Source organism: Gallinula chloropus, assembly GCF_964237585.1.
Source record: "Gallinula chloropus genome assembly, chromosome: 3".
NCBI lineage: Eukaryota > Metazoa > Chordata > Aves > Gruiformes > Rallidae > Gallinula > Gallinula chloropus.
Window position 1 is genome coordinate 40,232,884 of NC_140087.1, and position 56,233 is coordinate 40,289,116.

Genomic DNA, 56,233 nt, shown 5'->3' on the forward strand with positions numbered 1-56,233 from the left:
CAAGCTCCTCACCTCAGCTTTTTCCACAGTCAGTACAGAAGATTGGCCCCTCCAGAAAGTGATTCATCATGTTCTCATCCATAAGATTCCTCTGGAGATGATTATGTCTTTCATTTGCCTGTAGACAGACCCTTATGGACTAGCTTAAGTACATGCTCAGCTATTAAGTGTGTAGAGTCAAGTGAGATGCATCCCAGCCAAGCAGCTGAGGCATGCAAAGGGCATCTGAGTGCCACCACAAAACCAGGAATGCACGATATCCACAGCACCTCTGTGTGGGCTGAGGTATGTTCTCACACACCAAACTAATGTGCTGACCAGGGAAGGAGATGTTTGATGTCCTGGATATGTGGTCTCCACACCTGCCCAAGAAGAGTGGCCAGATATCACTTCAGGGATTGTCTCTTTTTTCAGAGTTAAGCTGTATACAGAAATGTGTGGGTTGACCTCTATGGATGCTTCCTGCTGTACAGGGATTCATGCAGTTTCTCTCCTTTGTGAACGCTCTGGATGTTTTCCCACAGTGAGCAGGGATAGCCTTTCCCTCCCCTCACCCTGCTGCTTCATGTTATGACACTGCAGGGAAACTTCACAGCTCTGAGATCTCAGCCTTGGTGTAAAATGCGACTGAAAGTACCCAGGGTTGATGAAGCCTATTGAATGCAGGTAGAAAAAAGAAGAATGAGAAGAAAATGCTTCTAAAATATCTCAGTTCTCATTAAAATGCGACGCTTTGCTAGTCACATGTTAACAATAGTGGGCTCATCCCTGAGGCTTTCTGGTCTGGAAGGGCAGAAACATACGGAGGTATGTATCATGTGCCTACCCCACTCAAGTGTTTTACAAGGAAAGGGACTTCAACCAGTTTTGCTCTTTACCACAAAATCACCTTTTGAAAGCAGTGAGAGGAGCATTTCTCCCCTAAGGCAGCTCTTTTTACTGTTACCATTTGGTGCTGTCTGGGGATACTCAGAGACCATTATAGGTGGGAAGAAAGCAAAACACAGGTCTTGTGATACTCTGTTACGGAGAGAAATCATCGGCATGCTGCTACTAGCTCAGGAGAGGGGCAGGCAAGATTTGAACCACTGACCTAGAAGGACTTTGTTCCCTAGACATGCTCCCAAGATTGTAACACTCCCTGACCAGCAGGTGAACACAGACAGTAAGAGGCTATGACACCAGGCCATGTACATTTTCATTTGGCACACTGATGCATCAGACACGTTGGGACATTGAAGCGATACAAGACAGCCCTGAGTAATAAAGTCCTGCTTGCACGATTGCATTGTGGCAGGAACAGTAGGTTTCCAGCCCAGTGGCTCTCTCCCAGCAGGGGCAGTAGAGCAGGTCTGTCTTTGGTTGGCAAAGCGAGTGCCTGCCAGGGTGTGAAGGTGCTGTCAGCCAAGAGATGGATGTCAGGTCTAATGCTATTAATTCCCAACAGGCCACCTCTGGGAACTGTTAGGTTCCTGCGGTCTGCAGAGAGCTCTTAAGGACCCCCATCACCAGGCAAGATTTCAAGGTGACAGTGTAACAGCGCAAGCAATGCGCAGGCCAAACTTGTATATTGAAGCTGAACACCCTTTTCTTCCAGGCACCATCATTAAACGCCTGTTCCTGAAACACCGGGAGTTTTATCTGTTACCTTCAGCCGTGGCTCCAAAGCAGAGTGTGAACACCAGCACAACTGCAGCTGCCCATGGGCATCGAGCTCCTGCACAGCCACACAGGTCATCCTACAACATCCACAGAGGGGTCCAGGCAGGTTCTGTGCTGAAGAAGTGCTGGCTCTGGCAGAGGGCGTGCATCCTCTGCCAAGAGCAGATCCTCAGGCACACTTACTGGGGAAAAGAATGAGAGCAGAGTAATTTCTGTTGTTTCTTCTTCTATCATCAGTGCTATTGGGTTAGACTTCCTTGGATCTGGAGTACTGTGCCCAATTCTGGGCTCCCCAGTTCAAGAAAGAGGGAACTATTGGAGAAAGTCCAACAGAGGGCTGAAAGGATGATTAGGGGGTTGGAGCATCTCTCTTCTGTGGAAAGGCTGAGAGAGCTGTTTAGCCTGTAGAAGATTGAGAGGAGATCTCATCAATGCTTACAAATGTCTAAAGGGTGGGTGTCAAGAAGATGGTGCCAGACTCTTCTCTGTGGTGCCCAGCAAGAGGACAAGGGGCAATGGCCACAAACTGGAACACAGGAAGTTCCACCTGAACATGAGGAAAAACTTCTTCACTGTGAGGGTGGCAGAGCACTGGGACAGACTGCCCAGTGAGGCTCTGGGCCTCAAAACCAACCCAAATGCTGTCCTGTGCAACCTGCTCAAGGTGATCCTGCTCTAGCAGGGGGTTGGACTAGATGATCTCCAGAGGTTCCTTCCAACCCCTGCCATTCTGTGAGTCTGCGAGTCTAGATCTTCTAGTTTTCATCAAGAAGGCAGAAACTCTGGTTTGGTTTTCTGTGGTTTTAAAAGTTTTACCTAAGGGAGACTCTCATTCTCTCTCTCTAGCTGTAACTTACAGAGTAGGAGGTGACATAAAGGGAAACAAAAACGCCTTATGTAGGAAACTCATTTCCACTTCTCCTTGGCCTCCTGCTTAGCATCATGTTGCAGTTCTGACTTTCAGCCCCCACTGTTCAGCATCTGGCATGTGCTTGTCTGAGACACACTTAGGTAGCTCCTTCCCCATCAACATCAGGTGGACCCTGGTCATTCAGGATTTAGAGTGGGTTATTCAAATGACAGCAACCTGATTAAGTCTTTCATAACCCTGTTGTCATTAAACCTCATGTTCTGTCATAAGTTTATCATCAGATGGTTTATCCATAGCCTTTGACCTGACTGATCCCATGTTCTCCAGTGCTTGTTGCCCGCTGGCTAAGCCCCTTCAGTGTCATCTGACCTTCGGAAAGGGACTGGTTTAGGCTAGATGATTTCATTTTGTGCTCTTTCTCCAGGGGTTTGGGATATCACTGGTTTTGTCCCTTTATAGTTTTCCTTTATCTAGGCAGAGACTTAAGGGTGGATGTTATTGTGTGGACTGAGGTAGCATCCGTGAATCTTAAGAGCTCTCCATCCTTCCTTCCTCCTCTGAATTTGTATGAAGTTATATAAAACATCTTTGTTCTGTCTCTGAGATTAGTCTCATTTCCCACTGCTTGGCACCCTCTGAACCTTGCATTGATTTGAATCCAAATGCCACAGCCACGGTCACATGAAACCGTGCTGCTTCTTATACTTCCCCTTTCTTTGGCTTAATGTGTTGCGTGGACTTTTGCCCGGTGGCTCGCAGCCTGGCAGGGTTTGCACATGCTCCTGCACACGACTTTGCTGACTGGGGACGTGTTATATTGCTCTAACAACAGCTGAGACCAGATGAAACTGGGCCCAGCCCAGGGCTGGGTTTTTTAAGGACTTTTCCTGCAGCTTCCAGCAACAAGGTAACACAAGCTTTCTCTGGCATTTCCAGAGGTTTCTACAGAGGGAGGGCCTCTTCATTTCTAGAGGTGGAAGTGAGGCAGTTAAAAATATCATGCAGGGCTTTAGGGGCTGTGCAGGGACTGCAAGCCAGGCCTGAGGACTGGACTGCCCCAAAAAATGGCATGGATAGCCTAGTGAAAAGTGCTGGAGAGCAAGGAGAAAAAGAGTACAGGAAACCAGGGGGAGGGGTTTAAAGAAGTGCCCTTTGAAAATCTTGCCCTGAGCTGATTAAAGAAAAAAATATCTTGGAGGAATTTCAGGATATCAAAATCTCATTCAAAGTAGGATCCTAAAATTACAGTGGATGTTCATTATCATTTTGCGGAGTTGTGAGAGGCTGGAGGCCACAGCTGCCTGCTTTCACTGTCATTCTGTGAGTCATTCTGTGTGTAATAGCCAAAGTTCCTGTTCCTAAAGCGCTGTCAGCCCCAAATGTGGTCTTAGGACCTGCTGCTTGGCCATCACTGCCATACCTGGCTATGAAATGCTGACATGGGCCAGGCATGCTGCGGGGCGTGGGTTGGAGGTCGGTGCTGAGCTGTCAGCCTGAGCAGGGGTGACCCCCCACAGGGCAGCATTCCCACTGTAGGTCCCCTTGCCGGGTCACCCCGATGCTTACAACATCCTGGGGGCAGCAGCTCTGCCTGTCCCCTCTCTGCCCAGCATCACCAGATGGGCTTCCTCTCTGCAGACCCATAATGAAATATGAAACACGTCTTCTTGTGTGCTTTGGTAAATAATCACAACATGATCCGTGCTGGCGGCTGGAATATTATCATTAGAAAACCATGGAAGTGCTTTACCCAAACTGGCATGTCTTTCTGAGCTGTTGGTTCAGGCTTTTGTCAGAGCTAAGCATACACCGCTGCATTCACTCCTTGCTTTGGAGGAGGGGCTGGTTTACAAACAAAAGAGGGCTTTGAAGATTATTTTTGAGCTTTTTTACTTTAGACTGGGTAACACTGGTGGCGATGGGACTGGAGCCAAACTGCAGCAGGTCTTCAAACCCCCTGAGTCAGAGGCAATCCCTACGGGAGCCCAGCTTTCCCTGGGAGAATGGCTGTAAGAGCACCCACTGATATTTTTTTTTTTGGTTGGTTTTTGGGTTTTTTTTTTAAGAGGGGTGGGGGAGGGAGGTGGTTTTCAGAGGATTTTATCAGTGTGTGTTTCAGCATCGTGACCGGCAGGCAATCTTAATTCTTTTCTCATTAGGAATATCCTGGGCTGAATTTACTGTTCCTTGGCTATATCCCTTAAGCTGCCAGTGAAAATGTTATTTCACGTTTTTACAATTAACATAGAAAATGTGGAAAAATAAAGCAAAGTAAAAAAATAAAATGAACCCCAAACCACAGCAAACATTCAAGCCCTTGCTTAAAAACCATCCAGTATAAACAAACCAGGACATTCTGATCTGCAAAAAGGCTGAGTTTTGCCACTTACTGAATCCCCAGAAGCTTCAATTACAAGCTCTCCCACTTTTCCTGTAGAAAACCCCACCACTGGGTATAAATTTACCTTCCCACCCCCCACCCATCCCCGCCTCTTTGCTTTGACTATGCTGATTCACCACGGCGCAGCTGGGTAATGACATTTCCCGATGTGGCCGGCGCTGCCCGGCTGGGAGCGGCGATGCGGAGGCACTCCGCACGGAGGCAGCTTCGGCTAAGGAGAGAGGGATCTGCCACGATCCCTGCTGTCCTACCACTGGCTGGATTACCGCCTCTCCTCACCCTGCTTCACCGCCTTTCCCCACCTTCAGACCTGTGAATAGTCCCACATCGGTGCTGGTGCCGGTAGAGGGTTCCGGTGTGGCCGGAGCTGGTTCTGGAGGAGGTGACGGGGCTGCGGTGCCGCCCCAGGGAGAGGGGCGCTGCCAGGGTTCTGGAAGCCTGGGCAGCCTTAACATAACGCTGCCTGGCTCCGTCTCGCTCTCGCTGCTTTCTGCCGTTCTTCCATCTCTCCACCGAGATCTGCACGTCGGAGGGGAGTCCCATGTGGCCGGCAGTTTTGCTGGGGTGGGTTGTGTGCCCCTCAAATTAGAGCGAACTTGAAAGCCGCATGCTTATCTCAGGTCACACGTGGGTCTGTCCTTTTTTAAACTACAGATTATATTTGGGGCAGTGAAAATTGCTGCTGTGGGGCCGAGCAAGCTGCAGTTTTGCCCCCATAGCTGGCTGGCTGTGTGAGACCCGCCTTTCAGGGACTACGCCTCTGGATAACACAAGAGTCGTTGAACCCCAGGCAGGGAAGAAGTTTGCCTGTTTCTCATTAATGGGCTGCATAAACTGTATGTGATTAAACTACTCCTTGGCTGAGGCAGGAGGCTGCCACGGATAGTCTCAGCAACACACGGAATCGCATGCAAAGCAGCGGAGTCCTGCTGCATGCAACGCTCTGCCCGCCCAAGGATGCGCAGGGTAGGAGGGTACCTTTGCCCATGCATGTCACAGTCCTGCCTGTGTGTGCATGTGTAGGCTGCACACAGACCATTCCTGAAATGCTTTTAGAAACTGCATCTTCCACTGGGAGGGAAAAAAAAAGGGTTACAAGAAGCAAAGTGATCTCTCCACTCAGGGCCCACAAACCCAACGCAACTATAAGCTGGAACAACATGTGCTCGTGTTAATATAAACTGATTTGGGTCAGAAAAGCTCCACAGATTAGGGATTATCAGTGCACAGACCTCCCTCAAAGGGACTGTTCCTTGAGAAGCAGAAAGAAGTGAGGATGGAGATGGTGATGCTCCCTCTTCCATCAAGAAGGGTTTGTAGCACTGCCAGGGCAGTGGCTTCTGGGACAGGCAGCACAGCCAGGGCACCTCTCTTCCTGCAAGGAGGGAGTGCCGTGCCACATGTGCCCTTTTGGGGAGGCCCCAGCTACCCGAATCAGCTCTCTGGCTGCCCACTCACCATCTGCATTTTGGCATCGTCCAGGCTGCATCCCTCAGACCCAGCACAGGGATGGCACACATGGTCCTTGGGGTTTGTAGCAACTGCATTGCCAATTATTCCATTGCTCCTCGCAGCAGAAGCAGGATAATCTCTTTCATCATCTGTACTTTGAATGCTATTATTGAAAAGCATTTTTGCAATCCTCTTTACACAAAAAATTGGGCAAGCTGAGTACATCCCCCCACGCTCACCAGCTGCTTTCACAGAAAGGTGGTTCCAGCCGAGAAGGGCAGAGGTCAGGTGTACAGAGAAAACATGGGAAAAATCACACACAAACCTATTCCTTATCAAAGTTTTATTAAAACAGCTTTAAAAAAAATTACTCTGCACTGCCTTTCCCCATCAGAGATAGCAAAAACAAACAAATAAAATCAGGCCCATGGCACCTTGCCACAGTTCTCACAGAATGGGAGGAAAATTGTTTCCTAATGTATAGAAACCTGATTGACCTGTGGCCAGAGCTTCCCTATTTATTTGCTCTGGAAAAGAGTCACCAAGTACTTTGTGTGCAGCTGAAGAAAGAACAGAGCCCAAAGGTCTGGCACAAGACAGAGGCACATTTCAGACCCCAGTTCAGCAACTCTGCCACCGGTTAGTACACCTACCCTGATTAAGAGAGAAAGAATCAGGAAGAGTGGCTCACTAATATTAAGAACCTACCCACAGTTTTCAGAACTTGTCCACATTTTATGTTGACTTTGAAGAGCAAGCAGCAGGCAACTAAAGGCACTGCACACAGGAGCACAGCACAGCGATGCCAGGGATGAGAGTCAGGTTTACTGGGTGTGACATTTCACTGGCAGAGCTCTGCTGAAAGAGCATTTCCAAGCTGTGCTGCAAAATGAGCCCAGCATCAGCTGGGCTCAGCGCAGACATCTCTGTTTCCATCACAAGTTGAGACAAGACCTTAGAGAGGAGCACAAGAGCCGTTATAGGGATCAAGCTAAATTTAGTGACAGATGGCTGTCCGGGGATTTCCTGAATAAGCAGTCACACCTGGGCCATCATGTCCTTAAGCCCCTGATGGCTGTGCCCTCTGTGGGCTCGTTTGATCTTGTTTTGTACCAGTTAAGACTTCTGGTCTCTGCAGCATCCCATGGCAGTGGGATATAGGTGAAAGGGCCCTTCCTTTCATTTACATTTGCTGTCTGATCATTTTACTGGGAAACTACTGATTCTGGCATCGTAACAAAATGGTGACAGGACTGCCAGTTCACCTTCATCATTTGATGTTTATACTCCCCATACCAGTTGTTGCTTTTCCAGACTGAAGCATCTTGGTCTCTGTAGGCACTTGGCTGCTCTACAGAGTTTTTCCTTGATGTCTCACAAACCGTGGTCCTTCCACCATCCTGACTGCCTGCCACACCTGGGGCTACCACCACACAATGAAGCAATATTCCCTGTCTTCTTTTTGACAGATCCTCCCACAGAGGCATCCTCTTTTTCCTTTCATTCCCATCCTTTTCCCAGTGCCTGTTTGCCCTCTCTGTCAGGTGCCTTGTCCAGACCCCGCCTTGGCTTCCCTTATCAAAGCAGAAGGGGGAAGGAGTGTTATGAATGTTGATGGAATAAAGAGGTTTATGGTTACCTACATCAACCCAGAGGTTGTATAGATGAACAGTTCATTGCCTACCTCTCACTCAGGGTATTTTTAGTCTTTAAAAAAGATACCCTCAAAATGTAGTAATGAATGATATATGACCACATACATGCTATTATGTTTTCAGCCTAGAGAAAAGAAGACTAAGGGGGAACCTTATTAATGTTTGTAAATATCCTAAGTCTGGATGCAGGGGGAAATGGCCAGCCCCTTTTCAGTGGTCTGTGGGGACAGGACAAGGGGCAATGGCTGCAAGTTGGAGCACAGGAAGTTCCGCACCAACATGTGGAAGAACTTTTTCACAGTGAGGGTGACAGAGCACTGGGACAGGCTGCCCAGGGAGGTGGTTGAGTCTCCTTCTCTGGAGATATTCAAGACTCGTCTGGACGGCTCCCTGTGCAATATGTGCTAGGGAGCTGCTTTGGCAGGGGGGTTGGACCCGATGATCTCTCGAGGTCCCTTCCAACCCCTGTGATTCTGTGATTTAGCCATATATTAATTCATAAACTATGTAGGTCAGACATGACAGCTCGGCCTGGGAAGAGCCCATGTGAAGACCCTTAGTCTGAGGCTCTGAGCATGGTAATTTATTGTCCCTTCTCCATGACTCCCACCATAACCTCGCAGGACATAAGAACATAACACAGGAGTGCATCCGGCCCCTTCGAGTTCCGATCCTAAAGTAAAATTTGAGAAGGATGGAAAAAAACCCTGAACCAAACAGAATAAAATATTTACTATTATCTCTGCACAAAGTGCTGAATTTTATACAGTCTTTCCCAGAATGACCTGGATCAATGAAAACATTTTCTGACAGCATGGAGACGTGATGTTGTTCAGCAAGAGAATAGTCTCCTGGCCGATCAATCGGAATTCTAGCTTAGACAGAATAATTTTCCCATTCAAGACTGAATTACTCGCTGCTGGCTGTAGAGTTAGTGTTCCTCTGCCAGGGGTAAAATTTCCCAAATCTATTTGATGGTATTTTAAAAAAGCAGCACCACCTCCCAGACATCTTCATGGGGCAGGGGAGCGCTTCCCTGTTAGCACTTCTCAATAGAGCAAACGATGAGGATGAGGAGCAGGGCTGTGAGGGAACCCATAACCACAGCACCAGTGTTTTTCCACCCCTCTTTGCTCCCTCTCAGCAGCGACCATGAATAACAAGCAGGAAAAACAGAGGCAGGTTTTGAAGAGAAATGAGGACAGTGGGGGGGAGGAGGGAGGGCCTCTCTTATGCAAGAGTGGGTATAAAAGGGGGAGCCGAATCTACCCCGGTACCGGGAAGAGTGGGGCAAAAGGAGAGCGCAAACCTCTTCACTGAAGAGCAGGTTTGAGATGTCTGTGTTTCTTTCTACCTTTACTGCCACTGTTGCAGGGTGAGATCTGGTAGGAAATGTGTGTGGGCCCTGGGCTTGCTTTGCATGGGGGATGCCTCTAGGAACAGCCCTGCTTTCACCTTCTTCAGTTCCTAGTTTCTGGAAAGCTTTTCATGCAAGTTTGGCCCCACGCAGGCTTTCTGGCACAGCTCTCTTTGGGGAACCAAACCCTTGGAAGCTGGAGCCAAAGAGCAGGATAGAGATTCTCTTCTTTCTGAAGTCGAAGCTCTATCTCTAAGTACGTGCTCATTCCTAAAACCATGGCAACCCAACCAAAAAGAAAAAGCCCGACCAAAGGGTCCATGTGTAGTAACTGAAACAGTGCTTGTGCACTCGCAGTTAAGAATGGCCAAGAAGGAAAAGGTTAACTGTAATGAAGTCCTACTAGGATAAAATGCATTTCAGGTGTAGTGGTGTCTGTTCTTCGTAGCCTGGAAGTTTCTTCTTTGTAAGAGGATCTGTGAGACTGTAAAAGACAAGATCTAAGAAGTGCACTAGTGCCTGATGCATCTTAATAGGGGAATATTAATTGAGTGAGCATAAGTGACCGGTGAATCAGGGAAGGTTTGTGTCTGAGCTTAGTAGCAGGGCAGGAATGTAAGCCGAAATCAAAGCTTCTCCCTCATTACATAAGCCAGCCAAATTCCCAGTGGTCTGAAGCAGGAGGAAGACTTTGGTGGAAGTGGGTCATTGAACATTTTCTGGTGAAGTGTGTTTTTCTGGAGAAAGCTGGGTATTTTAATTTCATTAGTTTATTGATTGAGTTGTGTGTGTGTGTATGTGAGGAAAGACTCCTGCACTTCCCAGAGACATTGACAGTTTTGGGGAGAAATTTGAACAATACCTTTCATATGAATGCCAAAAAAGAGCCCCAAAGTTTGAGAAGACACTGATTTGGGCTGGGCTGTCATACATCCCACCCATACCTCTACTGGTCTCTAAGGAACCAGCTTTCTCCCCCAACCTGCCTGTGGGAAGAACTCTTGGGGGAGAGGGGAAAGAAGGGGGGTGTCGCAGTCTGAAACCTAGCTTGTTCTATTTGGCATTTAGCTGCATAAAATGCATTTTTGATGGAGGAACTACTTCTGCTGCCTGGATCCGTGGCTGGGCTGCATGCATTTTACAGCCCTCCCGAGATGGTACAAATGCTCAGGAACCATTCTGTTGCCAGATGCTTCCTCAGCTGAGATGCTCAGGCAGCAGCAGGACAAAACACCTTAAATATTTCAAGCTGTTTGAGCCTTGTGTGTCACATTGGCCAGTGCTCAGAGCTGGTTTTAGACCTTGTTAAAGCTAAGGTAATCAAATCATTTAAATGACAAGCAGGGATGCAGAGACAGAAATTTCCCATCCCTTCAGGATTAGCCACTTGGCACACAGTGCTTTGGTCGGCAGGTCTTTGCTGTTTCTGTCTCCACCTTCAACTCTGCCAGCTCTGAAAACATCCCCTTCTCTCTCCTTGAATCCTGCATGTAACCAGACACCACAGTACCAAACACGCCTGACTGGACCCCTAAATTCAGGGCATGGATGTTAAATCAGCCCCACTGCTATTAAAGCCATGGGATTTTAATTACTAACTACAACAGGGACACTGATCAAGACCCGGCTTATGCCAACTGCACCATCGCAGGTTTGATTTGCTGTTTATTTGCTGAAAGAGGAAGAAGAGGCAAACTGGAAGACTATTTCAAAAGCAGCAGAAAGATCTCTGAATCCCCCTTTCCTTTGCACACACCTTCTGCCAAATAGAGCTTGGGAAGCTGAGGTTGGGAGGGGCAATGTTTCAGTGATGTGGCTCTGGCTTTCGTCCTCTCCTTTTCAACACATTTTGTTTTGAAATGTTTTGAAGAGGAAAACCAACAAACTTGATATTCTGGATAAGTCAAGAGGAGAAGAAAGGGTAAAAATTGCAATTTTTAGCAATGTTACTCTGCAGTAGCATGCATGTCCTACCCACGAGCTGCAAGGTAATGTGTCTGGGAAGAAGAAAGTCTGGTCCAGCTGTGCAACAAATAACGGGCACAAGGAAATCTGCATTTCTTTGGGTCCAGCCACAGTGAGCCAGGCTATTTTCAGCTCCTGTAAGCGGTTCTCCTGCATGGTCTCAGTAAATGTGTAACTGCAGGCTACGCAGGCGTGCTGGGCCAGGGTAAAGGTTGCATACCCATCCCTAGAACTTTCCATGCAGAGCTTTATATGCATCGAGCCGTGTGCAGGTTTCATCAGGTCCTGTCTAGCCTGAGGTGGCTTTTTTTGCCCCCCCCCTGGGCTGGGCTGTGATGTAAAGCAGCTTTGCGCAATGCCAGCACACACAGACATGCAGAAAGGGCTCTCCCTGGAAAGGGTGTAAGTCCACCGGCGATCCTGCCGCACCGCTCCGGCGGGAAGAGGTGTTGTAAGGAGCCTGCCCGGCGGGGGGACGGCGGCGGAGGGGCGGCACACAGCAGCACAGAGGCGAGTAAGCACCCTTACTGGGTTCATGTTGAATGCCAGTTTTTCAACTCAAGTTTTCGTGCTTTGCTGAGAGGCTCTGGGCTGACTTCTCCAGGGAAATGGCTTCCCACTGGTGGGCTCGGTGTAGCTGCCGGCAGTGAGAACTGCCCCTCTTGTTCCTGCCCATGAGAAAAGAGTTGGCGCCGTGGCTCTGGTGGCCATAGAGAGGTAACCACCTAACGGCACAGCCCGGCCAGGTGGGACAGAGTCATCCTCACTGCCACTATGGGAAGGGTGAAAAATACTTCACAAGAACTGTATGACGGCGAGAACAGGGTGGGAAGGGCAGTGACTCTAAGTCACGAGGTTTTGGGTTGTTTTCCTGAGTTGTCTGAATCTGGAAAATGCAGAGCTGGAGGTCTTCCCCTGAATGCCTCTAGAAAGCAAATGGTTTCAGCCCTGACCTGCAGACACCCACTAAGAAGATACTCAGACAGCCCAAGGAACCATCTCAACAGCAGAAACTCCACTTGTAAACCAAGCTGTGAGATAGGAGCCTACAGCCTGGGAATGTAGATGTGCGCATCAGCAGGCATATGTACTTAGCAAGGTTTGCCTAATTACCAAGCATCTGTTCATCATGGTTTATTTATTTGCAAGAGAGTGGTGGCACTGCAAACTGGAGTGTTATTTGGCAAGGGACACTTCAGGATCCCGCGGTGAAGTAAATGTGGTTATACATCATAAATCAGGCTGGGAAGGTCACAGGTCTTAAATGGCTGGATTTAATCCCAGACACTTACCCCTGCCCCGTGTAAAGTGTTGGTGAGACAGGCATTGCACAGTGTCCTCTCAAAAGCCTCGTGCTACCAGAATTACAAGACCTGATAGGCTGGTGCAACTCAAAAAAATCTTGGAGAAAGAAGGCTGAAAGCAGAGCTTGGCTACTGGCAAGGCTGTTAGCATTTTGCCCATCCAACTAGCTCTGCAGAGCTTGGAAAGGGCAAAAGAGGGTGAACAGAGCCACAATAAACAAGAGATGACTAGCAGAATAAACATACAGCTCAGCCTAACAGTGTTTTGGCCAACGATCAGTGTTACAGATACCTAACTTCCTATGCACTTGGGTTTTGAATACATAAATTCAAAGTCATATACTAGAAATCCAGGGAAGATAGAACAGAGCTGTCAGCTATAAAAATTCAGCTATAGGAGAAGTGGGAATTATAAAAACACAAAATTTGTCTCTGTGTTTGCACACGTGTGTGGGGATGTGTGTGTATGTGCAGCCATGACTTTCTTATTCCCAATGTGCACCAGCTCCTTTGTGCCAAAACACCAGTGATAGTCACATCCTACTTCTTCTCAGGAAAACCAAGAGCAGCAGGTGGTCTTTTACTGCAGAAGACTGCCTGTACAGCAGCGCAAAACTCAGCTTACCCCTTCTAACTCTGCATTCGGAGAAAGAAGGTGCTGTGAAAATGCTTTCAGGGTTAGCACGTTTGTGTAAGGAAGCCTTGAGTGTGTTTGCCTAGAAGCTACAGTGAAATGTTTGCACCAGGCTATGAAAACACAAAGTGCTCTGCTAGTGCCAAGCGTAATGCTGACTAGACATACCAAAGCGGGACTGGTCAGTGGTCGACCCTAGGAGACCTGGTTTCCAAACCCACTTCCCGCCTAACAGCAGGCAAATCACTTTGCCTGTCCATGTGTCAGCAAGATTTAGTGCAGTGGCTTGCAAAGACAGCTCTGAGCAGGTCCCAGGAGCCATATCCTTGTGTTGCTGTAACAGTCTGCCAGGACTCACACACTCTGCTCTGCAAGCCCAACCAGTCGGCACGCGCGACCATACTGCTCCCCATCTGAAGTCTTTAGGGCACTGCAGTGGGTAATGAAAGCAGATTGACGCTTAGTATTTCCCCACCTGCTGCCTTTGAAACTGGTGGCCATCTCACCCTGGGCTTTTTGGGGGGCAAAGTCAGACCAACCAGCGCTAAATACTGAAATTCCTGCCTTGGCAACTCCGGCACAGCACTAGCACCTCCCTCTGCGAGTACAAGAAACTGTGTGTACAACAGGCAGATCATTCTTTCCTCCCCACATTTTCTTTCAGCAGACACCCTGGAAGTGATTTTTCGACATGAACCTGGCAGCAGATCTTCTCTGTTTGTTGGCATGCCTCACCGCAGTGACTTGTGACCGGGTCTACGTCCACCCTTTCAATTTGTTTTCTTTCAACAAGAGTACCTGCAAGGACCTGGAAAGCCTGGCCCAGGAGGGAAAGAACACTTTTGTCCCTATCTCAATCGAGTCTCAAACCACACCTGACTATGAAGATCACCCAAAGGACAAGGACAAACTGGAAGCCCCGAGCCTGGGTGTCCGGGAGAGGCAGAAACTGAGCCACCTGAAGGGCTTGGTGTATGTCCTGGGCGCACGGTTTTACAGCAAGCTGCAGGAAGCACATCAGGGCCAAAACGTGCTCCTGTCCCCAACCACTCTCTACGGGTCTTTGGTGTCTTTCTACTTGGGCGCCTCAAACCAGACGGCAGCTGATTTGCAGGGTTTGCTGGGATTTGTTGCTCCCTCTGGAAACCCCGAGTGCACCTCCAGGGTGGACGGACACAAAGTGCTCTCTAGCCTGAGGACAATTGAAAGCTTCATCAAGAGCAGGGATGAGGAGATGCTCTTTTCCAAGGCACTCTGCCTGTTCTCTGCCCCAGGTGTACCTCTATCCCAACAGTTTGTGCAGGACTTGCTCCTCTCCACTGATGCTCTCTACGCCCGAGCTGTTGACTTTACAAACCCAAGCAAGGCAGCAAAGCAAATAAACGCCTTTGTGGAAGCCAAAAGCGAGGGCCAAAACCAGTGCTTGCTGACAGACATCGATCCATCCACCAACCTCCTGTTTGCGGTGGACGTCCGCCTGGCAGGTACGGGGCAGCAGTGCTTGTTTTGGGGGCAGGCTGGGTAGGATGAACAGCGGGGAGGAAGCAAGGCCATGTCTGTCTGGGGGTCAGAACAAAGGGCTTGGATGAAAGGCTGGAGCACAGTCCATATGCTGGGGGTCCTGCCTGTACTCTGCCATGAGCCAGCAAGGGTAATGGGGAGGAAGCGGGGGGGAGGTGGCCTCCACAACATTTTCTAGGAAGCTAAGGATTAGGAAGAGTGCAAGAAGGTGATTAAGAGAGGATTGCACAACGTTTCTGACTGCAAGGAACTAAAATTCCTGAGGGTCCTCCAGCACAAATGATCGGGAAGCAGGTTTAAAGCAAGCAAAAAAAAAACCCCTTTTCCCCAAGACCTTGGTGTCCACAGGCAGAGAGGTCAGAGGTGCAGATTCAAGAAAGGCTACAAAAGATAATTGTGGACGTGGCCCTTCTAATGTCTGTTAAACACAGAAGGCTGGAGGCAACTTCTGGCTCTGGAAGCAACCAAACAAATTACCAGTTATGGAAGCTGGGACCATATACAAAATTAAAAGATTCAAGGCAATCCCTGTACTCCCAAGTCAGTACTGCAGAGTACTATTGTGCTCTTCCAGGCTACATCTTTGCTCAGTGACTGAGAGCCTTTTTCACTTTATTTATCTTCCCTATATTGTAGACACAGGTTTCTTCCTGACTCTGATACGGTTGCCAAAAGGTTGCCCAGCTCCATCACTCCCTTGTCCTGATACAAGAGATCTCACTGTAAGAAACTATTTCTTCCAGTGCATTAGCTATCATCTTCCAAAGAAGGGATGTCCATCTTCTTCAGGTTTCTCTGTTGTACATTTCAGAAGTCTGAAGCAGATCTATTTAGTAAAATAGATCTATTTTCCTAAAATAGATCTATTTATTATTTTTTATTTTTATATTTTTACTATTTTTACTATATATTTTATATTTTATTATTATTTATATTTAATATTATTTATATTATTATAGATTTTTACTATTTACTATTTTACTATTTTAGTAAATAGATCTCTCCTGTGTCTTAAAAAATGCTGTAAGAAACAGTTATATTAAAACTGGTAACTTCTTTCTGAACACTTTCAGGGGAGTACATACCTAGTTACACATTCAAGGGCACAGATGTCCTGACCCTCACCTAGCAAAAAGGTTTTAAACATGTTCATGACAAACTGTTCTATGATTCTGATTCACGACTGGCACAACATTAATAGACCAAATCCTTTCAAAATCAATGGCAGAGCTTTGAGATCTTGCAATATGTTAGAATACCAGACTGGTTTGTGTTGCAAGGAACCTTAAAGATCATCTAGTTCCACACCCCACCCCACCTCTGCCCTGTCATGGGCAAGGGTGCTGTCCACTAGAACAGGTTCATGTCTGTCTTGTGCTGGGTTCCCCAGAGCTGGACACAGTTCTTTGTGTGGGGTCTCAGGAGAGTGGATTAAAGGGGAGAATCACCTGCCTCAACCTGCTGGTCACAGTTGGCTTTCTGGGCTGCAGGCGCATATAATGGGTCATGTTGAGCTTCTTGTCCACCAGCATGTCCAAGTCCTTCTCCTCAGGGCTGCTCTCAATCCAATCTCCACCCAGCCTGTAGTTGTGGTTGGGGTTGCCCTGACCCATGTGCAGGACCTTGAACTTGGTGTTGTCGAACTTCATGAGGATTGTGCAGGCCCACTTCTTAATCTTGTCCAGGTGTCTGGACAGATCATTCTGTCCATGCCTCCAGCACGCTGACCACATCACACAGGTTGGCATCATCAGCAAACTTGCCAAGGGCACGCCTGATCCCACTGTCTGTGTCACTGACAACGATGTTAGGGCTAAATAGTCCCAAGACTATTTAGAACCAGTTACTTTCCCACCTTGATACATTTATCTATCTGGATGCTCAATTATTTTTTCCTTTTATTTAACTCTTCCAGTCTTGACTTTTACTGTCCCATGAGATATAAATTCTTCAGGTTATAGAGACCCTGTGAAAGTGTCTCCTTACTGCTTTTGGCTTCCATTCCTTGCAACTTTACTTCCTGGTTCTTTCTCTTGCTTCCACCTTTCACATCTCCTACCTGCTGATTCTTTTTGGTGAAGTTATAGTAGGTGAAAGTGCCTGAATGTTCTTTTATGCAAGGTCATTTGAGGCAAGGGTTCCTACGAAAAACCACTTACTACATATTAAATATGTTAGGGCCCAGCATTTATCTGGATTTATTGGAGAACAGACTAGCATAACAGTACACCCAGACCAGTTCCTGGTTTATATATATTACTTCAATGCAAGCAGGTTGCCACAGCATATAAATTTGCTTTCCAGGTCCCTAACTCCAGCATCTTTGCCTTTCTCGCTGATGGCAGTAGTTTCTTTGATGCCAACAGGATTATCTGCCCAAGAGGGCAGCAGCACTGGTGTATGGCAGGGACCAGATAACATGTTGAAATGCATCGCTGCATAGAAGCAGCGGGAGCTGAGAGCAAGGCTTCCCAAACTTGTTAACTGGGTAAGAACTTTATATTAAGATTTAGCAAGTGTCCAGGTATGTCATTTTTAACCTCTTCTGCTCAGTCAACACTTCACTGCTACTACCTTCCCATTGCTTTGGTTCATAAGATGGGCAAGGGTGAGACCTCAGCCAGAGCTTGCACTGCTGTCCCTCTCCTGAGCCCTCCCAGCTGCCTGAGAGTGCTCCAGCAGCAAGGGCTGGTCCCGAGGGATGTGCTCCCAAACGTGCCACCGCTCGTCACCACCACTCCAGGGTGGAGTCAAAACGTCACCACCGCTCCAGGGATGGAGAGGAAATCCAAGCAGATGGGCCTACAAGCTGACTGGGAGCCAAGTGGCAGCTTAGGAGGAACCAAGCAAGTGGAAACCCAGGCGAGGCACAGAGATCTAGAGGCTCTGGTCACAGTCCAGATGATCATGGTCCCCATGCCTTGAGCTCACACTAGCCTCTGCCTGATGCCCCAGAGTGTGGGATACATTTGTTTGCATTAGCTAAACATGACTTTACACACACAGCTCTTGTCTGATGCACCGTGTGTTGTTTTTAAAGAAACGTGTGTGCCAGGTAAGGGGCAGAGGGGAGGGGAGCTGAAAGAGAAGAATCAATTTCTTTTCTCCCTGTTTTTCAGTGAATGTTAAGCAAGCATCCCGGCTCACAGAGCCTCAGGAGTTCTGGGTGGACTCACAGACAAGGGTCTCGGTCCCTATGTTGTCAGTCACGGGGACATTCAGGTACAAAACTGATGCCAGTGGGACCTTTTCTGTGGTGGAAGTCCCCATCAGCAAGACCGCGCTGCTGGTGCTGCTGCAGCCCATCAATGGCAGTGACCTGGAGCACGTGGAGTCCGAGCTGCCCCCACAGTCCTCGGCCTGGCTTCAGCAGCTGTCCCCAAGGTAGGGGCACTGTAGGGATGAACGAAATTGGGTACACTGGGCCAGGGAGGGTTTAACACCAAGGACAAAGAGAAACACCTGCAAACACCTGGAGCCTCTCCCTGAGGAAGCTTGAGCGTGGCACGACTGGCTTTGTATTGGTGGCTATGTCAGGGAAATGAGTGAGTCCCTTCCCATAACTGACAATGCAGGACCCACAAAGAGGGCTCATTTGGGGTTTAACACCTTAGCCAGGGTCAGATTTTGGGTGAATTCCCCCGTGGAAGCAACAACACACCACCCAGCAGTGCATAGTAGCAGGCTGTCCACCACTTCTAGCAGGAGTTTCCACATGCCGCTTCCCCAGGAGTGCCCAAGCACCGTGCCCAGACACCAGAGACCACACGCTCACTCACCTCTCCCTCTCTCTTTTCCACAGGGAAATTAAATTAACGCTGCCAGAGTTAACAGTAGAAGGCAGCTCTGATCTACAGGAGCTTCTCACGGAGATGGAACTGCCGGCACTGCTGGGGAAGGGGGCAGACCTCAGTAAAATAAGCGACACCAATCTAACAGTTGGAAAGGTAGGGTACACACGGCTGCCATGTAAAAAACCCAATGCCTCCAGATCAGTTTTGGCCTCTTTAACTGTGTAAATGTGCCTAGAACAAACCAGTCAGGGCTATGTGGGGACAGTCTGGTAGGGAACTCTCCAGATGACTAAATGATAGTAAATACCTTTTCAGTTAACCCACCAGCAGGAGCAGGTTTCCTTCACACTATCCAAATTTCAGCACTGCAGCAAACATAACATACAGGAGAAAGATGAAGTTTAAAGTCTGAGCATGCTGGGTACTCTGAGTACAAATTAGATGGCCTTTGTTACCACCTCCATCTCAAACACCTCCTGGCACTGCAGCCAGAACAAGTGTTAGAGGCTGCAGCTTGTGGGCTGCTGAGGATAGTCCCCCATCACTTTGGGACCAGGCACAGAAATCACGCAGAGGTACGTGCAGGACAAGGCCTTAGGTAAAGACACGCCCCAGCAGTCAAGTCCCAAGGGGACAAAGGCAGAGCTTGAAGGAGAAGCCTGTCCTTCATAAAAAAGAAGGCAAATTGTGTAACTTGAGTGCTTTTGTTTCATTTGCTTTTTAGAAGGTGTCCTAGCTTGGGAGCTCTATTGGAGGCTTCAAGGATACCCAGATTTTATACAGCCCAAGCATGCAAGCAGTTGTAGAGCTTTTTCACATTATTGAAAAAACACTCCAAGGGCCTTTTTAAACATCCATGGAGCCTATCCTGCACTGCTTGCAGCTCATCTAGGTTGCCAATCATTTCACGTGAGAGAAAGCACTTAAACCCTCATTTGCCTCTCTGCACTTATGCTCTGAAGACTTTGAATTTACTCTCATGTTTGCCTTACAGGTAATAAACAGAGCCTTCTTCAAACTGGCCAGTGCTGGAACAGACCCACCAGAAGACCCCACAGAGCAGAAGGAAGATTCAACCTTCCTGGAAGTAACACTGAACACACCGTTCCGTTTAGCTGTCCTTGAAGAGAAGTCAAGGGCAATGCTTTTCCTTGGCAGAGTAACAAACCCACTGCACGGGGTCTAAATGCAAGCACGGGGGATGGGGAGGGAGGGGAATGAGGAACATTTCCCATCACCTTTTTCTTATTCATCAGCTATTTTTATGCCCTTGCTGAGTGCTCTACTTAGCTTTGAGATGAAGCAGGTAGTGTCTGAAATACAGCTTTTTGAAAGCTAAACCACTGCCACATTGCATCCCTCTTCATCTGTTTCACCTGAGGTGACTCAAACTTTTCCTCTAACTTCTCTTCCTTATTCCCCTCTACCCCAGCTCCCTTTTTCAATGCAGTGGGCAGGGCATGGACATAAAAAATAGTTTTATAAGCATAAGCATTTCCTAGAGAAACATATAGAAAAGGGCCTTTTTGTCCCCTAAGAGGTCACTTCTTAATTTTTAGTTTGGTCAGGTTTGCATGAGACGCCCCCTTTTAGGTTACAGTGAAAGTTTTACAGCTACACACAGAGACTTCCAGCTTCATCAGCAACATTTTCCTTTAGAAGGCTGCCAGCAGCCCAGGCAGGCTTTGCTTGTCCCACTGAGACCAGATTTTTTTTTGCCTTGGAAGCAGAAAGACATTTAAAGGAAGTTTCTTCTTTCTGCAGCCCAGATGGATACGTTCACTTCTTAACTCTATGGAAAAGCTAAAAATAGGCTCCAGTAGCATTAATGAACTGTGATGGATGAATTCTCACAGCCTGACAGAATTACCTCCGTATATTTTAGGGGGAAAAAAAGAAAAAAAAGAATAAAAAAAGCACCTACTATTCCAACACAATCCCATTCCTTGGATTACTTTCTAACCAGAGAGGCATTTGTTACAGCCTTATAGTGAAAAAGTGGTTAGAGCTCAGGTTGGCAAACTTTAGTACCTGTGAAGCATATGTTCTCAAAAGGCAGCATTTCTGGTGATACCCCACACTAATGGTGGATGTGCCAATAAAGAGGTTTCTGTAGTCCAACCCAGCTCTTAGCAGAGTTAATAAAGGTTTAACGTTTCGAACTGCAACAACGGATTGTTAGATGACTCCGGAATTGAGAAGGGAGAACACGATACCAAGGAAAACCTCTCAGTGGAACAAAGATTTCCACCTCACAACTCCAGACCTGTCTTCAGCACTGGTGGCACTCACCGTAACTGCAGGCCTCTGTGGGATGTGGTGCCAGATGTGTCCCACACAGCACAACAGCTCATTGTCCCCCACAGCAGCCCAAACATCTATTAATACAAACCCACTAATGCCAGGGACTCGCTGTCGGTGACGTAGAGCTGTGGCAGATCCTTCTAGCTCAATGGAACAGACTAACAAATAGCACAACACAGACTTGGGAACACTTGGATTTCATGTGCTGTGATAGAATCACAGAATGGTCTGGGTTGGAAGGGACCCCAAGGATCACAGAGCTCCAATCTCCAGGCCTGGAAAGGTTTCTGCTGTGACTTGGATAGAGCAGCCTGTTTATCTGCTTATTCTGTACGCATTCCACATGCTCCTACATCTAACCACTGTACGTGGATTATATTCTGAATGAATTAACAATAAATATGCACAGACAGAAAGATGCAAATACAGCCACTTCCAAGCTGCTTTGCGACAGTTCAGTTGGGTTTGTGTCCATGACAACATCCCTTGGTCTGGCTTCTGAAACTTGTTCCAAGCCAGGTTTGGGTTCTGTAAGACAGCAAGTTGCAATTACTCGGTACAGCCAAGACACAGGTGTAAGCATGAGAGAGGCAGCTTCCAACCATTCATGCCAATTTAAAAGTTATCCCACTCACTTCAAGTCAGAAGATAGCATCACCAGCCACAGATGAAATTTCAGACTAAAAAAGGCTCCATTTCTGTGATGAAGGTGGAGGATAATGAATGATAATGGTGAGGATAATGGGGGATAATGGCAAGTGCCTCTCTGCTGACACCCTGGAGAAGAAAAGGAAGGGCCAAGGCAGGGAATCAAACATATGCCAGCCAGAGCAAGGTCTGGGATGAGGTGCTAGAGCAAGTACTGCAGTACTACAAAGATAAGCCGTCTATACATGTACTCATTCTCCTATATATACAAATGACTTGCAAAATACGTTGTATCTCTCCGCTTCTCCAGTAACACACACTCTCTTTAGGCTGGTTGCTGACATACAATGTTACAACTAAAATTTTTATGGCATTTTATGCACTTCACTCCCCTCCAGCTCCCCCCAAACCCCTCCACCAGGCACACAACAGTGCACACCCTAAGCACCCAGGAGCCCTTTGCACCCCGAGCTCTCAGCAGCAGTCTACAGCTCACCCACAGCCTGGTGAGGCAATAACCTAAAAACATGCTTTAGCAAACAGGGGATCCAGACAAAGAAAACAAAGATAAGGATGGGCTAGGTAAGCTTCATCGAAACAAGATAGTTTGTCACAGAGCATAGCTGACAATCATGCTGAGAAGCTTCAAAAAAACCCCCACGCCCCCCAAACTGAGGCAGTTACTTCCTCATGCCTCCCAATTCAAACACAATAGCATGACTGTGGAAGGAAGAATAGAAGTAAATATTCCTCAGCATTGAGTCTTCCAGGCAAATACATCTATTGTTGGTTATCTTTAGGTGATGAGGTTAAAGGAGTCTTTTCTGGTGAAACGCACAAGCTTGAGGATCCAGTTACCATTTTAGAAGAAAACGTTCCACCCCTCTCCCCCTCCTCAATGCAATTATAGAAAACCTCTTCCAGCTAAAGTCCTTCCAGGCTTAGAAAAGCACAGTAAGTTTTCTGGAAATCCTAGAAGGCAAGAAGAAAAAGGCACAGAATCTACATTGCTGTCGTTAAGTGCAAGACACTTCTGCCAAAAAAGAACCCCAAGGAATAGAAGAAAGAGGCTTAGCAGCAGCAGACATCTCTATCAGAACAGACTTACTTAGATCATCTCCTCTTGACCGACGCAGCTTCTGAAAAATGATAAAATTCATTTTGCCCAAGACAAATGAGTTCTTTCTCAGCCAGGGCAGCACCTGAACTGTTCGCTAACGTGGCATTCTGCTGGCAGAGAACTAAATGCCATTCAAGTGAGCAAGAGACGGGGAGCTGACGGAAACCCAGTGATGTGGTGTTTGTTTACAGCAATCACAGGGCCATTCAGTAATTCTGATTTGTTATACAGTGTTATTTCCTGCCCTGAAATTAAAGTTGGTCTTACAGGGAGAACAGTCCAGGCTGTATACCCAGCACGCTGAGGAGCAGCGAGCGGTGTTACTGGGGGAAATCGCGTGCAACAAAAGGGCGAGTGACCTTTTTTGTGCCTTTGTTACTTTGGTACAAAGCCTGCATCCTTCCCCTTGCTTTTGTAGGATAACACCAAAGCTTTGTACCCTCAGTCACCAGCAGTGTGCTGCTTCTGTGACAGCAGTTACAGACACTGAATTCATAAAGATACCTTTCAAAGCAGGAAGTTACACAAGGTGTTTAAAGTGCTACAGTCTCAGTCTCAGACTATAACTTACTGATCTTAATAGTAAGAAAGCCTTGTTGAACACAACTGTAGCTAGTGTTAGCAAGATGTCTCTACTCCTGACTCTTCATAAATTAAAGAGGTGCTGGGAGACAGAGCTTTCTAGACTCATCCATTAGAAGCCTGGAAAAATACAACAGAGACCACAGACTTCTTGTCCCTAAGAGGAGCACCATTCGCTCAGCACTGTACACCCAAGCTGGCAGCAGAGGATCTTCACACCACCAAAGGAGACAAACTGAATGTATCCACCACCTGGCAAGTCGGTTCATTTCACTGTTGATGTTCTCTCAGCTGTCTCTTGCCATGAACAGAGTGATACTACACAAATAAGAGTCAAATTCGGCTCACCACTACTTGGACTGAATCAAAGAACCAGCAACATCATTACAAGCAATAGTGCTTTCCCCACTGTCCCCCTTCATAACATTAATGCTAGAAAAGCCCTAATAATCACCTACCCTAATTGCTTCAAAAGCCCAGTGATCCCATAGTTGTCTTCTCAACTAAAACTTGGTCAATTCTCCAGCAGTGTGGAAAAAAAGCTTCAGTGCTGGGAAAGGTTTGCTCCCTCCAACTTCAGTGCTACCTAACTCTCTACCAAGTGCTTGCAAGACTTGCATCTTCTTTGGCTTCCCCCATGAACACACAAGTTCTCTAAATGCTCTAGGAAGAAACAGGTCTTTTCAATTAAGAAAAAACCTTCTTTATTCCAGTGTTAAATTTTTACAGGGTAACAAATACCCAAAACCCTACCTCAAAACCATCCTTCACTCACCCAGCGAGTTCTCTCATTTGAAAGCTTCAAATTCACCTCCTACTGCTCCCAGACTGTGTTACCAGTCATTCATTAAAAAGAAAAAAACAAAACAAAAAAGATAAAGTGTTGATAGGCACGTCACTCTCAGTTTAAGACCGGCCTTTGTTAATCATTCTACTGTTTAAAACCTAATAACACTTTTTAAATTTCCTGCTATATAAAGAGGTACCTTGTTCCCAAGTAGCTAGGTTTGAAGTCAGAAGAATTCTACAAGTATTCAGGCAAAATACTGCCCTGAATCCTAACAGGCAACATAACACAAATCAGTGTTATGCCAACTGTGATTAAATTCCAGCTCAGTGAATTAAGTTCTAGTTTGAAGAAAGACAGGTAGGCTGAGTCTAACAGACAGGAAGTTCGATACTGACACTACAAATTAGTTTTGAAATGTAAAGTACTTTAAGAGCTTTCTTTACATGGCACTTCTCACCACTAGGGTCCCTGAAAAAACCTAAATGGTAAAATGAACACGTTCACAACCCAAACAAGAGCCCTGTGAGGAGGGGAAGCAGGGAAGTGCAAAGCACTAACAAGAAATAGCAGATTCCTATTCCTGTGAGCACCTCCTTTATTCCAGGAGAGCTGGAATAAGGTCCCTTTGAAGGATTCTGACAGCCATCAATGAGTAGGTTTGATTCAAAGACATCCAGGACATCCAAAGTTAGGAAGACAATTTATTACATATTATTTTCATCATATAAGTTCATTCTTCTACATTGCAAGATGTACAACAAAAATAAAAAAACCATTTTCTTTCACTTTTATTCTCTCGTAGAAAGTTTACAACTTTTGACTGCTTTCCATATAATGGAAAACTATGGTGACTTCTCAGTCTTTTGGTGACACAAGCCTGTCTTGACAGAAGCTGCACTCATTTGTTGCTCAAGATACATTAGGAAGCACTTCATTGCTACGTTTTTGGTAAAATGGGAGTTAAAACCTTCTCTCTTTCTTTTAGGGACATTGTTTATCCTCAGTCACACGCTTTCACAAATATCTAGGCATGTTCTGCTGTGGCCTGATCCTTGGCAGTTTGAACCAGCTCTGCGAGGGCTGAAAAGCTTTTTATGCTCCTCGTTTCCAGTCCCATCTTTTGTATCTAAAAAGACACAGAAGAAACATTAGTTTTCCTTAACACATCAAACGCTCCCTCGTTATTCTACTCAAAACCCTCAGCATATATTTTGCCCTGTACCCATGTGTGGCCAAACCACATGACTGCATATAGTGCACAATTAAAAAGAAATAAAATGTATCCAACTTTACATTAACTGGAAAGATTTAACCCAGCAGCATCTTGCAGGCAAATATTTAACCGTCTTCGAGGCAACTCGTAACTAAAGCCAGTTGGAAGTTTCCCAGTGAAACAGAAACTTGGCTCTAAGTTTGTTTTTAATGCATTGATTTAAATGGATTTTTTTTTCTTCTTCTTCCTTTCTTTCTTCAAACTCCAAGTGAGGTTTCTGGGCAAAACTTTAAAGATAAACATGAATACATCCAAGAACAGCCAACAGCGTGACGATGAAAGCACTTCAACTGGCTGCAAGAGCCTATGGTTCTAGCCTCGAACTTCCTGGGGGATGAAAACAGCTCTCCAAACAGAGAGGTTGCTATGTGTCATTTTGTAGCCAGGAAATCTATTGCTCTGACAATTAGAAAAATACGTCCCTGAGAGAACTAGAAGTGCACTGCCTGGAAAAGAAAATCTGGATCTAAACGAAGGCATAACGAAAGGATTCTGAAGAGGTGTTTGCTGCTTGAACCCTTTGTAGCATCCACGTGCGCCAAACCAGCTCCTAAGTGATAATGAACAATCAATGCCTGTTACACTTCGACTCACACTGCGGTGATGCTCCTGCACCTAACAGGAACCAAAGAACAAAACCCCAACCCCGGCCCAAACCTGCCTAATGATACGTCTTGTTAGCAACACTTCCATTCTTCCACCCAAATCCTTTTCCTTTGTGATAAGTCTTGGATACGAGAGCAGCATCTGCTCACACACAGGCAGACTTTATCTACCTGTTCTAATGCATCAACAGCAACATACACATCACAGACAAGACTGATGACAGCTGCTTGGCAACTAACGATACAGACTGGCACTTGGATGTTTATTTCTATATGTAATTCTCAGAAATGAGTACAAACCAGTATGCTTATACAATTTGATGCAGCTACTGCACACACTTCCTGGAATATTTTCTTCTTTTATTAAAGGTTTCATATTTTGCACCGAAAGGAACTTAAAGTTACACGGCACAGCAAGTAAGGGTAACATCTCCAAAGCTCTTGGGAAGAGACCCTTACAAAACCAGCAGTAATAATAAACAAACTTGTTTCTCATAACTTACTTGTTCTCCAAAATACTCAACGTCTAGGGCCAGCTGCAGTCGGATTTTGTTGTCATCACTCATGCCCCCATTTGTGCCAACGGGGTTTGAAGTTGCACTTCTTCTGGCTTGCTTCAACCTTTTTAGGCTTTCTTCCATTTTCTTAACAGAACTGAGCACATCAGATACAGTTTCATAGTACCTAATTAAGGAAGATTAACGAGAAAGGGAAAAGAATTACTCTTTAACAGAAAAGCCTAGTTCATACACATCAGCATGTTGCTGGCCTTGAGAAAAAAGCTGAACAATGCTGTGAGGAATGGTTTTCCTTGCGAGGAAGTTACTTATATTTCCATCATTATCAATTAACCAGCATTCCCATCATTAGTTCTAAAGATTCATCTGAAGATTGACATTCACTGCTGACGTCTCCTTCTCATCACATTTGACCTGTTCAAGGTGTCTGAACACAAAGGATCACAACTCCTCAATTTCGGTCTGAATCAGTCTCTATGTACCACCACTAGACCATAAGTAAAATTCCTTTTCCAAACAGGGTAAGAGTAACAGCCTGAAAGACCAAAACCCCACAGTTTTAGACAAGTTCTAGAAGCACACGTGTATAGGAGGGCACCCAAGTGCACACCAGTCAGAGCTGCCTATTTCTAAAATGAAGCAGCTGATCTAAACAGGGCTCTCAGGAAGCTGTCAGGAAGTCAGAAGAACACTAATGCCAAGTTTGACATTGTACAGATGGAATGAAGCACCACTTCCCACATACTAGGACCCACATTAGACAAAGCAGAGACTCAAACAAGGTAAACTCCTTCTCTGGAGACACTCAAGAAGTGCCTGGACACAATCCTGTGCAACACGCCTTAGGTGATCCGGCTTTACCAGCGGGGTTGGGCTAGATGATCTCCAGAGGTCCCTTCCAACCCCAACCATTCTGTGAGTCTGTGATTCTGTGTAAGCAAATCAACTAGTTGAAGTCTGAAGAAGCCTCATGGACTAAAATTCCTTGCCTAAATGGGAAGGGTATAATATCATATAAATTAACTAACAAATTATATTTCCATTCTATGATTCTACGATTCTATGAAATGCCCAGGACAGCGCGATGTTAAGAGTAGCTAAGAAAGAAAACAGAGTAGCAATAGGAAATTAGAGTATCTGTAAAAGCAGTGACCAGACTGAGCTATGTTCTGTAGTGTGCTAAAAACTGCAACTTGCAAAGAGCTTCCTGACAGTGATCAAGCCACTACTGTAAGAACAGAGTTGAAATAATCTTGCCAATGCTTACTTTTAAACAGGGAGGGAACAGAGAGCAGGCAAGCTTTTCAAAGGGATTATTAGATATGAATGGCTAAGGAAAAAGTGCTTTCCAGTACCATGAAAACTGTTTCAAGATGCCATTCTACTGCAAATAAAAGTATACCAAAAACATCAACTGTGGTCTCTTCTCCTGGCTTGGAATTTCCTAGTCTCACTCACTTCTGAAGACTTCGTACTTCTACTGTACTTCAAAGTTCCTCTACCATGAAAGAAATTCAGTCATTAGTGCTCTGTAAGCAGTTTATACTACTTCTGTTTGTTTCATTTGGATGCAAGGAGATATTGTCACAGTGGGAAATGAAATCAATTCCTTACACATATATTCTCGATGAAGAAATTGCAATATTCTTCCATTTAATAAACCGTCTTTGTTTCTTGTTCAGCAAGGAGGCATTTTAAAACAAGCTCATAAGAATCCAAACAACAAACTGTGAAAACAGAATTCAACAGAAGAGGCTGAGAGATGAACCTGCCCACCTTACCCGCGTGTAACCACCGCCGCTGTGCTCTGCCTACCACTTCAGACAGGGCTTGTAACGCCGACAGGGGAAGTGAGAAGCTGCCTTTTGGGGGAAGGTGAGTTTTCAATTAGTGCAAAGAATATTCTGTATGGTTCTCTTACTTCTGTGTGCTTTCGGAGAGGGCACCTTCCAACCACTGGTGAATCATGGGCTGCTTCAGTATATCCTTGTATTCATTCTGCAGCCGGTAGAAGGGCTTAAGAGCGCAGTCAACGTAAGGTGAAGCTTTAGTTGGCACCTCCTGGTAGATGACAGGGAAACACAGTGGGGGAAAAAGAACCAGTAATTTACTTACTGAAAGTACCCACACGGAATTCTAGCACATACATAAAATTCTAAGCCTGCACCTAAACAGAGACACATACTCCATTCACTACAAATCAATGATGAGGTCATCACACCTAGGAAAGACACCATCTCAAAATGATTCAGTAGTGTTACACAATGTGATATAATACAGAACAAGGTTCAGAATGACCAGAGCTTTTTGAGAGGTGCATGTGCTAGCCACTCCTCTTCTCAGGACTTGACCTCTGAATACACTTCCTGTTCACACTGATTTCAGAGAAAGCTGAGCTGACTCAGTGTCCAAAACTGACTATTAAATCTTCTTTAAAGTCCCTACTATTTCATACTATAACTAAAGTGAAGGCATTGTTATTTCTATTCTTACAGCAACGTGCTCCCTCAGTTTATTTTCCAGAAGAATGCTTTTGGGATAATTAGTACTCCCTCACTGTCTTCTTCCCAGGTAGCTTTGGTTGCAGGATGCTCCCTCTCTCTAGGGACAATCCACACAGCTTTGGTGAACCTCATGCACTGCAAAGCAACAGAACATATCCAGGGTACACAAAATCTCTGACACCTGAAATACTTCATTCAGCTCTAAACGTTCCAAACCTTGGAACCTGACCAAGCAAAAGAGTCTTGGCACATCTGACTCCTGCAAAGGCTATCCTCACCCCAAATCCTGAATTCTGCTGAAAAATCAAAGTATTAGAACACGGCAAAAATAAAGTTGCCAGAACTTAAGATGGCTATAAGAATGTACCTTCTCTACCTGAATTGTTGTTCCAGCTAAAGCCAGTTAGACTGGTTTTCACACCACAAAGTCTGCTAGACTGATATTCCAGCCAGCAACGTGGTGGTTCTCATGGAGTAGAGAGCTCAACCTAAACAACTCAACTGACCTGGAAAGTGGCTAGGCCCTACGTCTTTCTTTTGGCACAGTTAGCCCACCACCTGCTTAAACATCCCATGGACAACTGAGAGATGGTGGCAGTCCTCTAAATCACCATGCAGAGTTTGCTTTCACATAACTGAGGTAAGCAGAGTAAGGTTGTTGGGTTTTTCACCCTCCCTTGATTTACATACATTGTTCTATTCTTTCCTTAAGTAAAAATAGTCTCTGTTATAAAACAATTTAGCACCTACATAGATAAATAATAAACTGAAATAATAAACTACTCCCTTATGAACAATTTCTCTTCCAGCTTACCCTAAATGTTTACCACCCAAAGAAAATTTAATATCCTTGAGTTGTCGATGTAATGCCTCTATTTTTCCCAATTTAGCCACTGAAAAAAGTACAGCACTGCTGGTGGCAGTGCACTTCCTTTGTGATAGCTAAGGAAGTGCTTTTGAGTTTGGTAAGCCAAGGCCAACCTTCCTCCCCCCACCAGAAACAAGCAGGAAGAGAAGAGAGAAGAGGCCTTGCCCATTTCTGCCTGCCTTCTGTGTTCCAGTTAGGCAAGGTTGTAGCAGTCTCTGGTGCCTGTCACTGATTCTTCTCTATTGTTTGAATAACACTAAGCTAACTACCCACATGAGTGCACAAACAGACTGGCAAAGTCACAGCAGCAGGACAAGCCAAGATCAGACAACTGGTTTTGGTACCGTATTTTGCCATTACTTTTCATTAGTTTCTCAACAAATTACTCTTTGAGGCCATTCTCATCTTGCTCCTTCTGTGCCAGACACTCTTTTAATCAAATCCAAGCAGCTAGCTCATTGCAAAGAAGCTTCTTGACATAGCAGGTGGAAGTGCCACCCTCCCAAAAGAAGCCAGACACTCAGCAGCACTGCATCTTACAGCACATGCTATGACATGAGGCAAACACATATTTTCCTAAGAACCCTTTTTCTTTTGCACATCAACAGTTCTACTCCTTGTCCTTCCTTTTATCGTGGGCCTGAGCTCTCATCATGGTTACCCCACCTAAAATGTTGAACACACCTTTTCCCCCCCCCCCCCTCCTTTACAATGAGGCAAACAGTAACTCATTGAACTCTCTCTGCCATCTAACAGGGCTCTTGACTGTCAAAGCAGACATGGACAGGCCTCAAAGCTCACAAGTGTGCTGCTTGGTGAACACTCTTAGCATTGGCCTTTCTGAGGTTTATTTTTTCCACTGACCTTATTGGTTCTCCTGTATAATCTTGGAACTTCCAGTGCACTCTTCAGGTAAGCGAAGGAGGACTCGCTGAGATCCTGGATAATCCTGTTAGTCAAGGTAGGCGCGCAGGCTGATAAAGAAGCCTTTGAGTCTTCCAAGGCTCCTAGTGAAGTAAAAACGCTAAAGGTTAAACTGAGCTACCCTGCCCAATCACAACGTAGAGTACAGGAGCCCCCATCATCCCAAACTCAGTCACCATCCTAGGTGCAGGGTGCTTGCTAAATGAATACATGCTGGCCATTTATACAACAGCACCAATAACATTAACCATCCCTCAAGGAAGAAAAACAGATGGAGGGAAGGAAAGAAAAAAAAGGTGTAAAGCAACTTTCTTCAGGTTTACATTTTATTTTCAGTATTACCAGTGCAGCAAGGGGCTTGGATCAAAAGGCTCCAACCTATACCAAACAGACTGTGGTTATGAAATTCTCTCTTGCAGTATCTAAATTCCCTATGGGGTGACTGGTATGTGCACCACTTGAAGTTGTGACTGACAACAGACCATCTACTGAGTGGGGGACGTGCACAGCCTCCAACTGCTTTTAAGGGCTTGGACATGTACCAATAATCCACGTTTGGAAATTTGGGTGGAATTCACAACACATAATTTGTGGCTGTACTTGAAGACAGGGACTAGTTCACTCGTCCAGCTACATGCCTGAGTTTCAGTATTAAGTTAAAAATCTCCTTCCATGTTTCACATAGAAAATAATCAGGTAAAAAAAAAAAAAAAAAAGGAGGCTAAAAGACTTAATTGCTCCTGTCCTCTGAAGCACACCTTAACTATGAAACTTTGGTAACTCTCCTCCTTACATGATTCATCAGGCCAGATAGAGAAAAATCTTTTTTTAGAAAAAATATTTTGGTTTCAACTGGATAATGGAAAACCCTTGCTTACTTCATTCCCATTCCCTTTACAAGTAGGAGTTAAAGACATGATATGAATCATCTAGTTTAAAGTTCCCCTCCCACTCCCTTCCTGGAGAAGCATCCTAATTACTGGGCAACACCAAGTTACTTTAAAAAAAAGAATATCAAAACAAGCACTCCCCCTTCAATAAATAAAAACCCCAAAGCACTTCAAACTCCCTCCATTTTAATCAAACATTTTCCAGACTCAGCATGTCTGTTCAAGATGCTTCAGATTTAAATTGTCCAATAGCAGCTCAGCTTCATTAAGTGATAAAACCATTAATCTTCTCAATTTTTTCATTGTAGGTAATGAAACTGTATCAAAAAGCTGATTTTATTTGGTTGGCAGAGGGGTTTTGGGAGAAAGGGGAAAGAGACAGAACTCCACCTCTCAGCCTTACCTGCAATGCAAGACACATTCTTGAAGCCAATCATTTCAAGTTTTGGTTTAATTATTTCCAAGAAGTCCGGAATCTGAACAAGCAAACCCAAGAGAGATACAGTCATGTTATAAGCATACTGTAATTCCTTTTCCTACATTCTGTAAGTTTTCAGTGCATCAAAATTTTTAACATTCAGTGCATTCAATTTTTAACTTGATGTTTATTGCACTTAGGGGAGACCTGTACTAGATGAATACAATATTCAAGAGAATTGAGGCCTATGCACTAAGTCCCCTCCCTTAGTACTGTCCTCAGAAGAAATAATTTAGAATTAACAAATATTATCAACCCAGATGCAACTTATAACTTCACAAGCTACAGAAATTTCAGACTTATGGATCAAAAAGACACAGAAGTCATCCCTATTGGAAGAAAATTAACACCATGCATCTCTTCAAGATTCTAAATCACTAGTAAAGTATAATCATGATGGTAAAACCTTTTTCAAGCTCAATGACTAAAACCAACAAACATCTAAAAGTTAACACAATGTGAAAGCTGAATATTGCACCACACTCCAAGCTGCAACAGAGGTTTTACAAGCAAAGGTTAAGACTTTGGCACGGTGGCTCTTTGCACCAGAAGTGAGCAGAAACGTATTATTTTAGGGGTTAAGCCCAGCAGCTACTGATAAAGAGAGTTTAAATACCTGAAGTGGTTTCTCTGTAATCTGCCATTCCAAAGCAGCACAGAGTAGACCATTTATTTGAGGTGATACTTTCTATATCAGACTACTCCAGTTTTACCATTTAGGATAAAAAAAAATAGCTTTAAGGTACATTATTTTAGACAATTTAATCCCCTTAGCAAGATTGCCAAACCATACTACTGGCACACAAATCAACCAATGCCCTTTTGTAAGCAAGGTCGCAAGCACAAACCTGATCCTGGAGCTTGTCCACATCTGCAGCAACACATACCAACTGAGCACTAGATATAGAAGGCAATGGCTGACTTTCTGCAGAAGACTCGTTCCCTTGGTCCTCACCAGGGTTGAGGCTTACAGAAGATTCCTTTTTACCAACTGGCACAGACTTTTTGCTTTCTTTAGGATTCTCACTGGAAATGGGCCTTACAGAAACCTGAAACATCAAATTGAGATGTGAACCCCAGCAAAAGAGAAGGCAGTTAAGGTTGGACAAACAGGAACAGTATATAAAGGATTTGTACATTCTCAGCGTTACAATGCTGTGCTTACAAGGGATATTAGCATTCCTAAATTATGCTTAAAAAGAATATATTCTGAGAACAGTTTTTGGTGCACTAGGAGTTGGATGATTTGGAGCAAATCTGACACTCCAGATGAGGACAGTCCAGCCTGACAGCAATTTTTACCCATGTGGTGTTCAAATAAACTGCTGTACTGAAGGAGTATGCAAGACCAAAAATTTGACCATTACCTGTTTAGCAGAAACACAGTTTATTTTCATATGCTGAATACAAGTCATAACCACTCACTGCTGTCAACCAATCTCTCTCTCACCTCCACAAGCCCTCTGCTGTCAGGCACAAGCCTCACTCCACTACTCTGTTTTAACTCTGGTACTTATTGGTACTTTTCATGAGCCAATTTAACTGAGAGTCTTACAAAAAAGGGAGATTTTCCAAGTATCTAAGGGCATGTATAGAGAAGGTGGAATCAGACTTTTCCTTGAGGTACAGTGACAGAGTATGATGCAATGGACATGGACCACAGCAAGGGAAATTCTGATCAAATAGGAAGAAAAAGTAGTCAGTCATTGGGTCAGGGTCCCCAGAGAGACACGAAATTGCCATCTTTGGATATTCTCAAAATTCAACTTGAAAAGGCTCTGCACAACGTTACCTAAGCTGGCCCAGTTTTGAGCAGGAATTGGGACCAGATGACCTCCAAAAGTCCCTTTAAATCTCACTTATTCTATCATGCTGTCTTTTATGACACAAGAAACTTACATGGCTGGGAGCAGGGAATAGAACAGCAAAGCACAACCTCTCCTGCTCAGCAGTAGGGAATCACTGATGTTGGAGACAGCTGTCCACGAAACTGCCAGTTTTACAGTCTTAACACTGAGCAACTGTTATACTTTTTTCCAGGGTTAGTTTTCACCTGGCTGTTTCACAACTTCATTTACTATATCAACAGGTAAACACAAACAGAACAAACCCAAAAGATTGTGTGCCTACTCCTTTAGTGGCACGGGCAGCCTTAAGCATACCTGGAAGTATTATAGCTTTGGCAGCCATCAGACAGTAATACTGCAGCAGCACTTGCATTTGTGGTTAGTAACATATTTTGCAGTGATACTTTTTATAAAACAAACTCATAAACTAGTTGAAAATGTTCTGGTTAAAGCATGTTAAATTCAGAAAAAAAAGTGCTGAAAAAAAGTTCACACACTTTGTTTCAAAAGGTCTCTTACTGATGGGGGTACCCAATCACCAAACCCATAAGCACGCTCTTCTCTCTTACCTCACCAATGAACACCGAGTAGCGTGCCAAGATCTGCAGACTAAGCTTCCACAGGCGGTGTGCGAGCAACGGTAGAAACATCTGGTCTGACCAGCACTTCAGAAGACTCATCCAGACCATGTGAGTGGCCAAAAGGCAGTATGAGCTGCCAGCTAGAAACAAGCAAAGGTCTGATTTTTAAAACGTTCTATCAGAGTAATGGCATTACCTGAGATTTACGAAAAAAAAAAGCCTTCCAAAGAGGTGCAATCACAAAGGTAGCAGAGGATTTATTGAGCTTTCTCTTCTACTTGCATCCTTCCTGTGCACACCTCCTCATCTGCTCATAAATTAACCTATGTTTTTGGAGCAGGCACCCCCACTATAAACCATAGCAAGCATTTTTGTCTCTACACAGCCCTCAGAGAATTAAGAAAAACATGCCCCAATAACACAGCATAGCCAAATGCTATGCCAAATGCCAGGGGATATTTCCACAGAGAGTTAATGGCTGCTGCCAAGAGGGGTGTTTTTAGTAAGCAAAATGATCACTGAGCAGTACTTTCACATTGTCTCCTTTATAAAAATGTATTCTACTGTTTATCCCGTCCATGAGCAAACAGAAAGCTCATGTGAGCCTGTGGGACGCATGTTACTAAATACTCGATACACAGTAACCACCCCTACTTACACCACTCATTCCCTCACAACAGAGAAAGCAACTTTTGCAATGAAAGCTTACCTGGTGCTTCCTCCAGTGTATCTGAAAGTGCTTCTTCGAAGGCCCCAGCTATTTCTCTGAATCTGAGAAACAGAGAAGTTTGAATATTACAATTCAGCAATTGCTTAAAACGATGTCAGGTTTTTTTTTTTTTTCCAATGTTTATTTTAATAGTAATTCAATGTGCTATCAATGCATGTACGCAGATGTCAATCATGGGGTTATTTCTGCCCAGCATAAATGGGCAATATAAATCAGACCAACATCTGAACACATGAAAGAGAACCTTGGACATTTTACAGGCAAATATGAAGGTTATACTTCGGGAGATTATTAAAGTCACAACTGCAACCATGAAAAAATAGCTTAGAGTGTCAACTTCACTCCTAGAAAGAGCTGACTTTTGGTTTGTTACCATTCTTACACTAAAAGTGAATGTATTGACTCATACTGGCCTCAGCTGACCTTCAGAAATTTCATGTGACATCGAGGCTTCGGCTCTCTACATGTTTGTTAATGAACAGTGGGATAAGGTTCTGCAAACAATTCTGTACCTGATAAAAATCAATAGTTCCTCACACGATGCCTTGACCCCCTTTCTAAAAAACTCACCCTTCAAAAAAAGTAACACACACCCCCCTCCCTTTTTTTTCAGGTAGAACAGCAGAGATAACATTAAAACCTCTGATACTTTTCAACACTTAAAGTGTACTGGATAAACAACATGGCATTTTCCTCTTCTAAAATTATCAAGCAAGTGCTATAGAATTTTTTTCCAGGTTTTTGCCTCTAAATGCTGAAACAAAGACATCATTTTAAGCTCCCTATTGAAAGTTCTATTGTCATTGTTTTTCCTTTTCATGCTTTTGGGTGCATCATAGTAACTCTGTAAGCCTATCAAACTTACCAATTACAAACCCAAAGGGCTCCTCTTAAAGCCTCCTAACTGTCATTTCTACATCAGAACAGGGGCCTACCCAGCCTTTTTTTCTTTAAACTAATGGACTAGATGCATGTTTAGCAACTACACATATTCTAGAACTCTCTGTGCTACGGCTTCAAACCCTTGCTGCTGCCTGTGCACTTCCACTGGCAGAATGGTGTTTCTAAGTCTTCCAGTGAAAAGGATTAGAGATTCGAATCAGATTTTTCACAATGAGGTATTTTTTGCTAGATGTTTCTGACATAGGAAGAAAGATTTCCCCAACGTGGGGCTCACTACAGTTCTAACGGCATGAGAAAGAGTTACTGGGGCTCTTTGTGCCAGCACTGCTACAGAAGAAGTGCCTGTACATCCACTTATTCCTCAAAAGATCATATGTAAAAGGTTTAAGTGAGGGCTGACTGTACTGGGTGATTTCTGCAATTGAAAAAAAGAAATAAAACAAGCCCAGTGATCTTAACTATAAATGCCATAGTGTGAGATAATACCTCAGTAAAAAACCTCTATGACTTAAGGATATTAACACAAAAAGAAAAAGCTTCCCTGATACATATATAATAAATAAGCTGCATTATTTTCACATTTATGCACTAAAGAATTTGTGGAGACTTCCAAAAGTTAGCAAGTTATTCCAATATATAGGAATAAATATTGTGAAAGATGAACCAGCTGCTGTTACCCAAACATTTATTGAAATCATGTGTTATTCAGATTTACAGTAGCCTTGGAAATAAAGGAAAATTATTTTTAAAGAAGTGTGGGTGGGATTTTTGTTTTGTTTTTTTTTTAAATCAGTCTGAGCTCATGATACCTAATGGGAAAGAACATTTTTGCAAGGAAAGAACATGCTGAAGCTCCATTTCAGTTTTACAAGGAAGAGTATCAAAGCTTGATCAAATGGTCACTTACTAGAAAAGCTGCTCTTTCAAACAAAGGGGGCAGACCCACAGGCCTATTAACAACAGAAATCTGTTGAAGGGTTTATAATGGCTACAATTCCATGAACACTTTTAATCTGCATACTCAGCACTGCTACTGTAGTGAGTCCTCCTGCCCTTTCCCTTGGGACAGCAGGAATGTTTGTACAGTTTAGTGGTTTGGAGAAAGTGATTAGACTTGAGAGTCAGCCTTGGGTTTTTTTGCCCAGGGTAACACATCCTCATATGGGTTCACTACACAGCTGCAGGGATAGTTGTGCAAGCAAAAAAACCCCAACAAACCAGGATGTCAGAGGCTGGGATTATCATTTCATAAAATCAGGGACCCTGCTCCCAGGCCCTTGCTCCCGTCACTCGTATTAGCTTCAGCACTCCTAAGATTCCTGGATGGAATTTTTTAGCAGCAATGTAGATTTATCCTAGATTAAAGAAACTGTACAGATGTGGCTGTGGTGGTACTGTTATTGCCAGTTACAGAATTGTGCAATAAAAAAAGGCCACTGTCCTGGTTCTGGCCAGGCTAGAGTCAACCTCCCCAAGCAGCCAGCCCAGGTGAGCTGAGTTAGCCCTGGCTGTTTCCACACCACCTGACATCACTTCCCCATAAAAGGGGCTGGTTGGAGAGAGGCGAGTAGGTGCAGCTCCAGGACAACAACAATCCTTATAGCAGTGCCTAGCTCAGAGCCTGGGTAGTGGTAGAGTACAGGGCTTCTAATCCTAAGGTCGTGAGTTGGGGAGGGGCAGGGGCTTGGTGCCTCTAGGACAGTCTGAGTGTGGCTGGGGCATCAGATCAGTCAGTCCTAGTGTCAGGCAGCACTCTGTAACCATCAGGTCAGTGCTCTGTTATCACTGGGTGTGAGTGTAATTGGCTGTTATTGTTCTACATTCACAGTGATTTCTATCCAGAACAGGACAGCCACTACAGTGATTCTGGTTATAAACAGACATTATTATCTCTCTCTTCTTCTTCTTCTTTTTTTTTTTTTTTAAATTCTACACACACAAACTTTTTATCTCTAAAGGGACCGTCAGAAAGCTTTTGGACCAAGAGAGATCACACATAGCACGCTTAGGCCAGAGCAGACTTCATCAAGGGTTCTTGTCTGGAGGCTTGCTATCCTGCCCTAAAATGACATGTGTACCCTACACTTTCTAAAAATACAGCTTTACATTCTATTTTGTTCCTGTCACTAAAATTCCAGCATTACAGAACTCAAACAGGGCTTTCTGGGGTATCTCTGCTCTCTTCTGCCCACAAGATCTGTAAAAGTTAATACTATTGGTACAGGAAACCTGCTGGAAAAGTAAACTAGAACTTATTACTTAGCTCCCTGGAAAAAGGGAATAGCATGGCAATCTTTGGGAAGGCAATGCTGTAAGACCCAGCCCTTTACAGATTACATCACATGAGAGAAAACAGATGTCAGAAACAAGAGGAAGATCTGGAAAAGCTACAAGTTGTTGAGTCCTTTAATTCCATGTTTCTAAGAAGAAAGACTTTCCCTCACAGTAAGCATTTCTCTGGATGTACACAACTACATCCTTCAACATACAGTTTAGTTCCAGGGACACTGGAGAACAAGAATTTAAAACACATTTCAAGATTTATCCAAATCTGCTCCTGAAAGTCTGAAGAGTAGCATATCAAATTCAGTGTAACACCACCACAGTATAATATTGAAGAGTAGCTGGCTGTAATTTTGCTGAATTGTTGAAAAATACAGAAAACAGTTACTTGACTGAGTAATAAAATTCTTTGACTGCTACTGTGATTTGTTGGTGACACTTTGAACAACGAGGAGATCTGACCGCAGGTCAGATCATGTTGCTGTGACTGAATCTACTTTGAAGAGAGCAGGGGGAAGCATACTAACCTTATCTGAAAATATACAGGCAAATTCCATTTGTTGTTAAAGCTGTGGTAGGAGGGATGAGCTCTTAACCGTTTCACGCTGGCCTGGGAGCCACACTGCCGTTCAAATTTCCGTACGAAATCCATACTAGCGACGTACTTCTGCAGAGAGATGATGAGCATGCTGATCACACACAAGGTCCCAGAAAACAAGGCCACCACCCATCCAGCAGAACTCTTGCATCACACTAAAGTCAAGCTGAGGTGATGAGGCTGCCCCCATCGCTTACTCACACAAGGCTAAAATCCTGGATTGCAGTGAAATCAAACCAAACTCACAAATAGGTGTTATTCTACGATGATAGAAACCAGTGCAGGACACTTCTAAAAAGCCTAAAATTGTCGAAGTACCCTGAAAAAGCAGAACTGATCAGGGAAATGCATCGGTATTTCTGAGCTGAATCACTGGGGTTGGAACAGTGCTGCTCTGTACTAAAAACAGTGTCACTCACAGGTGGAGAGGGGGTACAACAAATAGAACCAATCGGGAACACACCCCAGAACCACACAGGCACACAAGAATGAAATACTGAAATTTCCTCTCTTGCACAGGGTTTCTATTGTAGAAATTTCTACAACTGTTTACCCCAAAATACATTTTGCAAACACCAAGTATTTTCAGAGGAACTTACAGTAATTTCAGATATAAATACACAGCAGGATAATTTAAGATGTTTACAAATAGTGTTTTCAGTTGCAAGCACAGAAAAGTTACATTTATCTTTAAAGGCACTTGGAGATTTCTCTCAACAGCAACTTATTAACACCCTGAAAATAAACAAAGAAATAAATAAAATCATAAAATACCAGGTTGCAATGGACCTCAAGGACCATCTGGTCCAAACTCTCTCACCAAAAGCTCCGTCTAGACAAAAGCACCGTCTAGACAAGACGGCTCAGCACCCTGTCCAGCTGAATCATAAAGGTGTCCAGTGTTGGGGAAATGATCCCAATCACTAATTGTTCTCATTGTGAAAAGTTTCCCTCTGGTCTCCAACTGGAACCTCCGCAGGAGTAACCTGGACCCATTACCCCATGTCTTTTCCATGTGACTCCTTGTAAAAGGGAGTCTCCATCATCTTTGTAGCTACTCTTCATGTACTGGAACATGGTGATGAAGGCTCCCTTAAGCCTTCTTTTCTCAAGGCTGAAAAAACTCAGTTCTCTCAGTGTTTCCTCAAATGGCAGGCTTCCCAGTCCTGATCATCCTGGTGGCACTCCTCTGGACCCTCTCCAGCCTGTCCTTATCTGTCTTGTACAGTGGGGACCAAAACTGAACACAGCATTGCAGGTGTGGTCTGACAAGCACAGAATAGAGTGGAAAAATGATTTCTTTCTCTCTGCTTTGCCAATGCAGCTGTTTGCCCACCAGGACCCCCAGGTCCCTTTCCACTGAGCTGCTCTCCAGCCAGGTGGATCCCAACCTGTGCTGCACTCTTGGATTATGTTTTCCCAGGTGCAACATCTTACACTTGGCCCTTGATAAACTTCATAAATCATACACAAAGCAGAATGCCAAACACCTGAGTAAAAACCAGAAGCAAAATAGTTCATAAAAATGTTACTGCACACAAAACAGACTACACTAACTGAAAGGCTACGTAAATCAACATAAAGTCAAAACACAGCTACAGTTAAAAATTTACCTCTCAGCAATGAAAAGACAGTTGCACTTACATGCAAGTGTCTATTAAAAAACAACAACAAAAATATCCATAAAAGGTACCATACAAGCTCTACAAGCTCATTAAGCTACAGCTGAATTAATAAAATAAACCTGACTGAATCGCTTGGTGCTTCTGACTTCATTGCTTGAAGAGCAGCAGCAGGGCTGCAGCAGCAAGGCTTTTACTACAAACCAGAGCACTACATGAGCAATGTAATTTTGCCTCTTAGGAAGGAGTAAAACATTATCAGGAGAAGCCCCTGAGTTGCTGCTTACAGGTTCTGCTCTCAGATACTCCCCTGTGACTGCAGGAAACACTGACACAGGCACACCTTTGTGCTGTGCATCTCAGTAAGTATGCAATGTTCTGTTTGTTAGAAGTACAATTACAGCATCATTTGCTTGTGGCACAGCAGTTTCAGTGTGTCCAGACAGTATTCTGGAAACTCTACACAAGAGCTTCCAGGTAACTGCTTTTGTCCCAACGCGGGTGTATCTGTAACACAATGGAACTGTAAAATCTATGGGGGTTAAATCCAGAAGGACAGATGGATTAGGGCTCTTTCAGGTCTCCTTTCTTAGACAACAAACCCAGCACCACAAAAAGGCAACCAAGCCAGTAACGCTCTGCTGCCTTAGGAATTAGTCAGAGATAGAAACCAAACACCCCAAAAAGCCCTATCACTTTCAAACTAGAAGACCACTCCAGACATTTATGTAGTTACCAGTAACATGATATCCAAGAAAGGATGCTAACTGCAAGACTGGTTCCCATTTCAGCTTCTAGAGTTGGACTGGTGACTGAACAAAGTTATTTAAGAGAAGCTACAGTGGGAAACAAAACGGAACAATTTTCAAACACAGGAACTGGAACTTAACAGTCCCAATTTAGTGTTTAGGGTTAAAAAGCATTATTTTCCAATACCTAAATGAGACTCAGAATAACAGCATAACAACCTGAAACAATTAAACCCCTAACAACTCTGCACGAGCAGTTAGCTATTTTAATATATATGGTTAACACTGCCCATCTGTTTTTTACAGGATTTAAAAGATATTTTTTCCATTTCCCCCTCTAAACATCTAAAAGCCTCCTAACAGATAATACTGCATATTCCAACTTCTCAGCAGTGAACCTATGCATACAGATGCAAATAATCCCGGAGAAAGAGATTTTTCTGCATTTCTATCGACCTAGAAAATAGAGTTAAAAGATTACTATCTAAAATCTGCATTATGTTACTTGGATTATCAGCAGAATCAGCAGTGCAGAAACAGTTTTAAATGTGGGATTTTTTTCCCCCCTCTTCATTCAGAGCTGTTCCTATCAGTCTTTAGATAGACACAAAAGCATTTTTACTCTCAACTTTTCAACTTCTTACTGATTTTTAGATAAAGTATTTTAATGATTTAGACTGAGTCACTTAAGTAGTCAAAAGAAGTCTGGAAAGTTCTTTAGAGTTCCTGCATGATTTACCTGAAAGTCATGGGGGGTGCTGGGGTTTTGTAATTTTTTTGTAAACAAACACAACGGTAATATTCGTCAATACTGGCTTAATATGAGAGTGTTTTAAAATTAATTCATTTAAAATATCAAACCCTGCTCTTCTGAAGAAAAAAACCCATACATTTTTGTCTAAACCAAGGAAAACAGGTGGCAAGAGCCCATCAGAGCTCATGATTTGCAGTATGTACGCATTAGGTGAAAGCTTAAGGAGTGACTGAAACTTCATGGGAAACTGAGGAGTATTCTCACAGGAAGGGGAAACACCCTACAGAGTTGCTTGCATGGCATTACCACAACTTTCAACATCCATTTGCTTCTTATTCCAAACCAGACTTGCAAACATTCACTGTCATGCCTGCCTGCCTTCAATTATTCCATGTATCTGTATGAAAGATCTTAAATTCCAAGAAAAATACAAGTATTTTGTAAAATAGATTTTACATGAGCACAAGAAGAATCATTTGCCTTCTAAAACACCACCAACAATCCAACGTTTCCTTAAATCATATGGCCTGATCTGCCTACTGTGCCTTCCTTCAGACAATTTATCACTGCCTGCCACCTCCATCCTTAAAAGGTTTCACACTGATCATAAGTCAAGCTGCAAGGGGAAAAAACACAACCAAACAAGTATCTCAGCAATCATGGTTGAATACAGACAGACAGGACATGAAGCAGAAAGCTCTTATTTTCTACTTGTGACATAATAATAAAGTACATCCAGAGCCAATCTTCTTACTATGCCAAGAAACCTGCTTCAACATTAGAAAAAGATGATCTTTTAACGGCAGAGCAGCACTGCTAACAATGAAAATATGAGTGACAAGTACTTTAAATTCATTTTAGAATGTAAGCTTGCTTTGTAGTTGCTTGTGATACCTGAAAAAATACTTATGTTCCAAAACTGATTGCACTGCCTCCAAGCATTTTTGGTTCTCTAAGCTGACTTGTGTTTCTTATCAGAACATAATCCACTGTACAGAAAAAAGAGCAAAAGCTAAAACAAGCAAATGTAACACCCCCCCCCCCCCCCCAAAAAAAAACCCTCCTTCCCTTAGTACAAGCCAAGTCAAAACCCAGGTATTTAATTAACATTACAGCCCTTCCTATACAGAAGTCCCAGTCTTCAGTGAACACTGAAGTTATCCACTCCTGCCTTCACTTACATTCCAATTCCACAACCATGACAGGACATCTACTCCTGAAACAAACACTAAAACCAAATTCACGTTACTAAATGGCTTTGTAACTTCTGTGTGAGCTTCCCTGACAAACTTGAGGGGAGAATTAATTACTATGAAAATTAAATCAAGTGATTAGAGATAAGCTCCTCTTCTGAGCCATGCAACAACACGAATTTACACAAAAGCAGAAGGGAAAAAGCTTAGAGAACATGAAAGCTCATTCAATTCTTGTGTCAAAGGAATCACAAATAGAAAAAAAGTAAAAATTATTACCTCATGAAATGCATCTGGGTTTCCAGGGTTAAACAACGATGGCAATTTCTCCTCTAAACCGCGTACTATTGCCGGCCACACTGAGTTCACTAAGAAATCATATCCAGGAACAATATCTGCTTTTTCACTGAAATGAAATTGCAATTACTCCAGGGTTATATTTTACCACCAGGCTTCTATTTGGAATGTACTGCATTAGGTAAAACAAATAAGGGTTTGTTTTTTTTTTTTAACCTGATCCCACAGTCTTATCACATGCAAGGCATTTTGAATAAAATTTTAGAACACACTGAAAGTTACAGTTATATATTTTGCAGGTTTGTTCTGGAAAATGAATAGACTTCAGCTGAAAGCTCCTAGTCTTGCTTGTGTATTTCAAGTTCTAACAGCTCCAAACTTCAAAGTACCACCAGGTAATTTTAGTAATGCAAAGTACTAATGCAAAGTTACTTCAAAGTACCACCAGGTAATGTTCCAATGCAATGGAAAGAAGCAGAACTTTGTTCCATAGTTATTGCATGCTGTATTTGCACAAGGCACATGATATTGTGCTGTAAAGCAAAAGATTAAAAGCTGCCTTGATTATGAAAATTTATAAATTTAGAGCACAAAAGACAGCCACATTTCATTCCGGTTCAGTACACCAAGTATAATAAAGAAACATCCCATTGAGAAGAAAGATTAAAACTTGCTGAGGGATTAAAAGAATCGAAATGTTAGTAAAACTAAGGAGTCGTAACAAGCTCAGCAACTGATGACTAATTAGAAAAGTAATTCTGCAGTCCCTAGGGGCTACATCCATAGTTCTGCTAATTATAGCAGTCTACTACATTAACCAGCCTGAAAACAGATGAATAAATGGATACAATTCAGTAGATCTGAATTATTTAAACTTCAAAACAGTGAATTTAATTGCATAAGGAATTAAGCACTTTTGGAGAAGACACTGGAAACCCTACACAAATCAATTAAACCTGTAGTTCCAGTACAAGCAATAAATCACATCAAACCTCTGGGGATCTTCTCCACTTCGATGATGTCTGCTAACAACGCAATAACTTTTGAACTTTTATTTTTTAATAGCTTCAGTATGCCCTCCTCCTTGGATGAAGCATACAGTCATGTTTCATGGATACCTTGATTTTTTTTTTTTTTTTTTTTGTATCTGACACACTGTATTACAAATAGCACTCAATTCTAACACTGAAAAATACAGGATTCTTCTTCCCTCCTCTGAAGGTCTTGGCCGCAGCACCAAGCAAGTTTAACTGTTTTGTTTGGAAAACCAGATAGGATTAAGAAATCAAACCTGAAGATGAATCTCCAGAAAAGGGCAGATAAAACATTTGTGTGTGGAAGCTAATTAGGCAAAACATTTCAAAAGTATATGATACTTCCTCTAACTTCAGTGCAATTGAAAGAAATCCCACAGTATTTACCTTGAAATAGCTCCCCCTGTTACTTCGCGCAACAGACGACAGTGATGAGGAACAAACTCCAACAGTCTATTGTACATAGCCTGAAGGCCATTAGGATGAGACTGAACATACTGTTCCACAATCACCTGCCAAGAAGATTTCAATGTTAAATGTCAGAAAAGTGAATATGAAATACTGTAATGCAGGACTCACAGTCTACTCCCTCAAAACTCCTAACAGTATAACCCCAAATATTGGGATAGCCAGTATATTTTTTTATACTATAGCTTCCAGGTATAACGTGCCAGCTTGAATTATTATTTCCTTTAATGCAGTACTCTAATTGGCAAGACTGGACCCAAGAATGGGAAGGTATTTGTTGCTTTTAAATGTTAGCCACCGTGTCTGGCTTGCCACCCTCTGCACACATCACCGTCCCCTTGAAGGAGTCTGTGAAGTCAAACAGGTCATCGGCAAACACTAACCAAACCTCAGAATAAACTTGAAACTTTCTTCTAAATTTAGAGCTTGTTGGCCCAATCCCAAATGCAGGTAAGCCAACAGCTAGGAATCTTCTGTGAGAGACTTCAACACAGCTAGCAAAGCTGCTTGTCAGGACAGTACCTCCTACCTTGTGAAAAGGAATAATCTCTGCCATAAAAAGAAGGCAGACAGTAACTGTACAACTCAGCAGAGAGCAACAGCTTATATTTCTTGGTGTTCTAACACCTGTTTGAACACTTTTGCATTCTGCTATGTAATCAAGTGGAATGGTGCAGAAGTGGTGAAAGAATAGGTATGGAGAAAACTGGGAGGGGAAGGAAACCTCTTCTCCACTGTAGCAGCTGCTACAGTATCAGCACGCACCCAAAGGTAGTCTGTTCTTAAGGAGAAAGGCCACCACACTTCGACTCTCTCCCCCACTCAAAAGGAAGGAGTTGACTTTGCTTTGTAAATCTGTATGCATAAAACCAGAATAATTTTAAATTTTTTGTTTCCAACAGCAGAAAAGAAACATCCTACTGAAATATGGTACAGCTCTGGTGTTATCAGACATACTATTTCACAGGGAAGGGAAAGGTAACAATTCTATCTCTTGGCTGCTGAAGACATTACTGAGTTAAAAAAAGGTAATTTATTTTCCCTATCTTGATTTAGAAGAACAATTCCTTCAGAAAAAGTTACACAGATTAATTGTTCACTTGTCTTGGTTGGGAACACCATGGCAAACAGACACTAATTGGAAAAAGAACCTTTAAGGTCACTCCTGCATTTATGTTCAGAAACACACATTAGCTTAAGAAAAAGTAACCATATTGTTGCCTACAGAAGCATATTCAATACTTCCAGAAACAATGTTCAAATTGCTTTCATAGCTCTTAATAAGAGCATTAACTCTATACTATAAGCCATCTAATTTTTTCAGGTAACATACAAGTAGAGAACAAGCTGGTTTCAACACCCTGGAAAGCAGAAAAAAGCACCTCACATCGTAACACACCTCTAATGGTCTACTGAGCAGAGGGAATGTTATTAATTTAAACTCAATTTAAAGAGTAATGGCAATAAAGGAAAAATCTTGACAGCAAAGGGAAAGATCCATCCATAGCCTAACTTGGGTCTCAAAGCCACTGAAAAGTGTTATGGATGACTGAGGCAACGATGGGGGGAAAACGCATGTTGCCTTCTACTAACATGCACAAATTCAAACAATTGTATATTTGGAATTGGTAAGGCAGCTCTTGTACTTTACAGTTTTTCCTCCCCACAGGAGCAGGAAAGTTAATACCAGTGAAAGATTCATAGTGCCAGGTTTAGGACAACTTTCATAGCCCTGGCACTGACCCCATTTAACAACCTACTTACGGACAGGGAATTTCACATGTTTATGAAATGCTCTCACAATCTAGTGAAAGCCAGGGAAGCGCCCTGCAGCAGCACAGTCAGCACTAGTAGTTGTCTTGCAACAGGGCACAGATTCAGATCCCAATAGGGAACAAACATCCTCTGAACAGTATGGAATTATTACCTGACTTGGACGTAATTCCCAACACACCAGTGAAAAAGGTGAAGAGAAGTCTTGCCATTATAGCAACATCACTTTACCACATTCATTAAAACCCTAACAAACTTCTTTTATCAAGATACTTCAAATATCTGACAACGTGTTTTTATATTTTCACTTGAAGCTTGGAACTAGAGTCACCATAATATAATTGTTGCTAAAGAAAACTGAAGGCCAACAGAAAACTAAGTACATTTGCACATCGATTCATTTTCCTGGGATTCTTAATTTGATCTTACCTCATCTATATAAGGTTTCACAAGCACTTGACCAACTAATGCCTCTGCATCTCGTGTTTTGTCAATTGTTGCGTAAGTGCGAAGACAGTGACGTATTATGTCAACATTGGAAGTCTGAAGACCTTCCAAGAGCAGCCCTTCCAGAGACTGCTGCAACATAGCTGTTATTCCAGCTATACGCTACGAAGAGAAACAAAATATAGAAGTAAAAAAAACCAAAATCATCATTACTAAAGAAAAGTCTTCAGAAATAAGTAATTCAGCTTCCCGTTGTCATTTGAAAATCGCACGACTTTCAATATCTGCCAGCATTAACTTAACATTAAACACAAGCTTAACAGATTACTGAAGCTATTTAGCATATATAGTAAGGTTTATAACATTTATAATAAAGTTTAAAAGAAAGTATTTTCCTTTATATGTTGTAAGTTACATGTTAACTTAGATAAGGTCCTCTTTATCCTGAAGAAATAGGTCCATAATTACTCAACTGAACCACTATGTGTGAGAATACACATTTTTACAATGTCACCAGGGATAAAAACTGCAGCATTTACCCCTCACTGTCAAAAACTAAATGGCACGTTCCCAGCACTACTTGCCCAATTACTGCAAAACAAAGACACCGAGTAACACTGGCAAAAAACCCAACAAAACCAAAACAAACTATAAAACCACCAAAAAGACATGCCATTAGGCTCCTTCTGGTTTCTGCCAAATAGCTGGTTCAGTCAATATAAATTCTCCCATTTGCTAATGATTTGTCCCCATCTCCTGCAACATCTCTTCCACTAGATCCAACTCACTGCTACACGACCTGCAAATGTACTTCTGACCCACGATGGTTCCATACAACTCTGTATCTGAAGCAAGTTCAGCAACACACCTTCATTTAGTCACAGCTGAACTACCAATTTAATGAGTCAATTCTTTTCTCTGGCTTTTTGCATGCTATATTGTGTCCATTCATCCTAAAATGGTTCTTTAAATAGCCACAGAATTTGTTCTGAACATGCAAAGCTTGTAGCCCCACTGCTACCTAATCATAAAACCTATGACCTGATGACCCTTAGGAACAACAGGTAACAGGAGAGAAGCCCTGGCAAGCATCATTAAAGCAGCCACATAACAAAGTAACAAAGCTCCTCCTACCATAAATTCTGTTGCTCACACTTCTGTGGCTATCCATGATGGATAACTCAGTGGCCAGAAGAGCCTTGTAAACTGCCCACAATCAACATGGTGCCATGGAGGTCTTGAGCTGAAACATGTTTATGTTGCCAACAGAGATCCATAGCAAAACACTGGAACTATGAACTACCTCACTAGCTCAAAGCCATCAAGAATGTCAACTCCATGCTAAGCTGCTCAAAGCATTACCCTGTCTCCATATTAACATTATTCATATCATCTACCTCTAAGCATCAGTTTTCCTTTGTTCCCTCTCTCCAATAAACAGACAGGAAAAAAAACCCAAAAAATGAATTCATCTTTGAGAGCAGATAGCTGTTACAAACAGGCTATTAGGGAGATTAGCCTACCAGCCTCCACAGCCACAGTAGGCAACAAATTTCATCAAAAGACCCATGTTGAATATATTCAAACCAGCCACTCTGTAAGGCACATTCCATTTATATTCTGGTCTGTACAGTGCAGCTAAGAAAACCACCAGGAATCTCTAGATCTAGGCCTCAGTATCAGGAAGCTGACAAACTGCAAGATATGTTAGGCTGACAAAAAGTCTGTTGTACTTCCTTTGTAAGTAATTCATCCTAAAGAAGTTAGCAAACAAAGCGCAGACCCTCAGAAGAAGCAATACTTCTACTCAACTGATAAAAATTACCTCTTGAAACTCATTCTCACCCCCAAATTCAATAAAATTCATTGAAAATAGGCATTTGTCTTCCAACCATATTGGTTTTCCTTGATTATAGGTCACCCAGAGAGGCTCTGGCTGCCTCCAGTGGAGGGTTTCCCTGCCCATGGTAGAGGGGTTGGAACCAGCTGGCACTTTGAGGTCCCTTCCAACCCAAAAAACATGCTATAATTCCACAAGTGTTAAGCTGCCTACCATGCAATACTTACCGGTCTCACTTTGTCTAGAAGAGGCATTCCTTTGCTTTGTACTGCATGAAACTGTAGTTGATTAAATTCTGTGGCAATTCTCTCCAAAACCTGTCCAGTTAAAAGTGGGCTAGAAGAGAGAGGATATAAAAAAAAAATACACAATTAGACCCTTTCAAATCAATCCATCTTCGCCCGCAGCAGATACATAATGCTCTCCCCCAATTTTTGTGGTTTAATCTAAACATTTGGAATTCTGATAGGTACCACTAGTTACTGCAATCACACAATAGTCATCTGGAACAGACTACATAAGCTGATTTGGAGCTACTAAGAGATGAAGTTGGTGAAGCAGAAGCTGAGGGGAATAGAAGAAGCTGCCTCAGCCTTATCAAACGCTGATTTCTACATGGCAGTGCTGCTTATCGTCCCGTGAAAAGGCAGCCTTTCAGATGAACTCACACTGCAGTAAGTGTTCCTCCCCACCCAGATTTCTTATTTTCCTTTTCAGTCATGTGGTGAAACTAGTAACAGCTATCTCCTCTGAAACAGTTTTGCCCTTCACATGGCTACAAAATTAGCCAAATTTTCAGCCATTCAAGTACAAATTTGCTCTGAAACATGGTTCTGCAAAGTCCCTCACCCTGACTGGAAACATTTGATTATGCTTCACCCCTCTAGGCATCGACCTATTCTTCTGTCTACTACCCCCAACTCCTCCCCACGTGCTCCAGCGCACTGAACTGCAGAGACAGCCTCACGTTCAAACAGCTTCATCAACATGCCTTTTTCCTCCAGCCTAATTTGCACTTGCATCCCTGTTTCAAGCACATAGCTGGTACATCAGTTTCAAAACTGGCTGAAAAGCACCTTCCATCCCTCAGCAAAGGCAGAAGGAGAAGACACTTTCCATGAAGTTGTTAAAAAACAAGACTTGGGAGCCTGACTGGAATTTCTAACATCTTCTCCTTGTACCAAAGGATCGCATGTGTGGCTTGCCTCCTTCAGACTATTCTTGCAGCAGTTAGACATATGCAGGGAAAACAAGAAAAGCTATTCTGTATTATACTTACAAATGATATTGAAATAAATTGTACTGTAGAGAGCATTCCAGACATGACAAGATTAGTGGCTTCCAAGGAAAAAAACCCAAAAATATTACTGTGTGCAAACTTCAAAGACCAGACACTTACTAAAACCACTACAAGTAACTCAAAACTTTGGAGGCCGAGTTACAGATCTTTAAATGACCAGTTTGCAGAAGATTAAACCTGAGAACATACTAAAATAAGTCACTTGTTCTGTCAGTTACAGATCTAAAGATACATCCTAACGTTTGCAGATTGATCTATGCTGACACTGTGAAATTAAGTTAGTCCCATTAATTACAAAGAAAATCAAACATTTACGTATCTTTTACCTGTTTCCCTCTAACGAGGACAATTCTTTAGTGCCTTGGGAATGTAGAATCTTCTCAATTCTCTCAACAGACTGAATAACATGAATAAGTCTCAGGACACACATCTGTAATTAAAGACAGATTTTTCACGTCTGACCCCAATCTCAGTTTACATTACCTAACAACCCTGAAGGTATTTTGGGTGGGGATTTTTTTTTGTTTGTTTTGCTTTCTGATGTTAAGTTTTCTGCCTCCATCTTAATACCTGAGTCACATCTCAGGTGAAGTACTACTCACATAAGCCCATAAAACCCCACAAACCAAGTCTGTCCCACATGTAGACTAGCTGTGCTTATCCATGAATTTTACCAAGTTAAGCAAAGACAGGTGTGATTTCTATGGGGGGGGAGAGGAACTAATACTGTTGTATTTCAACTACATTCAAAATGAGCAAATTTATATACTACTACAAGTAAAAACATGAGTAACTAATCAAAAGAAGTCAATCAAACCAAACATAGGTGTTTCTTGGCAAATAAAGTAAAAATCAAGATTTATGATCACCTAGACACTGTAAAAATGAAGTCTGCCAACCAAAACTTCCATCATCATTTTCAGAGGTGCAAAATCCTGCAGTGTGCATCTAGACAGCCTAACCTTTTTAAATTCCATTTTCTCTGGGTTAAAGATAAAATCAAAAGTTGCCCTAATGGGGATCTTTCCAAGATAATAATTTGTCTGCTGTACCTTTTTTCTTCTAATATCTTCCTGTTTAGTCATTCGGTCATCTACTGCTTGAATTCCTTCACTGACACATGACTTAAGACTCTGTGAGAGAGAAAGTCAGTATGAGAAGTTGGGCTCCCGCTTCAGGTTTAACGTAACTCAAAAATCTAAACTCAAAACAAGAGACAGATTAATAAGAATATAGGACAAATAAAAGCTACAGTACACCAACTGCCCTAAATAAAAAAACCCCATAAATAAGACTAAATAACTGAAAGTATAACCTGCTCCTAAAGGTACTCCCACAAGTATTGTAATTTCAACCAGAAGCACTCTTTTAGCAACTTACAGAGAAAAAAAGCCACACCTTTCTCTCAGAAATAAGCAGTAAAAGCAATGTGATTTTATGTCTTGAAATGGAAGTTATAAATCAGATGTGAGTAGCATTTATGCTGTAATAAATACTTATTTGTGGTAACTGTGAAACTATTTTCTGTTTCAGACATCAAGGTATTTTTGATGATACATATATGCAGATAAAAATCACTATTTTTTGCCCTTCACTAAATACCAAGTCACTGTGGAAGAGTCAGAATGAGTCAGTCTAAGACCACCCTTTAAGATGGTTCTCTTTCATGAGAAAGTCATTAAAGAGACTGTCTTGCATCGGATTGCTGTACTACCACCTTTAAGTTACTCAAATATTAAAACAGTTCAATACTGCACCATGTACATGGTCTTGCAAGACTCCATTCATCTACCACATTTAAATAATCACTTATCTTGTGTTAGAAAGCACTATAGAAAATATAAATTTACCACTACTACAGCTGCTTGAAAACATGCCTCTCCCACTACTGCTCTAAGAAGTCAATTTTCAAAGAGAAGTTTGTTATAAGAACTACTAACATGAATAAAAGGCATCCTATGTATCATATGAAAGTGAGCTGAATTTTACCAAGCTATGTAGAATGATTTTTTTGAGCATACCATTACTTCTTCCCTTAACTGTCCCAAGGGTACTGAAAGCTGATTAAGGGCCTTGTCCATGCCAACCTAAAGAAATTAGCATAAAAACATTTATGACTTTGTTGATAAGGTCATATGCGAACTACTGACAGACACCATGATTTTACAGAGACTAAAAGAGAACTGAGGAATGCTACCTCCTTTTATAGTCTCCAGTTATAAGTGCAATGCAAAAACATGTTATCTCAAGTACAAAGATAAAGATGTCAGACTGTTTGTCACACAAAGCCAAAACAGAATGATAAACTTCAACCTATGAAAATTTTTCTTCCAACAAAAACATAAAGTCTCAGTCTTCACACCTGTATAATTGGAATCTGGATGAACTGGTGTAAAAGAGCAGGACAAACAGTGGACATTTTAATATTAAAATTCTCAATTAGGTGGGTTGGAGTTTTTTACGATACATTCATAAAAGAATCCCTCAGAATGGCCTCATTTTACCTTTCCTATTCAATTTTAATGATTTGTTTCCTTCAATTTTACAACTACTAGCAGTTTTTAAAAAAAACCACTTGCTTTAACTTAAAAAAGATAATCATTAGGACAAAAAGCATACATCTATACATTTATTATGCACCAACAGCAATTCTGTAGAGTAGCCACATCCTACAACAAAAGTCTTTCCATTTCTCTCAGTGTAAGGGGTCACAGTTTAAGATATCTTAAATGTAATAATGATGAAGTAAAAGCCACATACTTTTCATACAAAAAAAAAATTCACAATAAAACATGCTAAATTTGAACTGCGTTGTACAATTTAATAAGACTTACTAGATTTGTGGAGAGATTAACAAAATCTGCATAGTCCTTGTTTATGAGTTCTACCATGGCAGTTTTAAGGAGTTTGTAATAGAGCTCCAGATCCTCTCGGAGCTCTTCCAGCTGCACACGTTTCCTGCAGTCTGATACAAAGTGATCAACATCAAAATCCGGCTGAAAATGAAACAGGAAAGGGAGAAAGAGGTAGGTAAGAAGTTCAAACCAGGGACGCACCCCAGCATTCCATATGCCAGTGAGTTGGCCGAACTAAAGCACCGGTGGGCAAAAAGGCACTAAGGAGGGTGAGCAGTTTCCAATGTTCTGAAGTCCCGGCCCTTAACCTCAAAAGCACACAACGCTGCAGGAAGGGGAGGGACCAAGCACCGAAAAGACTAGCTCCCAAAAACACAGGGCTGTGTATTCCCTGCGCACACTTTAAAACCACCCAAACAAACGCAAGTGGAAGTGCAGTGTGAAGAACTACTCTAAGCCCTCCACGCAATGAGCGCCGGTTACCGGTGTTATCTGCAACTGGGCTCCAGAGCACGCAGGGTACGATCTGGAGGAAGTAAGGGCTGGGGTCAGCCCTAGGGCAGCTGCAGCACCCGGCCCCGGCCCGGGTCAGAGGCACTCGGATCACCCGGCGGCAAAGGCGCGGCTCCGGCCCGGGGCTCTCCCCGCCGTCAGCCCGGCAAAGGGACCCGCAAACCCCGCTGCGATACGACCGCAGAGGTGCGAGCCGCCAGGCTCTGCCCGCCACTCCCCCTTTCCGTGGCACACCCAGCGCTCCCCTGGGGGTCTCAGCCCGGGGAACAGGCCGCAGCGGAGCTAAAAAACCCCAAGCAAAGCCCCGGGCCCCTCTCACCCCCGCCAGGGAACCCGCCACCCCCCTCCTCGGGAGGCCTCCCGGGCCCACAGCGCTCTCCCGCGGCCCGCCTGCCTCGGCGGCCCTCCCCCCACCTTCATGAACTCGTCCTTGTCAAAGCAGAGATTCTCGGGGCCCCGAGGCAGGTTCATCTTCTTCGCCTCCATGACGACCCCCGACCCGCCAGGTCCCAGGCGGCAGCAGGACCTCCGCGGCTGCCGCCAGCGCCACGCCTCCTCCGCCAGCACGGCACCGGCGGGGCGGGCCGCAGCCTGCGCCAAGAGCGGCGCAGCGGTCGCCCGCGGTCACGGCAGCGCCGCCTAGAGGGCTCCGAGCGGCCCTGCGGGTGGCAACGGGGCGGGGCGCAGAGCGAGGGGAAGCAGCAGGGGTCTCCGAATGGTGGGGCGGCTGTGCCCAGGGGTGGGGCACGGGCCTTTACAGCCGGGCTACGCAGCTTCCTCGGAGGGATTTTTCTCCTTGCTGCTCGTTGAAGGCAGGGAAGCTGGGCTGTGCTGCTGGAGTGGGTGCCTTTTTGCTCCAGGCAGGCCCCTGGCGTGTAAAACTGACCTGGTCACATAAAGCAAGTGAGGGGCACCCGTCAGGGACCATGGCACACACCGTGGAGACCCAGGGCTGCAGAGGTGGGAAGGGGCTCCGGGGAATGGTAACGCCCTGCCACCTGGCCCTGAAACACTTGGAGCCAGTGGCCCAGGGCCAAGGTCCCTCCAGGTTTGGGGACTGCCAGGGGCAGAGACCCTGCAGCCTCTCTGGGCGGGCTGTGCCAGGGTCTGACCACTCTTTCAGTTTTTCAGTGCATTTAAAGTTGTTGCAGCTTGTGCCCACATGGTCATGAATAAAAGGAATGGAGTCAGAGCATAGTTTTACCTGCTCCATCCTGCTGCTTTTCAGCAGACTCTTCTGTTAGGGTCATTTCCTTCAAAATCTTTTGTTCGAGGTCACTTATGGCTTAGCGAAGACAAATTTAGCTCTAAAAAGCCTCCTTGCTGTCACTTGCCTTTCTGTTTGCTGCCTCAGGATCGGAGATGGCAGTCTCATTCATTGTATGTACGTTTTAGGGATTTAATTTTGTCTTACTGGGCTCAAATGAACTCAGATGAGGAGCGAGCCCAGCACCTAACCCAACAGTTGTAAGCATGCATCCATCATGGCACTGCCAGTGGCTCCTTGTGCGAGGGTGAGGAGACTCACCTGGATGGATGATGTGGCACTCTAGCAGTAGGCTGGGCTGGAGCCCCCAGACCTCCTGGGCAGCTAGGGTTTCCACAGGGCCAACCGTACATCCCCACCTAGCTCTGGCAGTGCCTCCACAGAGGCTGGCTGGCCTGTAAACCAGCAGCGACTCACACCAGTGATTCATGTCTGGCACGTGAGCTCATTAGGAATTACCCGAGTTATTAGAAGTGCGAAGAGCTGAGCAGTTCAGTGATGACCGCGGTGGGCACGTGCAGCTGCTGGCTGGCTCCTTGTGTGCTAATTGCCCCTGCTTGCTCTAACCCTGTCGCTTTGGAAAGCTCTTCAAGACTGACGTATTTCATGGTGTCCGACCCTCCCAGAGACCTCAAATGTTGGCAAGCATGGTTTATAGGTGCCGTGTGTTATCATCTAGACAGCAGAAAAGATACACCCACCACATAAATCCACACTGGCACTTCTTTGCAATAGCTATATGTATCACATCAAAAAGTTTTCTTATGTTGTGGTATTTAAATATCTACCTTCTGGTACAGGAGCAAAGCCACATTACTGTTCAGCTATCTTTTTAATTTAATGAGCTGGATGTTTGAAATTAAAATTCTATAACCAGTTTTTATAGCTCCTTAACAAAGAGTTGCACGTACTTCATGGTCTTAGGTATTAGCTAAGACAAATACTGCTCTAAAAAGACCTACAGTTGCCATTTATGTTTTTGTTTGCAAAGCCCTAATTACAAAGTTCCTTGAGGAAATAAAGTGTATGTTTCCACTTGAATTTGTTTGTTGATGAGCT

General features: G+C 43.8%; 2 protein-coding genes across 2 annotated transcripts; one reads left to right on the plus strand and one right to left on the minus strand.

Annotated features, from left to right (window-relative positions):
- Positions 1–13,992: 13,992 nt before the first annotated feature.
- AGT (angiotensinogen) lies at positions 13,993–21,348 on the plus strand (the record flags this gene model as incomplete). Its single annotated transcript, XM_084261357.1, has 4 exons — positions 13,993–14,785; positions 17,942–18,206; positions 18,625–18,769; positions 19,611–21,348. 4 exons carry the CDS (start codon positions 13,993–13,995, stop codon positions 19,800–19,802), a joined length of 1,395 nt encoding a protein of 464 aa, XP_084117483.1. The 3' UTR covers positions 19,803–21,348.
- A 3,393-nt stretch (positions 21,349–24,741) lies between these two features.
- Positions 24,742–54,393, minus strand: COG2 (component of oligomeric golgi complex 2; the record flags this gene model as incomplete). Its single annotated transcript, XM_084261060.1, has 18 exons — positions 24,742–25,186; positions 26,442–26,622; positions 28,378–28,517; positions 30,693–30,835; positions 32,046–32,118; positions 32,969–33,169; positions 34,537–34,688; positions 35,258–35,319; positions 38,992–39,131; positions 43,660–43,786; positions 45,099–45,223; positions 47,382–47,561; positions 49,467–49,575; positions 50,866–50,969; positions 51,592–51,672; positions 52,561–52,626; positions 53,374–53,535; positions 54,322–54,393. The coding sequence occupies 18 exons, from the start codon at positions 54,391–54,393 to the stop codon at positions 25,085–25,087; spliced, it is 2,220 nt and encodes a 739-aa protein (XP_084117186.1). The 3' UTR covers positions 24,742–25,084.
- Between the last annotated feature and the right edge of the window lie 1,840 nt (positions 54,394–56,233).